General features: G+C 40.6%; 1 protein-coding gene across 1 annotated transcript; it reads right to left on the reverse strand.

Annotated features, from left to right (window-relative positions):
• Window positions 1-407: 407 nt before the first annotated feature.
• Window positions 408-39,635, reverse strand: wdr75 (WD repeat domain 75). Its single transcript, XM_048535254.2, has 21 exons — window positions 39,521-39,635; window positions 36,656-36,785; window positions 33,751-33,816; window positions 33,568-33,667; window positions 31,660-31,784; window positions 30,481-30,551; window positions 30,259-30,375; window positions 29,218-29,306; window positions 25,286-25,444; window positions 24,762-24,821; window positions 24,549-24,664; window positions 20,534-20,709; window positions 17,273-17,436; window positions 8,919-9,099; window positions 7,449-7,543; window positions 7,218-7,313; window positions 5,795-5,964; window positions 5,636-5,695; window positions 3,979-4,110; window positions 3,803-3,894; window positions 408-764 (listed from the first exon to the last, which is right to left on the reverse strand). The coding sequence occupies exons 1-21, from the start codon at window positions 39,613-39,615 to the stop codon at window positions 527-529; spliced, it is 2,532 nt and encodes an 843-aa protein (XP_048391211.2). The 5' UTR covers window positions 39,616-39,635; the 3' UTR covers window positions 408-526.
• Window positions 39,636-72,089: the final 32,454 nt, after the last annotated feature.

Raw genomic sequence — 72,089 nt, forward strand, 5'->3', positions numbered from 1 at the left:
CTTTTTGCTCTGCTACTTCAACTCTCTGGTTAGTCTTTGTTAAGAAACCAGAATTGACCAGTTTATTCTGGTCTTCTTGCCACTTGAAAGTTGGTTTCAAAATGGGCAAGAGCATAAACCTGCCTCATCTTAATAATTAACAGTGTGAAGCTGGATGAACACGGCAGGCCAAGCAGCATCAGAAGAGCAGGAAAGCTTGATGTTTCGGGTCGGGACCCTTCATCAGAAAATGAGTCAAGTGTATGTAGGGCATATAAATCAGATCCAGACCTTCGGGAGGTAAGTTAGAAAGCAACTGGCATCACTTGGTAACCAGCATCCAGCCTACTGTGCCAAACAACACTAGTACAGAAGACTTGTATCTCCCAAACAATTTTATTGTAAGGAACACAAACAGTCTGAGTTTTAAAAACAAAGTTTTTTTTATATATATATATATATAAAAAAAACTAACAATGACTAATTACCCGTCCTAAAAATATTGAACATTTCATCCTGTCATTTCCCAATTGATGCCCAGCTGTAATCACTGTGTGATCTGTAATGTAGATAGCCAGCTGTAATCAATTTTCCGAAGTTTTTTAAGTTCTTTTTGCTCAGATTTGGTCAGCTTAGGTAACAGTTCCTCTGATGAATATGTGCCCTTTGTTTCTTGCTCATCTTCAACAAGATTAACTTCCATGTCAGATTCATCTTCCTCTTTCTCTCTGTCCATTTCTTCCTCTTCCTCCTCCTTCTCCTCCTCCTCCTCCTCTTCTTTTGGGCTAATTTCATACGTTACAAAAATATATAATCAATTAAAAACAGACCTTCTACATTCAAGTGAATTAGTTGGGAATAGAATTCAAACACATAATTACTTCAATTTAATTTGACCTATTATTTCACACAGTTATCACTCAAGTGAAAATATTCTCTCAGTATCAGTTCCAACTTATTTTTCAGTGTCCTTAAGACCACAGAAAACAAGAACAGTAGAAGCCTTTCGGCCCCTCAAGCCTGCTCAGCCATTCAATAGGACAATGGCTGATCTGAGATCCCTCACCTCCATCTTCCTGACCTTTTCCCACAACCCACGATTCCCCTATTGATCCAGAATCTGACTATCTCAGCTCTAATAATACAGAAGAACTCTGCCTCCCACAGGTCTCTGTGCCGAGGAGTTGCAAAGCCTTTTGTTAAACTTACTTGTGCTTTGAGGCAATAATCTGGCTTTACCTTATTTATATCCTTTAGTATCACTACCATTGCTGTAACATTCAGTTCTTCTTTTCTTCCTGCCGAAGTGCATAACCTCACATTTTGCCCGATTATATTTCATCTGCCAAGCTTTTTCTTGTTAAATCCATCTATATCCCTCTACAGAGACTATCATCCTCATCTCTTGCCTGTGCACATATTTTTGGGCCATCTGCAAACCTGGTGACAGTATATGGTAAATAGTTGCTGCCCCAGCATGATCCGTGTGGAACCACATTAGTTACAGGGTGTCATCCTAACTCTGTCTTCCACTAGTCAGCCAATCTTCCCTCCATGCTAAAACATGATTTAAAATTCCATGGGCTTCTGTCTTAAGTAATCTAAGGTATAGTATTTTATCCAACATCTTCTGAAAAATCCAAATACGTTACATCCACCACTCCCCTTTAAAATATGAACTCATTTTTACACTTCATTTCCTACAAGATTACCTATAATGCTCTTCTTATTTTGAGTCAATAACAATGAAACCACTATAAGCTTCTCAGCAGTCTATCAATCACTTATTGGAAAACTATTATCAGGAACACATGAACATGCATTTACCATTGTTGAAATGTTCTCCAATTTGTTATTGTTTGTCATGCTTTGATTTTAATTTTTAATTGGAATTGTCAATCAGCAACCAAACTCATCACATCCTAATTGAATTCTTCCCCCTACTCACTTATCATCTTTCTGATTCTACTCAGATTCAAGTTATTTTCCCTGCCCCGCTTCCAAGAACAGGGTTCATATTTTCTCCAACTGTATGGAATAAAAACACAAGTTTACTCCATGCTTATTTTTTAATTCATTCATGGGATGTGGGCTTCACTGCTGGATCAGCATTTGTTGCCTTTTAGGTGGTGGTGGTTAGCTATCTTGGATTCTGCAGTACATTTGATACAGGTACATAGTGCTTTTAACAAGTTCCAAGATTTTGACCCAGTGACCCTGAAGGAGCAGAGAAATGTCATACAGATGTCACATCAAGTAATGTTGTTGAATGGTCTGAAGGGCAACATGTTCCCCGAAAGCTGCCACCCAAGTGGATAGAGTTGCTAAGGCAGCGTATGGTGTGTGTTAGCTTTCATTCATAGAGGGATTGAATTCAAGAGTCGTGAAGTTATGCTCCAGTGATACAAAAGCCTGGTTCAGCTACATCTGGAGTATTGTGTCGAGTTCTGGTTGTCTCATTATGGGAAAGATATGGTGGCATTGGAGAAGGTGCAGAGGACATTTACCAGGATGTTGCCTGGAATGGAGGGAAGGTTTTACGATGAAAGGTTGACAGCGCTAGGGCTTTTCTCTGTTGAATGACGAAGGATGAGAGGGGACTTGATAGAGGTGTATGAAATGATCAGGAGTATAAATAGAGTAGGCAGCCAGAGACATTTTCCTAGGGTGAAGGTCGCTATTACGAGAGGATATAATTTTAAAGTGAGTGGAGGTAGATACGGGGAGACGTCAGAGGTAGATTCTTTATTCAAAGAGTGGTCGGGGCATGGAATGCATTGCTGGAGAGGGTAGTGGCCTCATTAGGGGCATTTAAACAGCTATTAGATAGGCATATGGAGGATAGTACAAGGTAGGGGCAGAGGTTACATAGACCTTACGATTAGGATAAAAGTTCGACACAACATCATGGGCTGAAGGGCCTGCACTGTTCTACGTTCTATGTAAGTGATGCTGTTCCCATGTACCTGTTGCCCTTGTCCTTCTATATGACAATGGCCCGTGAATTTGAAAGGTGCTAAAAAGCCCTGGTGAATTTATGCAGATTATCATGTTGATGTTATACACTGCTGCCACTGTGCTTCAGCGGTGGATGGAGTGAATATTTATGGATGTATTGCCAGTAATACAGGATTTGAAGGCCAAGAAGAAAAATCTAACCCTAAACCAAAAAGACCATAAGAATAAGATATGGAAAGGAGTAGACTGTTCAGTCCCTTGAGCCTGCTCTGCTGTTCCATAGGACTGTGACAGAACTGATATTTCGCATATCCATTTTCTCGCATTTTCTCCATAACTTATGATATCACAATTTAACAAGGATCTATCTCTCATCTTTAAATATACACATGGACTCTACCGCCATAGCACAGTGGCAAAGGAGTTGCAGAGACTCTTAACCCCCAGTAGAAATTCCTCCTCATCCCCGTATTAAACTGATAGCCCCCTGTTAATTCTGACACTGTCTTTTGGTCGTAGACTCTCCCATGAAATATCGTCTCAGAACTGACCCTGTCAAATCTCTTAAAAACTGCACGTTTCAATGAGATTGCCTCTCATTCTTCCAAATTCCAATGAACAGAGTTCCAACTTGTTTAGCCTTTGCTTAAGACAATTCCTTCATACTAGGGATTATCCTTGTAAACCTTCTGTTAGCTCCCTCCAACGTTATCTTTTTGTCTAAGCAAAGTAACTGAAGAGCTATCCAAACAGCAAGAACAAAAGAAGGGGTAAAATCTCAAATGATATTTGTTTGCATTACTGAGATCTTATCTGCATTTGGAATATGTCACGTATTCTATAGACACTAATTCATTCAGCTTACCTTGTGCCCAACTTGGGTATCAACAGTGAGTTCACAAACATTGAACAGAGAAACGATGTATTTGGCAGAACATGAGCTGGTGTATGAAGCATCTAGAAAAAAATAAAAAATGCTTTGTAGAAAGTCAAACTAGTTCAGACTTCATTTTCTCAACTGCTCATCATGCAGGTACTCACTTCATCAATTGTTGCCGATCCTTCAGGCAATGCTGTTTGTTTTGCTTCTGAAACAAAATTGGTTTGTTGCTCCCTATGCTTTCCCAGCAACACATGGAAAGGAGTCATGGGAATGTTTTCTTCTAGGACCAGCTGGAAGAAAATTGAATGTTATAAACTTGCAGAATTTGAACAAAGATTTCCCAGAAACCACTCTTTTTAGAAACATAGAGAACTTTATCAAAGCATAAAGAACGTAGAACAATTAACAAAACAGCACATAGTAAAGGTCATTTATTAAAGTTTCTTAACTTTCAATATTAACAAAATTAAGATGATGACATACAGGAATGAGATAAGCTGACCTGCTGTCGCAAAATGCCGGCACGGACACAATAGGTAAAAATGCCCTCGTGTTGTAACAATTATATGATTCTGAACAACACAATGTAGAGTTATTGCACTTCCTCCACAATAACACTCAACACTGGAACCCCTAAGGGTGTATCTTCAGCCCCCTTCTGTACTCCATCACATCCACGACTGTTGCCAAATTATGAATGAAGGCCATCTAGAAGTTCACTCACAACACCATCGCCATGAGACAGATATCTAACTATGTCAAAATACAGAAGGGAGATAGACGGCTTGGTGACGTGGTGCAACGTCAGCAAAACTAAAGAACTGAGCACTGACTTCTGAAAGAAAGGAGGAGAACAGCATGCCCCATCTACACCAAATGGAATACAGCGTCAAGTTCCTCTGAGTGATAATAGCCTGATAACTTGTCCTGGACATCCCACGCAGATGCAACAGTCAAGAAGGCACAACACCTCTTTTTCCTCAGGCGGCTCAAGAAATTTGGCATGACCATAGGGACTCTCACCAATGTTTACAGATACACCACTGAAAGCATACTGCGCGGGTGCATAATGGCCTGGATGGCCACTGCTTGGTCCAAGATTCTAAGAAACTACAGAAGGTGGTGAGCACAGCCCAGACCATCACAGAAGCCAACTTTCCACCCATGGACTCCATTTACATGGCTCACTGCCGCAGAAAGGTGGCCAAAGAATTCCCCAATACCGGTAATAATCTCCTACAACATCTTCTGCCAGACAGAAGATATAGAAGCGTGAACTCAAGCATGAGCAGATTCAATAACAGCTTCTTCCCAACCATTATTAGAATGATGAATGGACCTTCTAGCTTCAAATAATTCTGATCTTGCTAACGTTGATCTTGCCTAGTGCACACCCCGTGCAATGTAACCTGTACGCCTCTAAGTCTTTTTGATCTGTACATCCTTGCTTACTATGATCTGCCTGTACTGCTCGTAAACAAAGCTTTTCACTGAACTTCAGTACACGTTGACACTAAAATCATTAATATAATATTATCAATAGTACAAATTAACAAACTACAAATAAAAAAGGAAAAGGTGCTGAACCCCTTGTCACAAGATGTTGCTACCTTGCGAGACAACACCAGCCAACATTATCCAAAATCATTATATCACCAGAAAAAATTAAAAGGTGCATCAGAATTTCACAATTCAGATAACATTTTGAATATTGCTTTCCACTTGCAACAAGCAAATTTTTTCATAAGATATATGACTTATAGAAAGCAAAACATTTTTTCCCCCAGACACATTATTATTGTACTGGTTACATACATGCTTGCTGGATGATGTCAATCTTTTTTCTACTGATTCTGTATCGAATGTCATCAAGTTCTGTAAGGGAAACATGTTCATCAACATTAAATAGTAAATAAGCAGTAAAGATCTAATCTCTTCACTAGTTTGCAAATTCACCATATAAATTTGCTTTACCTGTGAAGCAGAGAGGAAGTACAGCTGGGACTTAGCTAGCCATTGCTTATTATCAGAATTGTAGTCCTCAGGAAATTCTCTGGGGACAAAGAGCGCCCACTGAACTAGACCAGAACACACATTTGCCTGCATGTACAAGGGCCGTGGCTCATTAGGCTTAAAAACAAACACTAGGAGAAAGAAAGAACATTAATAAAAAATACTTAACATACTTGGATTCTAAAAAGCCAAAAGAAAATACAAAGTTGGCAACTGTTGAAAAGTAATATATTCCACTTTTGTGCTCATGTCCTTTCAATACATTAACAGCCAGAAAGCCACAGGAAAATAAACAGTGGAGATGTTGAACTTTTCCACTGCAATAGGCTTAAAACTTGAAGCAAACCCAACAGCTAATGTTCTTACAGATAAGACAGTTTCATATTATCACTTTCGAAGACAGATGTAATGAATAATTATAATTTTACAGCAAAGTAAATTTAAGACTTAAATGTGATTCCCTTTGAATCAAAGGTCACTTTCTAATATCTAGAATATGAGACACAAAACATTACATAAAGTAACTGCCATGAGAACTTGTAAAGCACTATTCTAAGCCATACCTGTTAATTCTAGTGTTATATAATACTTAGAGTACAACAGACAGGCATTCTAGCTGTTAATATGGCAGAATAAATTTGGTGAGATCGTAAACTTTGATTTTTATGCCACAAATGTTCCTCGACAAAAATTCTTGAAAATGCATCATATGCACAGCAGAACAGCAAATACAGTGAAAAACAAGTTTTGTACTTTTGCTGTAGAAATCTAAAAGAATTTTCAAATTCAGAGGTTATTGTAATGCAACAAAACATCAATGGAAGAACTGCAAAGTCAGAAACTGGTAGGCTAATATAGCCTGCTTTTGTTCTCCTATAAGCTCAACACAGAATTTTGTGATATGGTCCAGGAGTCATTGACAGTCAACAAAATCAACTCTAAAAGAGAGAGAGATCTTCCCGATTTCTGCCAAGTTGAATGGCTATGACGTATCAAGGAAAACAAAAGCCATCTTCTTGGCTATGTGTCTGGTCTCTTGTGTCTGTCTGCAGCTGACTGCCCAAAGCAGCATGCTGGCACTTTTTAATCTGACTGTTCATGAAGGAAGGCAAATAATTAACCACAAATGAAGTGACAAATAAAAAATTCAAGTGAAATATTATTATACTAGGAATTTATCTCAAAGTTTGCAAAATCAGTCATTATTGTTTAAAAAGCTTGCATCTAAAATTAGATATTTTTGTGATAAGTAATCAGCTGAAAACAGTAATCAGATAAATCTTAAAATTATAATGACTGCACTATATTAAATAAAGTAGTTGCTTAATTTACTGATATGAAAAATTCAGCATATATTGCAGTTAAGTACAACTATTATACTTACAGTCTGTAATGTGAGAAAATTCAGTAAAAACGGCAACATTTTCGGAAAGAGGGTCGACTTGCAAGACCGTAACATTCAACCGTGTGCTCCATTCCACTGCAGAACAAAAACTAGAAACTCAAAAGCGGTTTAATGGTTATAAATGGTGTGGCTAAAAAAAAACAACTCAGTACTCTGCAAATCACAGATTTATTTTACGATGTTGTTAAAGGAAAAAAAAATCATACTCACAACTACAGCTTAAAAGGTTCCAACAGCACAAGAAACCATTTTCAGTTGTTCCAAGGAGGTATTTGGAACAGCTGAGTCTTCCAAAAGCAAAGTCTCTGAAAGATACAAGTGAAACTTGTATCAAAATAGTGTTAATTCTTGAGTAGAAACATTCGTCAAATTTCATACATTTCACATAGCTATCAAACTGTTAAGGAGAACATTCAATCCTGAAAAGGCTAATTTCATAACAAAATTTTGTCATTTCATTGGTGTTTAGAAAGTACACTTTCTTAGTTGAAAGATTATTAGAATAGGAGCCTTTATAACTGACTCAAACACAATGTAAAATATGAACAATCTGAAGAGTCCATTTCTAAACTTGTTCAGCTGTGTCTTGATCTGAACAGTGGAAAACTAATTGAGATGCAGCTACTGTATACATGTGTGCGGGACATCAAGAAGATCACAACAAAATAGATTTTTCTGATTCCCATGTGAAAGGCTCACGGTGGTGCTGGAGGAGGAGGAGTTGGGAAGGTGCACTGGGTACACGTAGGGAACCTTCACGACACATTTCCACTACTACAGAACTTCTTACAGGGCAGCCTGGAAAACAGGTGGGTCACCCACTAGAGGGGGGCTGGGAGACAATTTGCATATGAAAGCCCTAATTATGGACCATTTCATGATCTCACTGGCATTTTATCAATGATGGAGTATCTCCAAGCCACGTGAGGACGACTTTAGCAGATGGTCTAGCCAGTGAAGGCAGAGATTCCATGTCACGACAAAATGGGCTATATTGAAGAAAGGCCACAATTGCTGACGGAGGTCAATCTGACAGAGTGGTATACCTCCTTGTACAGATTCTGGTTAGTAGTTGATTGTTGTGCAGGAAGGTACTTCAATTAAGACAGCCTCACAGTCCCCAACCTCTCCTGGTGTGACTGCTGAGGGTTTAAAGCTGCTAGCTCTCTAGACTGGTTTGGTAGCATAAGGAGACCACATAACATGCTTGGAGGTAGCTAATTAGGAAGCTATGTCTAATAGCAATTAGGAAGCTATTAGGGCTGTTTTTTCAGTCTTGCTATAAATGAGTGAGTATTTGGGGTCCCTATTTGGCCCTAATATCAGACAGTCAAACTTCAAATCAAAAATCTATCCAAATTGTTTTCATTCTATTGGCAATCTTAACCAAAGATTCTCTTCACTTTGTACATCAATTTAGTTTCTACACCGAACTATGGCAATATTGAGATTAGCTGACGTTGACAGAGTAAAGCAATGTTTTGCAGCGCAGCAAGCGGCTGAAAACTGGATAATTTAACATTTCAACAAGATAGAAGAAAATACCAAATTTCCTACAGGTGAAACATTAATTGCAAAATTAGAGCCAGACTGCATATTTATATTTTGCAGTACAGATAATGATGTTACAAGAACAAACAGTGTTGTAGCTGACAGCAAATAAATTCACAGGGGACATACCGTATTTTCCCAGGTGGATGGCAGAAAGTGCATTTCAAATCCCAAGTGTCTGGGTCCCATAAAGTAATGATCTGTTCAAAACTGACAGCAAGCAGGGAGCCATCTTCAGAGAAACTACAATTTGTGGCTTGAAGATGGTGATATGTTCCCACAAAATCACAGCTCCAGCATACACATTTTCCTGGAAATGAATTACAAGACAGACAGCACATTATATAAATGGTTATATGTGGGGAAAACCACAGACTTTGTAACTGCTCTGATCAATCATGTGAACTTTTGCACTGGCAATTCAGTCCAAGTATTATTTTGAGTACTTGAAATCAAGGAGTTTCAAGAAACTGCACAAAACAGAAGTGCAAATACAAAATATCAACATTAGCCTCACTTTTCAAAAGGGAGACTCGAACAGATGAATTTTAACTTTTAAAAGTAAATCACTATCCCTACAGTGATCAGTGAACTAATGCACCAAAGTAAAACAGGAGATAGGAGGGAAAATAAAATAAAAATAATTTTAAAAAAAATTTCATAAAGCTTTTCAATGAAGTAATGACAAAATTCAATATCGCCATGTGGAAACCTATGCAACCACACCTTCTATTGTTGAATCTCAAACAAGTGAAAGTGCACCCAGAATACATTATCTAGTAGTCAATGTTGTCAAGTTAGCAAAAATCAACCCAAACATCTTTTTTAAGCAGTTGTAATGATGAACAATGTTTTCACAAATTGCACTTGGGAACTAGACTGGGCCAAGAAACAGACTCGAAAAAAGGAACAGCATTTTATACAGTATGAGAAGAGGGTGCTGACTGCTTTGACCATTGCTGACATGGAGATGCAATGAGGACACTACTGTCAATCTTGGTTCTCAACCAGGCAGGTGGACTGATTGGTCAGAACGCTGCCAAGGCAATGCAGTAGAGATTAGGAGCCTCTATGAGCCCTCACTTTCCCATAAAAATGGCAAAACTTGTGTATGGATTCCTTTTGCCTTCGTTAATAAAACGGGTCGTATCTTAACACACGTAGAATCAATCATGCGCAAATGCACTAAAAAAGTTTTTAAAAAATACCTCTGGATTTTTGAGGGTTCTTTTTTCACATTGGTTTTTCAAAAAAAATTACAAACAGTTCTTTATAAAAACAAAGAGCTGTGTTTTTGTTTTGGGGAGTCCTATACATGGTCGGCTCTGGAGAAGATTTTCTTCCTTTTTAGGAACTTATTGAAGAGGAATTTTTTTTTTATTCAGTTACTCAGCTAATTGGTTGACTTCATTTAAATTTTATATATTTGAGATATAAGTTTTAATTTATTTTCATTCTAACATTATTTTCTGAAGGTTATGAAAGATAGTTTATTTTATACATAAGGTATTATTGAAAGTTCCTGTTTTAGGCTTAATATTATTAAGGCCATATAGGAGGTACAGGGTGAGATGGCAAGTAGATTTAGAAAAGTTATTACACAGCAGGATCAGTAAGATAGTTGGGTGACTGTTGGGAAAGGCACGAAGATAGTTCAAAAGTCTCTGATGGCTATTCCTCTATCAAATTACAATTCAACTTTTGGAACTGTAGAAGGGGATAGTCTCTCCGAGGAAAATGGAAGGGGCAGTCAGTTATTGGACACGTGGAATTATTCTTATGTTAGGAAGCATTTGACAAGATTTAGTAGAAGTAGTGTTATTGGGGACTCTCCTATCAAGGGCAGAGATGGAAGATTTGACCGGAGATTCTGGGGCAGTGAGCGTAAATTTAGGATGGTTTATTGCCTTCCTGGAGTTAGGATTAAGGAAGTCTCTTAAATGTTTCAAGCACACTGGTGAAGATGAGATTGAGAAGCCAGAAATTAATTACTGTACATATTGGTAAGAATGACAGTTTCAGGGAAAAGACTAAAGCAGTACAGAGTGGACTTAAGAGACTGGGTAGAAGATTAAAGAAAACTTAAAAGTAGTAATTTCTGGTTTACTCCCAATGCCAACCTCAAACGAGGAGAAGGAACAAATGGTTAAAGGTCAGAAACCAATGGCTGAAAGCTGGTGTACTGTCAGGTTTTTGGACAATTGGAATGTCTTTTGGGATAGAAAAAACCTGTTCAAAAAGGATGGAGATAATCTAAACTGGAAAGGGACCAATATCTTAGCAGGGAGATTTGCTCATTCCATTAAGAAAGACTTTATACTGCAAGAGAGGAGGAGTGGAGAAATTCTAAGTAGCAATGTAAATAGAAGGGTTGATGGGAAAGATTCTGAATGTGAGGAGAGCACATTAATTAGGAAAGAAAGACGAGAGCAAGTCAGAGTACGTAGTAACTCTGAGGAACTAAACTGCATTTATTTCAATGCAAGGGGTCTTACAGGTAAGGCTGATGAACTCGGGGCACATTTATGAACATGGGTTCATAACTACTACAGAAATGTGGCTGAGAGATGGACAAGACTAGAAGCTCGATGTTCCGGGTTTTAGATGCTACAGGAAGGACAGAAAAGGAGGCAAGAAAGGGGGGAGGCTGGAATTTTTGATTAAGGAATACATTACTGCTGTAACCAGGGAAGATATTTCTGAAAAATCTTCCAGTGAAAATATATGGGTAGAAATTACAAATAAGAAAGCAAAGATAACTTTGATGGGATCGTACTCTAAACCTTCCAATAGCAAGAGGGAAATTGAGAAACAAATATGCTGGGAGATCTCAGATATATGTAAACATAATAAAGTTGTAATAATGGGGTATTTAATTTTCCAAACATTTACTCGGGCTACCATAGTGTTAACAGTTTGAATCGTGTAGAATTTGTCAAACGTGTTCAAGAAAATTTTCTTTATCAATATGTGGATGCTCTTTAGCACAGAATAAACGAAACTAGACTTTCTGTTGGGCAAAATAGCAGGGCAGGTGACTAAAGTAAAAGTGGGGGAACACTGTGGACCTAGCAGTCATAATTCAATTAGTTTCAAAATTGTTACGGAAAAGGATAAACCTTCCTTAAAACGTCAAAATTTTTATGGGAGTAAGGCAAACTTTAATGGTATGACACAAGAACTTTCAAAAGTTGGTTGGAGTAGACTGCTTGCCAGTAAAACGATGTCTGACAAGTTGGAGGCATTCAAGAGTGTGATGATGAGAGTTCAGAGGCATTTTGTTCCTGTTAGAGTGAAAGGTAAGGCAGGTAAGATTAAAGAACAATGGATGAATAAAGATAGAGGTTCTAGTCAAGAGTAAAAGAGAATCTTACTTTAGATATAGGCAACTTGGTTCAATTGAATCTCTTAATCAACATAAAGAGTGTAGAGGCATTCTGAAGAAAGAAATCAGGAAGGCAAAGAGGGGACATGAGATAACATTGACAGATAAGATTAAGGATAATCCAAAGAGATTCTACCAATACATTAAGAGCAAGAGGGTAACTACAGAGACGGTAAGGCCTGTTAAAGACCAGGCAGGGTGTTTTTGTGTTGAAACCTAAGAGGTGGGAGATGGAGTAAATGAATATTTTGCGTCAGTTTGTACTGTGAAGGAAGAAATGGAGTCAGGATAATGCAGACAAATAAACTTTGATGTTTTAAAAACAGTTCACACTATAGAAGACGAAGTTTGGGGGATCTTAAAGAAAAAAGGTGGATAAATCTCCAGGACTTAATTTAATGCATCCAAAAACATTGTGGGAAGAAAGGGAAGAAATAGTGAAATATTTGCATCATCTCTAACTATGGATGAGGGTGCCTAATATACCTTTGTATAAGTTGAAGGAGAAAGTGCAGAATTTGACTTTAAATAGAGTTTGACTTCAAATTGTTGATAGAAGATTTATTGGCATTTAGAGAGGCAAAAATTGATTAGGGATAGTCAACATCGTCTTATGAAAGGAAAGTCATGTCTCACAAGAATAAGTTACCAAAAAGACTGATTATGGAAGTGTAGTGGACGTTATTTATTTGGATTTTAGTAAAGCCTTTGACAAGGTTCCGCAGGTAGGTTAATTAGTAAAGTTAGGTCACGTTGGATTCAGAGTGAGCTTGCCAACTGGATACATAATTAGTTTAATTGCAGGGGACAGAGAGTAATAGTGGAGGGCTGCTTTTCAGACTACAGGCCTGTGACCAGCAGTGTTCCACAGAGATGGGTTCTGGGTCCTCATTTGCTTGTCATTTACATAAATGATGTGGACGAGAATCAAAAACGCATTGTTAGCAAGTTTGAGGATGACACCAAAATTAGAGGCATAGTAGAAAATGAAGAAGGTTTTCTAAGATTACAAAGGGATCTTGATCAAATGGGTCAATGGGCTGAAAAAAGGCAGGTGGAGTTCAATCTGGATAAATGTGAGGTATTGCATTTCGATATAACAGACAAGGGTAAGTCTTATACAATTAATGGTAGGGCCTTGAGTAGTGTTGTGGAACAGTGGGTCCAAGGGATGAAAGTACATAATTCCTTGAAGTTTGCATCACATATAGACAGGGAGGTTAAAAAGGTGTTTGGCATGCTTACCTTCATTGCTTAATCTTTTGAAAATGGCAATTGGGAAGATACATTGAGATTGCACAGGACATTGATGAGGCTGCTTCTGGAATACCACGTGCAGTTCTGGTTGCCCAGTTATAGGAAGGATATTATGAAACTGGAGTGGGTTCAGAAGAGATTTACCAGGATGTTGCCTGGTATGGAAGGTTTGAGTTATAAAGAAAGCCAGGATAGGCTGTGACTTTTTTCACTGGAGCAAAGGAGGTAGAGGCACGACATGATAGAAGTTTATAAAATACTAAGAGGTATAGATAGAGTGAATAGTAGTTGTCTTTTCCCTAGGATGGGAGACTTCAAGACTAGGGGGCACATTTTTAAGATGAGAGGAGAGTGATTTAAAAAAAAGACGAGAGGCAATTTTTTTTTTACACGAAGTGGGTCATGTATCGAATTAACTTTTTGAAAAAGTGGTGAATGCACAATTTTACTCCTGTACAATTACAACGTTTAAAAGACATTTGGATAGATAGGTGAATAGGAAAAGATTGAAGGGATATGGGCCAAGCGCAGGTGGGCGGGACTGGTTTAGTTTGGGATTGTATTCAGTATGGGCTGGTTGGACCAAACAGTCTTTTTTTTATGCGGTAATACTTTATATGCCTGATTAAGGCTTTTAAACTGGCTTTCAATGTAATTCTTAATACAGTCTGGTGCATTTTATATACAGGTTCCAATAAGAGAATCACATCTAATTGTGGACATGTTCTGAGGCTTGCAAACATAGGCTGAGTGGGCATGATTGGCATGCTACCATTATGAATGGTCAAAGGTTCATTGAAATGACTCACATCCCTACTGGATCTCTTATCATCCTTGCATCATCTGCTTTTTCTTGTTTACGTTAGTCAAATTGTTACAATCTAGTCTGCCTTTATCAAATTTCCCCATAATTTTCTGTGCTCCAACCAAAATGAACCTAGGTCTTCCAAGAACAAAAACAAAGTTATTGGAAAAGCTCAGCAGGTCTGGCAGCATCTGTGAAGGAGAAAACAGAGTTAACGTTTTGGGTCTGGTGACCCTCCCTCAGAAGTTCTGAGGGAGGGTCACCGGACTCGTAATGTTAACGCTGTTTTCTCCTTCACAGATGCTGGCAGACCGGCTGAGCTTTTCTAGCAACTTTGCTTTTGTTCTTGATTTACAGCATCTGCAGTTCTTTTGGTCTTTATCTAAATCTTCCGACTTCAACGAAATTTTCATATCCTGGAATAATTTTGGTAAATCTTTTTTAGGGTGACTATGGACAAGGACAAGGACAAAGTGTAATTCAGAGCAAAAACAATTAAGGGGAGCGGTCAATTTAAATGAAGTGAGAACTGTTCTCATCCAGTTAAATTAAGATCAAAGTTTGGCAGTTAAATTGGTAATTAACCAATCAAATGCCCTTAAAGACCACGTTGTTTGGGTGCAGCTAATGTACATTTCAATGAGGTTTTTGGAGGACCAACAAAGTCAGACCTTCCTGGATGAGTGAAAAGATAGTGATGATGATGAAGCGGAAGGGCACCTACATGCAAGTCCTAATGATAACGCAAGTGAGAAGCTGGCTGAACACAGAACATTCTGAAGGAAACTGTAAAGTAAGATAAGAAATGCCAAATCAGAGTATGGCAGTGCAAGAGACTCGTGGTTAGCATAAAAAGGAATCCAAACATCTTGTTAAGGCATAAAAATTTTCTTTTTTTTTTAGATTTTTTAGATTAGATTACAGTACGGAAACAGGCCCTTCGGCCCAACAAGTCCACACCGTCCCTTGCAACATCCCACCCAGACCCATCCCCCTATAACCCATACAGCCCTGAGCACTATAGGCAATTTAGCATGGCTGATCCACCTATCCTGCACATCTTTGGACTGTGGGAGGAAACCGGAGCACCCGGAGGAAACCCACGCAGACACAGGGAGAATGTGCGAACTCCACATAGACAGTCGCCCAAGGGTGGAATCGAACCCGGGTCCCTGGCGCTGTGAGGCTGCAGTGCTAACCACTGAGCCACTGTGCTGCCCCAAATGGCAGGAGTAAAAGACATGTGGAGTCCACGAGGGACCAAAAAAGGGGATTTATATATAGAAGCAGTGGCCAAGGGTATGTACAAAAGGCAAAATATCCATTTATCTTCAATAAGAAAGCAGACACTACTAAAATCAAAAGGTGGAATGTTGCAGATTAATGAAGAATTTCAAACGTTACGTCCTTCAAAAAGGGGGCAGGGATAAGATAAGGATTATAAACCAGTCAGTTTAACATCGACTCAAGGACTTTCCTGACAACAATCACTTGGACAAATGTGAATTAGAGAAAATCAGCTGGATTCATTAAATGCAAATAATGTACAATTAACTTCACTTGATTAGAATGAGGTTTATGAGGGCAAGACAGTTGATGCTGTGTACAGGGACTTTCAAAAAAGTTTAATAAACTACCAGGTGATAGCTCTAACTTGGCAGCCAAGCCTCACTAAATAAAAAGGACAATAGCAACATGGATTCAAAGTTGGCTGAATGGAAGTAAACAGTAGTGATGAACAAATACTTTTTGGACTGAAAAAAGATATAGAATAGATTAGGTTAGATTCCCTCCAGTGCGGAAACAGGCCCTTTAGCCCAACAAGTCCACATCGCCCCTTGGAGCATCCCATCCAGACCCATCGTCCTATAACCCTCACACCCCTGAAGACAACGGGTAATTCAGCATGGCCAATCCACTAGCATGCACATCTTTGGACCGTGGGAGGAAACCGGAGCACCACGCAGACACGGGGAGAATGTGTAAACTCTGCATAGTCAGTTACCCCAGGGTGGAATCGAACCCGGGTCCCTGGCGCTGTGAGGCTGCAGTGCTAATCACTGAGCCAGCGTGCCGCCCCAAATATAGGTACAGTACACCAGCAGTCAATATTGCAACAGTAGCTTTCTTCTCTGCTTCTAAGTTTAGATGTTCAGGGTACAATTTAAACATTTGAAGATGACATAAAACTTGTAAGCATTGTGAACAGTGTGGAAGCCTATGATAGATTTCGATGGACATAGACAAAATTTTCAGTAGAGAAGTGTAGTGTTATATTCTAGTAAGAAGAAATGGGAGAGGCAATACTAAGGATACAGCTCCAAAGGGGTGCAGAAACCAAGGGTATATGTGCTTAAATCAACAGATACAAACAATGAAGGGCAAGTTGAGAAAACAGTCAGAAAGGCTTATAAAATGCTAGATTTATAAACAGAATAATAGGTTACAAAAACAAGGGAAGTATATTGGCCTTATATAAAAACACTAGTTCAACCTCAACTGGAGTACTGGGTCCACTCAGGACGTAACAGTATAAGGATGTGCAGGTACTGGAGACGGAGTAGAGAAGATTCATGAAAATGTAAGAATGAGGGCCCAGGCATATGTTTCTTAGAGATGGGAGAGACTAGATTTAGTACAGATGCTCAAATTATTAACGGCCTAAACTGATCTAAGATATATGCCAAACAGGCAAAGATATAGGGCAGGAGTGTGGGACTAAGCACCTTTGGGACCAGCTCAGTGATCTTGCTGAGAATTAACACAGATACTGTGGACTAAACCATCTCATATGCTATTATATTTTGTTGAGTGGGAAATATCGATTTTCAAATTGACTGAATCATCTGTTTTGATATTCAAAAAGTACCATAAACGGGAGACAGCAGACACAAACAAACAGGCCTCTCTTTATAAGTTAGGATTGATATTCAATTTCCCTGAATAACTGATCTGGTACACTACTAAAAGTTCAAGATTTTAAAAAGTGAATAGGAACTACCTCAAAGGGCTGCTTGTAAATGGCTAAGTACTTACTGTATATATCTGAATCATCTCCAAGAATCCAGACTTTGAACTGGCAATCCAGTCCAGCCGTTACCAAAGTAGTTGGTCCACCTCTGGAGCCAGTCAAATTTTGAAAGCAAAGGGCTGAAATGTGGCTCTCATGTGGTGCATTTACCGTGGTATTAAGGGTAAAACTATCAGGAGGGAAAGAAATAATTTCTATTAATTACAATTACACAGCAACTCACATTTGGTACATTTCAATTTATTGCAGTACTTCCTTATCAAAGATATTCAGTGGATCTTAGTACTAAAACTTATATTTGTACAGCACCTTACTGTAACATCCTAAGGCCTTTCACAGGAGCATTAGAAAACAAGTAATGATATTGACTTAAGTAGGGAGATATTTGGTCAGATGACTGAAAGTTTGATCAAATAGGTAGGGTTTTAAGAATGTCTTCAACATCGAAATAGAGGTAGGCGAGGAAAATTGCAGGGAAAATTCTACAACATGGGATCTAGAAAACTAGAGGGACAGCCAGCAGTGGATGAGTGATAATTTGGAATACACACTAATCAAAACTTGTATTACTATTTCCAATCCTATTATTATTCCATTTCACTGGAATAGGAGGTGATACAAGACACTTGAAAAGGCTAACAAGCATGATTCATGTGCAATCCTCTGAAATCAATGAAGGAGCACCTTCAAACTGTTCCATCCAGCAATTGCTCAAGGAAGTTTTCTCTTACTACAAAAAAGTTACAAGTTCAGTAGCAGAAATAAAAAAAAACCTCTCCTTTGGATTTTAAATTAAATTAAGCGTATATAAGCCAAGATTCTTGAAAATAAAGGGTCGAATCTGATCATGTACCACTTATTCCTCAGGCACAGATGGTCAAATGAGATTTAGAAATGTGGTCCTATGTGCACGTGCCCACTCCTAAATACACAATATCATGGCAAAGGGATTACATGCATATCAATCAGCCAGGCTAGTTTAAAGACACTTCTGACACTGCAACCCTACACTCCAACTAACCTTGTACAAATGGACAGGACATTAACCAGAATGAATCAATGCAATTTAAAAGGGTCAATTATAGATCACTTGCTGGTGCAACCATACACCTTTCTGGAGGTTCCCTTTCTAGCTTATCAGCTATTATTCTACACTTCAGTGTAAAAATAGCTTCTAATGTTTACAGATACAATGCCCCTCCCGTTATGACATACAAACTGCTTTTAAGTATTTACATCGAGCTTTCAGCTGAAGTGTGCTGTCAATGAACTTCACAGGTAAAGGTGGCATGAGGTCGTAGACTTGCTCGCTGAGCCAGTGTGCTTGACTATAGACGTTTCGTTACCTTGCTAGGTAACAGTGTCAGTGCATCTGCAGTGAAGTGTTGGTGTTCTGTCCTGCTTGTTATTTATGTGTCTTGGTTTGTGGGGTTGGTTGGCATCACTTCCAGTTCTGTTTTTCAGTGGTTTGTATATCGGGTCCAATGCAATGTGTTTGTTGATGGAGTTCCAGCTGAAATGCCAGGAATTTCCTGGCATGTCTCTGTTTAGCTTGTGGCTGTTAGTGATGTGTTCTCCCAAACAAATTCACGTCTTTCATTTCTGTGTGTATTGAGGCAATAATTCGTTGTGTCTCTTGGTGGCTAGTTGATGTTCATGTATCCTTATCGTCAGTTTTCTTCCAGTTTGGCTTATTTAATGTTTCTCATGTCCATGCATGGTATTTGGTACGTTACATTAGTTTTATTGGTTGTGGGCACGGGATCTTTTGTGCTTATCAGTAGCTGTCGCAGGGTGATTGTTGGTTTGTGGACTACCAGGACTGAAAGAAACATTACATAAGCCGAACTGAAAGAAAACTGATGATAAGGATACACAAACACCAATTAGCTACTAAGAGATACAACCAATTCTCACTGGTCTCAATACACATGTACAAAGGACATGAAATTGACTGGGGAAACACATCCATAATAGCATAAGCTAAACAGAGCCATGCCAGAGAATGCCTGGCGGCCTGACATTTGAACTGGAACTCCATCAACAAACACATTGAACTGGGTCCCATATTCTAACCACTGAAAAACAGAACTGGAAGTGATACCAACCTATCCAGCAAACCAAAGCATACAAATAACAGTTGGGACAGAACACCAATGCTTCACCAGAAGCACAGTGACGATGTTACCTAGCAGGGTGACAAAATGTCTACAATCAAACACACTGGCTCAGCAAGCAAGTCTACAGCCTCATCCACACACGAGCCACAAATCTTCTCAAAAACTTGAAAGGGGGCATGAATTTAACATGTTGCTCGCTATGCAATGAATGGATACAGGCTAATTACATAACACTGTCAAACAGAAATAAATCTGCACAGCTGTCTGACCCAGCTGTTCTGCTGTTTGATTTCAAGTATCTCTGGACTTTGGAGTTCATCTAAGAAAAATTACATGCAAAATGCATAGGTGACGTCGGAGAGACCTGTGTGGGGTAGCTCATTGCTGGGGAGAAGCTAAGTGGCATTTTAAAGTGTAACTTTACTTTTTTTTAAATTACAAGAGTGAGGAGAGTGGGTTCTTTTTTGATTGTATGTTTTATTAACATCTGTCTTTTCATTAAAGTTTAAAAATATAAAACATAGGTATTAAGTCAGCCGGGAGCAGTGTTTTTTAGAGCAGTACAACTGTGCTATTTCCTGGGTCTTAAGGTGGCCTTTAGTAGATTGATGTGCTCTTCTTGTTGAATGTAGGAGATTAGGGAGAGTTTCTACGTTACTCCATGCTGTCCATCTCTATGACTCTCACTATATCCCTTTTGAAGTTACAAATAAACTCCCAATCATTCACAACATAGCCAGTTTAACGATACAGGATGGAAAGGGTTATACTTCAAGCAGTAAACAATGCTGCTGTTAAAGAATAATAAAAAAAGAGCTGTTTCTAACAGAAACTGCAAAATGTCAACACCCTTTATGACAGAGATTTCAAGGACTACTTTCCACTTAACAAGAGAAAGTAACAGGTGATTATATACCTTTAGTAATATAGCTTTATAAGAAATATTGCTGACATTTACAATCAATGGCCAAGGTAAAAAAATTTAGAAACTCAGTAAAACACTTGGCATAATTCAAATTTTTTAACTAAAAAGGTACAAGAAGTTCATTGTTCTAAATTCAACATCAATGGCTCTATTTACAGATGATTAAAAACAAGTTAATGTATTTCATTTCTGTGTATGGTATTTGGGTTTGGAAAACTCACCTCTGTTTTTCCTCATTATAAGCCCAAAATTTCATTTGCAGCTCAAGGTCAGTTGTTTCTCCCTTCCTTTCTTCCACAGTTACTAACCACATACCCTGACAGTCAAAGGCTGCCTTGACCACTTGAGTCTGGTTTAGTCCTGCTTGGTGGATGTATTCTTTTTGTACTATATCTAGCTGTGAAATTGAAACAAAATAACTTAGCTGTACATAAATATTACAAATTTAATCATGTCTGCTATTTTAGTGTTTAAAAACAGCTAATGAACACTGCACATTAATTGGAGAGGCCTGTGCAATCCACCTGTACTCAATACTTTGACCTTCTTAGGCCAAATTGCCAAAAGCATACAATGCTGCATTAAAACTATTGCTGAAATAGTTTTTGCTTTTGATCGGCAAAGAGAGGAAGGCATGTTTTAAATTACTTTAATGATAAATTTCCTGGAGAAATGACTCAATGATCGAGGATGCATACCACATTCATGAAATATTAATAGAATAGCTGCACTCAACTATGTGAATACCATTTGTATATCAAACATAAGACTGTGCAATAACATAGGGTAAAGAGAATGACCTAATGCAATGTTTAGAAAATGCCATACCAAAACAGGATGTCACCCATGGCCATGGTGGCATTCCAATCTATGTCCCCAGAATGTTAGTTTGGGGTTCTGGATTACTAGTTCAAGGGAGGTGGCGGTGTAATGTTAATATCACTAGACTAATAACCCAGAACCCCAGACTAGTGTTCTAGAGATGTGAGTTCAACTTTCACCAGGTCACCTAGAGAAATTTGAATAATACCTGGAATTAGAAGTTAGTCTAATGGTGATCATGCAACTTGTTGATTTACATAAAATCATGTTCGCTGATGTCCTTTCGAGAAGGAAATCTGCCAGTGATGACCACATCCCATGGCAAAATGAAAAAGGAGCATGTTTTTAGGAATTTATAAATTATCTGTATTTTGAATGCAGATTTTTGCATTGGTGTAATTCCAGGATTAGTTTTCAAAAAAAAGAGCCATTATTGGATAAATAGGTAGGTTCTTTGTGTCGTTTCAAACTACCAACATTCTTTATCACTAATATACAATACTTTTGCTAAAGGGTCATGGACTGTGAATTATTTACTGATTATTTACCAATAACTATGACAATTATGTTGAATAACACTCATTACACGACTGATAGGACAATTAGCTTGTTATGCCATTATTTGGTGTAAATAATATGGTTAAAATTCATTAGATAGGAATCTGCACTTCACTTACATTATGTAATGTATCAGAGATTTATGTAATTTTTCCAGGTTGATAAAGGAAACGTTAGTGAAAAAGACAGAGAGCTAGAGCTACTTCAGCATTAATTGTGACTACAAAAGCCCAAGAAAGGCTACAACAGCAGTGGTAAGATAAAGCAAAATGATATGGGCAGAAGTAAACTGTGAAGTAAGCAAGAAAAAGTGAAGCAAAACAAAGCCAAAAATAAAAACAGAAACAGAAACAAAATGCTTCACTTTTCACAGATTCCGCAAGATCTGCTAAGTTTGTCCAACATTTTTTGGTTTTATTTCAAATCTTCAGTATTCACGCTATTTTGCTTTTGAAAACAAGTAATAAGGGAAGAAAAGGAAATCAATAAAATGAGAAAGAAAACCCAGAAAACAGAATAGAATTATAGTACAGAATTTTTACGTATTCTTGCAAGGAATGAATCTAGATAATTCATTTTTAAAATGTGCTTTCAAATCAATACTTACTTCAATGAAGCTGTTTTCTCAAATCAGCCAGGTGTTGTGAATTTTAAAAAAGAGCGTTTCTCAAATCAGCCAGGTGTTGTGAATTTTAAAAAAGAGCGCATGGCTAGATTGCTTCAAATAATAGAGGCTTGTGAAAATACTTTTCAGCAAGCATCTACACTGAAATGTGAATGCCTCACCCTTTTTGACATTTGCATAAAACTAATTTCAAAGGTAATCTTCAGCTATGAATGTCAGATTGACAGCTCCAGTGGCCAAGATGATATCAGGGCAAGAAGTATTAACATGCTGTACTTAAATATTACTAAATTAATCATGTCTACTAGTTTTATATTTAGAAACTGCCAATGAATGCTGCAAATTAACTTTCCTGATCAGGATTTTTAAAAAATCAATTGGGCTACAAGAGCTTTTAGAAGAGAAGAGAACACTGTAACATCCACATTTGAAGTGCTGAAAAATACTTAAAAGGCTTATCTAGTTTTAAGGAAGAAAGCCTTGCAAATTTGGGTAGCATAGCTTATGTATTTTGTTTTTCAGATTGTTGCACAGAGTTTTAGCTGTATTGATTGAACAAAGCCAATTTCGTAGCAACTACAAAATATGTTAATTTTACTGTGGTACAAATACAACAGTGTAATGCACCAAAATTTGCTGGAACAAAACACTGTTGGTTAAGATGTCTTCCTTCAGCATTCATTCCAAGTGTTTTTGGCACTTATAAATTACTAGGAGGTTGAACTAATTATAGTTCAACAAGAAATGGACTTTAGTGAGCAACAGGACCAATAGCCTATCCCCTTAAGAAATGGGCATTAAGGACAACAAAATTTGGAATGATAGAGAAGGAAATTGATTAACAGAGTCAAATTAGGTTGACAAAGAGAAATAAAGAAGAAAACATTGAGCAAAAAACATAGAACAAGCAGGGGGAATGGTTTAATTTTAAAAACCTCTTTAGAATATTTAAGATAAACAGAAATGAGACTCCAGTTTCAACTCATCCCTTTCTATTTCACAGTATGCTGAATTGTACTGGAGGAGTATTAAATTAATCATTAAGGATATATGCATGCAGTTAAATACCAATTATAACATCTTGTGATGAGTTTAACTGGTAAATAATGCACAAACACAGGAATTTCTTTATAATCATGTGGTTAAGTGGCAAGCTCATGCTGTCACAAGACTAAAAATGGATCTGCACAAATTATCCAACAACTAGTGATGAGTGCAACTCATGCAACATTTACCATGTCGTCCTCAGTCAGCAAATTCTGGATCATTGTTTTAAATCCAGCTCAGCCTGATCTCATTTACATGCAATTTACTTCACAAAAGACTTTTAAAAATGCATTTAAAAATCATACAGAATTAGCCCAGAATAAATATGGCTTGATTGTTACAACCAGCACAAACCCACTCCCTACCATGTATATTGTGCAAGTAAAGATTGGGTGGTGTATGTTAACTGCAGGCCAAGAAACTCTCTCAGATCACTGATGGGGAATCCAAACCAAAGGTGGTACCTACGGCAGTCCTCAATTCATAACAGAGGAAGTAGAAGGTAGAAATAAAGAAAGAAAAATCAATAAGTACAATAAATAAATCCTCAGAAGAGAAACTGGGCAACTCTGAACTCCAGAAATCGATACAAAACCTAACAAAATCTGTTAGTCAACATTAACCAAAGGCCACCTCGTCATGTAAACCTTAAACTACTGTGAATGCTCAAATTTATTATTGCTCAAAAAGCTGAGTGTTACATTTTATCAGCGGTTAAATTCTCCAACAGTTAAGAAAAAATGAAAAAAAAGTCTCATTTGTCCTATAGTACAATTAAATTTGATCTAACTTGCACTGCTCTAAACCATTGATCTCTATACCAAAATACAGACATTATCCAGTGTTTCCAAACACATACTTATATAGGCCAATCATAATCATAACGTACCAACATAATTATTTCACTCGAAGACTTCAAGCCATCACCTTCTGCCCCTTAAATAGACTAAAAATGTGCTATATTTAAGAATTACTTTGAAATATGATGATTTATTGTGTAAACACTACAGTTTTTCGTTAGAAACTAAACTTACAATGGCAAGCCGGGAAACAGAGACACAGGATTCTGTTACATTATTTATATATGGGACAATTATGGCAGCCAAAAAAAACCTTAAAGCACGATTTTTTTTAATAAACAAAATGAAACAGATGCAAGATTGAAAGTACCTGCACACACTTACATTGTATAATTGCTTGTCAGTCTGGAGCGAATAAAATTGCAAATGCCCTGGTTTCCCATTTAGAACTAGAGCTTTGCTTTTTGGATCAAACATTAAACCAGTTAAAACCTCCTGACCTGTAGAAGGACCAAAATGAAAAACGGAAAACAATCAAGTGCCAAAGAAATGGTGATATAAACAGCTCATTCAAACAAATCTCAGCCAGATACATACCTTTAACTAAACCTTGAATTATGGCAGAAACAATCAAATTGCTTTGGATGGTTATTATTTCTGAAAGAAAAATCCAAGATTTCATATTAAAAAGTAGAAACAAAATGCTCAGGGGATTGGGATATAGTCAAATTAGAACCATTATGAAATTAGACCGGATCATAGAAAATAAAAGTTGAACAAGTTTGGTTTGGAACACATGCATCGAAATGTACAAAGTATGGTTAATAAATCAATCAGCTACAGCACAAATAGCCACTTACAACTTGCAAGGCTATACAAGATACTTAATAGTCCTAAGACATTCAAGAAATAAAACAAAGGAGCAAGAGCAGATCAAGCTGATGAGTAAAATGTAGTCAATTCCATGAACAAATCATTCTGAATTAAACAACTCAAATGCCGATCCTGCCATTTCCAAAGCTACCAAAGCAAAGTCTGACCTTTGAAAATTTTAAATAAAAGGTATAAAGTAAAAACAATCTGCTAAAACACAATGGCTCTAATAAGTTTCCAACCCTTACTATTATCGCTGTGACATGTACAATGCAAGGCACCATCTGGCGAGGTTGCAATATGTTCAATTGCTCCCCCAAGACGAGGCAGAAAGTCTTTCTTTGTTTCAAATCCATATCGCCACTGAACCAGTACTGATTCGACTCCTCCAGACAGCAAACTAGTGCCTGTTAAGTAAAAGGCCACAGTAAAATGAATCAGCCAAGAATATTTTTCTTTCTAGTCCTTCACAAATAGCTGTCACTATAAAACCTCAATTCAAAAATTGTCTCAGCCTAAAAAGATGCACTACAATGAGAAAAATACTAATTCACTGTCTGCAATTAGTCCATCCTTCTCCACCCTCAAAGAATCATGTAATTTAAGACCATCAAGCAAGCAAAAATGTTATTATATCTACGAAATAAAATATTCTTCCTAGCAGCATCAACTTAGTGCTTTCCAAACCACATCACCCCACAAGATGTTTCAGGTCAGGCGAGGTAAAATCCTGAAAGTACAGGAACAAAAGTCAGAGTTCCGTAGATGGTGGAGGATGAAGAGAATATTTTTTTTTAAAAATGTAATAGCTCAGTATTTGAAGGTTGCTGGGTGAATTTTTCAAGCAATAAAAAAGGCCGAAAAGAGTAAGTTGAGAAGAAGAAAATGCAATTAGCAGAGAGAGAACATGAGAATACAATGGCATCTAACATAAAAGGCAACCGAAATACTTGTGACATCTAAGTACCAAGTGGACAGTAAGTGGAACAATGGCTCCTTTAGGGATGAAGAAAATGATATACAATTAGAGGTAGAAGACAAAGCTACAAAACTTAACTCTACTACCAATGATATCTAAGGAACAGGATGCTGGCAAAATAGTGATAAGTGGACATGGCAGATGAAAATGGAGAAGCAGCAACGACGGGAAAGGCTGACTACGCTTGGAATGGACTGGTCACCTAGTCTGATGACTTGGCTCCAGATTAAAGACTCTGGGGAAGAGATAGTAGCAAGGCTTGCCTTAACAATTTTGATTTTCCTAAGATATGGAGAAGTGCCAGAGGACTATAGCAAAGCAATTGTGAGATCTTTGTTCATTCAAAGTCATTCCTAGTAACCAGGGACCAGTCGGTTTAACGTCAGTGGGTAAGGTTTCAGAAACAATAAATTGTAAAAAAAAGCCACCCGACAATTGAGTTAATAACGAGATGAAACAAAGATTTGTAAAATGGCAATTGGGAAAGGTAATCTAGATGACCTTTTCTGATTAGGTAACAGGGAAGATGATCAATACCAAATTAGATCAGGAGTAGTCTATGGTTAGTGATTGCATGGCAAATGGCCATTTTTTTTTGAACTGGAAGACTGTTAACAGTAGAACATAGAACACACAAGAGTATAGGACAAGAACAGGCCCTTCACTGCACCATGTCAGTGCCAACCATACCACTATTCTAAACTAATCCCATCTGCCTGCACATGGTCTGTATCCCTCTGTTTCTGCCTGTTCATGTGATTGTCTAAATACCTCAAACTTTGCTATTGTATCTGCTTCTACCACGTCCCCCGACAGTGCATTCCAGGTAGCTACTATCCTCTGCGTCCTCACACATCTCCTTTAAACTTTCTCCCACTTACCTTAAACCTACGCCCCCAAATATTTGATATTTCGTGGTCACCCCTTGGCCTCCAACATTAGCAAAAACAATCCAAGTTTGTTCAATCTCTCCTTATAGTTATTACACTCCAACATAGCTAACATCCTGGTAAACTTCTTCTGCATCCTCTCCAAAGCCTCCACATTCTCCCCATAGTACAACAAGCAAAGCAGCACATAGTACTCCAAATGTGGCCTCACCAAAGTTTTATACAGTTGCAACATGGCCTGGCAAGTTTTATACTCAGTGCCCCAACCTATGAAAGAAAGCATGCCGTTTGCCTTCTCTACCATCTTATCCACCTCCACTTTCAGGGAGCAATGAACTAGAATCCCAAAATCCCTCTGTATATCAATGCTCCTAAGGAACCAGCAATTTCCAATATACTTTCTTTTGGAATTTTGGCAAGTCAAATGCATCACCTTAAACTTGTCTGCATTAAACTCCATCTGCCATTTCGCCACCCAACTTTCCATCTGATCTATATCCTGCTGCACCCTTTGAAATCTTTCCTCACTATCCACAACTACACCAATTTTCAATTTACCCAATTTTGTATTCAACTTGCCAATTCACCATGGATCCCAGGAGATTTGATCTTCTGGACCAGCCTACCACAAGCCATGTTGTCAAACGTTTTAGTAAAGATCATGTAGACAACTTCCACTACCTTGTTCTCATCAATCACTTTTATTGCTTTCTCCAAACTCAATCAAGTTTGTTGGTCAAGACTTCCTCTGTATAAGCCCATGCTGACTATCCCTAATAAGTCCCTTTGTCTCCAAATGCGAGTAAATCCTGCCCCTAAGAATCTTATCTTGCAGTTTCCCCAAGGTCATTGCTGGCACCACTGCTTTACTGATTCATATAATGATATGAATATTGTAATGCATGGTAAAACTACAATATTTTGTGACAATATCTCATTTGGAGGAGTGGGAAAGGGAGAGGACAATACCAACAAACACGGCATAGGCAGGCTAACAGAATGGACATACGTATGAAAGATGGAATTAATGTAAAATTTGAGAGATAATGTATTTTGGTAAAAGTGACATAGAAAAGCAATATAAACTTAACTGCACAGCTCTAAGGAGTGCAAGCAGGCAAAGGAACCTGGGGGCTCGTGTGGTGGATCTTTGAAAGTGGCAAGACATTTTGATAGTGCAGTTAGTAAAACATAGGAAACGCTGGGCTACATAAATACAAGTAGAGTGCAAAACATGCAAGTTGGGCTAAACCTATACAAAGCTTTATACGGTTAGGCCACATCAAGAGTATTGTGTACACTGCTGGTCACCACTCCTTAGGATGGATATGAGAGAACAGAGATGGTGGCACAGTGGACTCAACGTGATGTTCAGGCTAATATTTTGGTCAAGGACTCAAATGCCACCACTGCAGCAAGTAGAATTTGAATTAAAGTAATAAATCTGGAATAAAAAGCTAAATTCAGTGAAGGTGACTTTGAAACTAAGACTGTCATAAAAGTTAATTTGGTTTTTGCATCAGAAATCTGGCATCCCTACCTAGTCTAGTCAACATATTACTTAATACTCTTATATGTAGTTGAATCTTAATTGCCTTTGCTAGCTAGCAAATCAGTTCAAGGCTAATTACGAATGGGCAACAAACGCTGGCCTTGCTAGAGATGTCCACATTGCATGAAATAATTAAAAAGGATGCAGAGGATATTTACCAGAACAGTTTCAGGGAGGAAGAAAATTTAGCCACAGGTTAATTTGGTGAAACAATGCTCTTCTTGGAGCAAAGGAGTTTGCTCAAAAGTTGGACAGAGCTGTATAAAATTTTATAAAGTTTAGATGAGATAAACAAAAAAAACCCAAATCTGCTCGTCTTCGCTGATGGTTTAAAGACAAGTTACATAAATTTAAGATGTTGGACAAGAGATACAGGGGGGAATGTGAGGAAAACATTTTTTTTTAAATTGCAGTACTGGTGGAGGCAGAGACAATGAATGATTAAAAAAAACTGGGTAGTCATTTAATGGAATGAAACTTATAGGGTAATGGGGATATAGTGGACGAACAGAATTGGTTGCACTGCTCTACTGACAGCCAGCAATGACATTCTTCTGTCATGTAATGATGACGACAAATTCCTATTTCATTCCTTCCAGAAAAGTGAAAATGATCCAAGTTTTAATACGTATGATATCAAAATTTTAATTTGCATACGAATTAAACATTCCCAAAAACTTGTGAACCATGGTACATAAAAAGAAAAATGTCTCCCACTTAAGAGCTAGTTAAATTAAAAATGAGAATGTAATTCCCTACCTTCCGCTGAGAAAATCAGATCATTGACTGCATCGTGATGCCAATGTTGCGTTGAGTAGGTATACCCGTGTTTGTGATTGATGTTCCTCCTGGAAAATTGAAAATTCACATCAAGCTTAGATACCTCCCACTTTCAAAATAATCTACTTTTCTTTCAGGCACAAATAAAAATATTCAATGACGTCATGTTGAGGGAACAATTCAACATTAAACATAATAAAAATACCATTTTGTTGTACATTTTCAAAGTGTTTCATATATAACTGAATTAAAGTGGGAACTCATACAATTTCTATACACTGAAGCATTCTGAATGACCAGCTGCTTTTATGGAACTGTATATTAAATAGACCAAAACAAGCAAGTGGAGATTGCTAATTGCTACCACATTTCAGACAAGGCTGCAGATATAAAAACATTCTTCTATTTTTTTTTCCAACATATGTATGCTTTCATGTTAAATGCTGTTTAAGGTACTGATTCTTGAAACACAATTTCTAGGACAGTGAATCGTTTTGGTAATATAGGTCTTAGTCAATAAGCATTCCTTTTTCTTATTGAAAGTAATGGAGTATTGCATTATTACACAGATCTTTGCAGATTTTACTGTTGAATGTGTCAAACAGAATTGCATACATGGGAATCTCCTCAGAAAATATGGATTATTAAAGCATGAATTCTAGCAGGTACAAAGCAGTGACACAGGATGAAAGAATTGTATCAGTTTTGTAAATGGCAATAAGATGGAAGCTTTAGAGTGAATTCCAACAGGCATTTTGTAAGCCGTCTGAAATAGTTATTAAGCTGCTTATTTAAAAGCACAGTCAGTTTAAGTTATTACAGCCTGTCAACTACTATTGCTGAAACATGTGGGATGTTGGAGAAGGAAATATTCATCTGGGTTAAGGATAACAAAATTATTTCAGCATACATGAAGTGATGACATTTACTGCATTGCGGAGATCAAATAAAACTAGTTACAAGTGGCTTTTGGAAGAGTAACACCAAAAGTAAAATAACACCAAAAGTAGAATGCCTTACCAGAGACGAATTTTACCATCTCTGTGGCCTGTTGCTATACAGTCTTCCTTTGGATGACAGGCTACACATGTGAACACATTATTAGCTCTTCTCTGATCTTTGATACTCAAGGGAAACCTTTAAATATAAATTAGCATAAAATTATTTTTTCTGTTTCCTTGGTTGTAAACTAATTGTTTCTTCAGAAATAGTATGCAGAGAAAATCAAAGTAATTTTCCAACCTGTAGTACTTTCTCTTTTTAAAGAAAAGCACACGAAGTTCAAGAGATTTGACTGAAGCGACATATTGACCCTGTTAACAGAACACAGTATAATCAACACTGTTTTGGGGAAAATGTAGCAAAACAAAAAAACTGCATTTTGCACCCTAATGAATTATGTCTTTTAAACTTACCTTCAAGAATACCAGGCAGAGTTGTGAGATGCATGGCTGCTATAAGAAAGATGTCGCAAAACTTGAAAGGGTTCAGAAAAGATTTACAAAGATGCTGCCTGGGTTGGAGGGTTTGTGCTATAGGGAGAAGCTGAATAGGCTGGGGCTATTTTTCCTGGAGCATCAGAGGCTAAGGGATGACCTTATAGAGGTTAACAAAATCATGAGGGGCATGGATAGGGTGAATAGTCAAAGTCTTTTCCCTGGGTGGGGGAGTCCAAAACTGGAGGGCACAGGTTTAAGGTGTGAGGAGAAAGATTTAATAGGGAAATAAGGGGCAACTTTTTCACAAGGCAGATGGTACATGTATGGAATGACCTGCCAGAGGTGGTACAGGCTGATACAATTACAACATTTGAAAGGCTTCTGGATGGGTATATTAGTAGGAACGGTTTTAGTGGGCTATGAGCCAAATGCTGGCCAATGGAACTAGATTAATGTAGAGCATCTGGTCAGCATGGACAGGTTGAACCGAAGGGTCTGATTCCATGTGGTATACCTCCAAGACACTATGACTCTATTTCTATTTTAAACTTAATTTATTAATTCAAAACGTTAACTTCCTCATCATATATCGAAATAACTTTTGTTCAGGCAAAATGTCAAAGTTACATAAATAAACTAACAGTTTTTTCCTTACAATGTAATAGTTACACAAAGACTCACTCTCACTCCTCCACAGACACTGTCAGCAAGTACTTTGGCGAAAAACTAATCTCTCATTGGATAGAACTTTATTTCTCATGTGATATTATAGCTAGTCATTAAACAAGGTCACAAATGTGCCCAGACATTACACTTGTACTTCCTTTCACTTTAAGGAAAAAAAAATCATAATGCATAAACTTATTCCTTGAATCAATCAGTTTCTGATAAATTACATTTTTAAAAATAATTTGGAGGAAGTAAATTCTGTTTTGCTTACAGTGGCTTTTAGTTTAAAGCTAGATAATCAAGGAGCTCCTACCTCTCTGCCAAAAGCTATTGATTTTGGTGACTGATGTACATCATCCAAAATGACAGTCAAGTCTTTTACTTCAACCTCTTGCTCAGTTGACTTTGGTAGACTGATGGATACCAACTGAAAATTTCCTGGAGAAGAATACAGATTGCAAAGCATGGCCACAATTCACACATTAACACGTACAACATTTAAGAACCGCCCTTGTATTTTACTTTACCTGTCATGATTTACCTTTGAAAACATTCCAATGACTAACAAAAATAAAAAGTGCAAATCGAATGAAAATCTTAAATCCAACATTACACTTGATTTAGAGAAAAAAATGACTAATTGACAATGGTTGCTAAATTAAGAACTGCACACTGCCAATGGGTATATGCAACTTGAATACAATGAAAACAGAGACAGATTGCCAAAGCTTCTCATCTTGTATTCATCATGATAAAAATACAAAAGTTGAAACAACCAAAATAATTTATATTATGGTCAAAAGGTGTCCTGATTGGTGCTGTTGATGCTTGTTTCCCTGGTTATTTTTCTCCACCCAGCTACCTCCCTATCCTGTCTTCCTCTCACCTATCCCCTCCTCCCACCTCAAGCCACACCTCCATTTCCCACCTACTAACCTCATCCCGCCTCCTTGACCTGTACATCCTCCCCGGACTGACCTATCCCCTCCCCATCTCCCCACGTATACTCTCCTCTCCACCTATCTTCTCCTCTATCCATCTTCGGTCCACTTCCCCCTCTCTCCCTATTTATTTCAGAACCCTCTCCCCATCCCTCTCTGACGAAGGGTCTAGGCCCGAAACGTCAGCTTTTGTGCTCCCGAGATGCTGCTTGGCCTGCTGTATTCATCCAGCTTCACACTTTGTTATCTTGGATTCTCCAGCATCTGCAGATTCCAGTATCTCTGATACCAATTTATTTTTGTTGACTTTTAATTACATGTTGACAGTTCATAGTTTTGTTTATCAATGGCTAGAAATTACTTGTTTATTGTGAACAATAGTCTAGTTAAGTACAGAAACCCGGTTAGTGCCTTCTGTTAAGCTGATTCTATCGAGACAGGTAAATTTTACAGACTTTGTTTAAATCGTTAACTGTCATAACATCGCAAAGCGATGGGGCTTGAGAATCAGTGCACTTTCCCTAGTTGGGTGCAACACAAGTTTGACTGATTATCTTAAACTGGTTGTCGATGTAGCTATTAGCATACTCAGGATTATTCAAAAAGTGCTGCTCAGTTGTGGCATCACATCAAACATAATCTTGCTTCAGGTTATGCTAAGTGGGCTGGCTGAATATTGTCTGTATTCATCCTTTTACCAGTAGTCAAAGAAACACGTTTAATTCTGTAAGTTAAGCATTGGAATGTACAGTCTACATACCTGGCATCATACTGGCATTGAAATTCATACATGGCACTGTTTAATTGTGTGGTAAGCAGATTATTATTTCTGGAATGACAGCACCACTTAAACAGGACAAGCATTTGTCTTGTCAGTGCATATTTCAAGAGCTAAACTACTTGCTTTCTCTGGGGGTGTTGTACAAATTTTTAAAATATGTTGCCTTTCCAGGATAACACAAGGTAGACTGAATATTTCTCACTTTGAATAATAATTATATGCAGATCAAAGAGCTTCAAGCTAAGCTAGGCTGTCTGTACACGTCAAACTCCTACAAAGGTTAAGCTACACAACAGAAGGATGTTTGACCAATGCATAGAAATCATAAGCTTTATAGAACAGAGCACAGGTTGTTAAAACCACAGTTGATCATATTAGCATTGAACAGCTTTTCAGGGTATTATATGTCGGCACTTTTTTTCTATTTTTAAATTACACACACAGTGCAATATTATTAAACCAGGTTTCAAAACTGACTTGTAAAACTTTTTTCAGTTACCTGAGGCTTCATCATTATCTGTTGGAACAATAGCAAAGATGGACTTTTCATCAGCAGCAGAGATGTACAGGGCAAGCAGCTTAAAGCCCACAACAAAGGTCTGCAAAGCAAAAATATGGTTAATGCATATCTTAAAAAATATTAAATACTTTATGCTGCACTTTAAAGTACAACACTACTTACTTTTATTAAGATTCCATCTGTGAAGTCCCAAAGTCTAATTGTGCCATCCAATGAAGCAGAATACAACTGTAAACAAATAACCAGATCACCATTAGTTATTTTAAAAGACATCGTATTGAAGTTAATCTTGACAAAGGTTATACTGCGTTGACTTAATTAAACTTGGATGCAAAATTTAACTGTAATGATATAATGGCTTTAAGAGGTATATTTTGTCCTGGTTTTGTCATGAAAGGTTGAGATAGAAGTGTGGAGCAGTCTGCTCGAAGTCAATAAAGTAAACAGCTTGCGGAGGCTTGGCTTATTTTGTTAAGTTGTAACAACAGAAGCAGCCTGAATGGATGGAGTCAAACGCCCACAGAACTGAGATTTTCAGTTTTAGCTTTCAGCAGTTGCTGGGATCTTGAAGCCAGATATCTCTCTCCGTTACAGCGAAAAGTCAGGATTCTCTGCCTGCTGCTAGAATTGCACGAGACAACCTATTTTACCAAATTTGCCTTTGCCAAGAGTGTGTTTATGGGATGTTACTGTATTGGAACAGTTAATTAGTAGTTTATATATAAAAAATTTCGTTAAGCATTTCAACAGAGTTATATTTAAGCCAATTATTCTCTTTTGTGTGCTTCATTAAAACTGTAGAATAAAAATAAAGTGTGTTTTGTTTAAAGGCAAGTAGTTTGACCGACTGAATTGCATCCGGAATGCAATTCCTTACCTTTAAAGTAAGAAAACGTTAGGGTCTATCTTATCTTAATAGTATATTTTGAGGGGGTTTGATCTGGTTCATAATATAACCAAATAATGGCCATTACTTAGATTCTCAGCAATACCAGGCAGGGCATGTTTCTCTATGTAAAGAAGAAAAACAAATCACATCACCAACAGCTGTGCTGGTCCGATATTCTATAAAAGCTTTCACTCATTATACAAAATTCTTTTCTGCCGAATAGAGGAAAAGCAATATCACTGCTTTCTATTGGTTAAAACTAGTAAGTTATGAATGGAACAAAAACAGAAATTTCTGGAGAAATTCAGGTCTGGCAGCATCCATGGGAAGGAAGTAGAATTAATGTTTTGAGCCTAGTGACTCTATCAGAAAAATGGATTAAGAATTTAGGGGCGACACGGTGGCTCAGTGGTTAGCACTGCAGCCTCACAGCGCGAGGGACCTGGGTTCGATTCCAGCCTCAGGTAATTACCTGTGTGGAGTTTGCACAATTCTCCCCGTGTCTGCGTGGGTTTCCTCTGGGTGCTCCGGTTTCCTTCCATTGTCCAAAGATATGCAGGCTAGGTGGATCAGCTATGCTAAATTGCCTGTAGTGTTCAGGGGTGTGTGGGTTATAGGGGGATGGGTTTGGGTAGGATGCTCCAAGGGGCGGTGTGGACTTGTTGGGCTGAAGGGCCTGTTTCCACACTGTAGGGAATCTAATCTAAAAAAATGTCAGCCATGATCAAATGGTGGACCAGACTCAATGGGCTGACAGGGCTAATTCCTCTAGCTTATTTAGTTACTACCCCAGTCTACAGGGAAGACATGAGGCATATATTTGTTTCTCCTTCTTTCTCACTATAAATTGAGACTTTAGATACTATTTCATGTACAGGATTTTAAATGCAGTCAGTCAGGCTATTTTTATTGGATTTGTATTAATTGACTATAGAGAAAAATAAAGCTTTTATATCATCAGAAGTGTTTCACAGGTGTCAGTTCTGGGTCCTCTTTTGTTTGACATTTACATAAAAATGATTTGGATGAGAATGCAGCAGGCATGGTTAGTAAGTTTGTGGACAACAGCAAAATTGGTGGCATAATAGACGGTGAAGAAGGTTTTCTAAGATTACAGAAGAATCTTGATCAAATGTGTCAATGGCTGAAAAATGGCAAATGGAGTTCAACCTGGATAAATGCGAGGTATCACATTTTGGAACATCAAACAAGGGTAGGACATAACAATTAACAGTAGGGCTTTGGGTAATGTTGTAGAATCGAGGGACTGAGGGGGTCAGGTACATAATTTTTCAAAGTTTGTGTCACATATAGACAGGGTGGTTAAAAAGGCATTTGGCACACTTGCTTTCATTGTTCAGTCCTTTCATGATAGGAATTGGGAAGTCATGTTGAGGTTGCACAGGAAATTGGTGAGGCCTTTTCTGGACTGTTGTGTCCAGCTCTGTTGCCCAGTTAAAAGGAAGAGTATTATTAAGCTGGAGAGGGCTCAAGAGATTTACCATGATGTTGCGGGGTACGGAAAATTTCAGTTATAAAGGCTGGACTGTAGGAGGTTGACAGCTGACCTTACAGAAATTTATAAAATAAAAAGATGTTTAGATAGGTTTATGGGCAGGTGCCTTTTCCATAGGATGGGGGATTTCAAGACTGGGGGCACATATTTAAGGTGAGAGATTTAAAAAGGACATGGGGCGATTTATTTTTAACAGAGGGTATTTCACATGTGGCATCAACTTCCTGAGAAAGTGGTGGATGTAGTACAATTACATTGTTTAAAAGACACTTGGATAAGCATATGAATAGAAATGGTTTGGAGGGATATGGGCCAGGAGCAGGTAGGCGGGACTAGCTCAGTTTGGGATTATCCTCTGCATGGACTAGTTGGATCAAAGGGACTGTTTCCATTTAGTATGACTGTACGACCTTAAAGGTAATTGTGCCACTTCCACTCAGAAGAATGCTTACAAGGTCAATAAGTAGGGACGTGTTCCATTTGCTAATAGTCACAACAGAGGCCAATATATCAAATCAGTCTCCAGTACGTTTTACATCTGAAGCAATTATACAAAGCTTGATGTACCACACTGCATGGCCTGTGCTATAAATGTAATTTGTTTTACAGTGTAGCAAAGCTCTATGTTGTAGTCAAAGATTAATTGCAAAAGACTGTCTTACCTGCAAATGATTTCTGGGATTAAGTTGAATGCCTGTGACGAGATTCTTATGGCCTTGCAGAACATGCACACATTCGTCTGTGGCTGTACTGTAAACTTTCACAAGATCGCCTGATGCACAAAACAAGTATCTGCAAAATGAACATTCTGTTTCTGAGAACTACTTTGAAAACTGAAACAAAAAAGACTTAAGAAAACAAGTTCCATTCTGCTTTGCTCCTTGCTAAAAAAATTCTCTGTAAAGCACTGTAAGAATTCTGAACTTTCTACATCTTCTGTACTGAATTTATTCCACTTAATATTGGGATAGTTAAAATCCTCCACTATTATTGCCCATTGGATTCTATACTTCTCAATGAGCCTACACATTTGCTCTTTAAACCCCCATCCCCCATTTAAGGGTCTCTAACACGCTCCCAGACAATGTCGTTTCCCTCTTTTGTTCTTCAGTTCAACCGGTGGGCCACATAAAATGATAACTTTAACATTTTCTTAACCAATAATGCATCTTTGTTTATTCTGTCTGTCTACTCCACAACAAATTCCTGTAACAAGAATGTTGTTACCATTCATGTCTTTGTTTAAGCACATTTCAATAATAGCCATACCTTCAGAGTGTGCATTCTCAGCTAACCTGTGTTAGTCAATAGAACTCCTCACATCATGTAGTCCATTAATGATAATGAACAACTCATTTGTTGACTATTGTCTACACTTTGTTTCCTTGGCCCTTCATTCTCTCTTTGAACTTTCAGCCTTCTATTTCCAGATTTTCTCCCCCTGAATAAAGGGCTAGGCTCTAATCCTGTCAATCACCGCTTAGTAACATTACCAAATCTTCCCAAATCCTTGAACCGGTCCCAGTGATTTGCTTGTTATACATTTACCACTTTTCCCAGAACCAGACACATACCTCTAAGATTCTATATACGTTTGTTTCAGTATCATCTCATGAGACTTGCATTATCTTCCTACCTCACACAGCAGCACAGGTAATCTGAATACTCCTACCTTTGAGATGCTATTTGATAGTAGCTAGTTTTGAGAAGATTTGTAGCTCAGGTTGAGGTTCTGGACGTGAGTTTGCTCGCTGAGCTGGAAGGTTTGTTTTCAGACGTTTCGTTACCATTCTAGGTAACATCATCAGTGAGCCTCCGACGAAGCGCTGGTGTTATGTCCCGCTTTCTATTTATTTAGAATAAATAGAAAGCGGGACATAACACCAGCGCTTCGTCGGAGGCTCACTGATGATGTTACCTAGAATGGCAACGAAACGTCTGAAAACGAACCTTCCAGCTCAGCGAGTAAACTCACGTCCAGCTATTTGATAACTTTCAGATAACTATTCAAAAACTATCTACGAGACCGCACCTCTCTTTCAATCCATGTCATTGTTAGCAATACAGACCATGACCATTGTGTGTTCCTCTCACAGCATTGTACAGCTGCTCACTAACCTACTAGCATGCTAAATAAGAATGACAATAGAGTATCTATTTCTCTAAGCCAAAGCTTCAAAAAGGTTCTGCTGCAGGAGTTCCTTAGGATAGTGCATTTGTCTAAACAATCTTCAACTGCTTCATTAATGATCTTTTCTCAAATGTGAGGCCAAAATCGGGATGTTCTCATATGGCTGAGCAATGTTCAGCACTATTCTCTACTTTGTCAGATACTGGATCAGTCAGTGTTTGCATACAAGGAGGTCTGGACAACACTGCGGCTGATAGTAGCAAGTAACATTTGTGTAACACAAGTGCAAAGCAACGATTACCTCCACCAGACAATCCAACCATCTCCCCATGACATTCAGTAATATTGATGTGGAGGTGCCAGTGTTGGGCTTGGGTGGGCAGGGTCAGAAATCCCACAATGCCAGGTTATAGTCTCACAGGTTTGTTTGAAATCAAGATCTCAGACCACTGTTCCTTTGTCAGCTGAATCCTTGACGTGACAAAGCAGCAGCTCTGAATACTTGAGATCTCAAATAAACCTGTTAAGACGATAACCTGGTATCATGCGACTTCTGACCTTATTCAATAATTTTGCCATTATTGTTTTTATAATTCATTCACAGGATGAGAGCATTACTGGCTAGGCCAGCATTTAGTGTACATCACTATTTGTCCAGAGGTCAGTGAAGAGCCAATCACACTGTTGTTCACCCTTAAATCAACACCTTGGCAGTTCTCATTAACCATAAATACAATTAGCCAAGCCATATAACTACTGCTGGTACAAGAGCAGTTCAGATGTTTGAAATTACATGGCAAGTAATTTTCTTCCTGACACCCCAAACCTTCCTTCTACTAAACAGAAGTGCAATGTGTAGGAGCACTTTCGTCTTGCCTATATGGGATCTGCTTCAACAATATTCAAGATGATCAACATCATGCAGGACAAACCAGCCTTGACTGCGACACGACTCTCCATATGAAACATTCACATCATCCACCACGGTTGCAGTGTGCCATTGCATGTAAAAGATGCAGTATACCTATGTGTCACATTTCCTTTAAACTGCATCCTCCATTGTATTAATTACAGCTTGACTGAAGATAGAAGCACAACAACAAACAAGATGACTTTGTAATTTGAAGTTGAGGATAAATCTTCAGGAATATACTTCAAAGCCTTCATGAGATCCTTACAACCAGTGAGTATCAGGGCTCATTCGCACACTCACTGACACCGTACGCAGCGACCCCCCTCCCGGCCTGGTGTCACAGACAGTGGGCGGCTGTCCCATCTCCCAGACTCAGAGGCAAACCTAGGCCAGGTGCAGCGTTACCGGGTCTCAGAATGTACCCGAGCAGGCAGACAGCCAGCCACGTGACTGCAAGCAGCCGGGCTCCCAGGCGGCGCTCACCTGCAGTCGACTGAAAACACCGGCCGCCTATAGTTGATTTTGCTACCGCCGGTACGAACCACGCGCACATCACCCGGAGCGATTTCCTCCACCATCTTTCCTCACAACCACGTGGCCTGGGCTCGAGGGGCGGGACTTGTCCGTGACTTCAAAGAGGACGGATCGTGGGTTGGTTGCAACCAGAGGGGCGGGGCTTGGTGGGGGGGGGGTTACCCTGAAAGGGCGGGGCTGCCTGGAAGGGGTCATCGAGAGGGCCGGGCGTAGTGCGTAATACGTCGGGGGGCGGGGCTCGTTGCGGATAAACAACGGATGGGCGGGGCTCTCAGTCAGATACCGCGCGAGGTGCGGTGCGTGTAGTGAGTGACATCAAGAGGGCGGGCTCTTTCAGTGAGAGACAACTACTGTGGCGGGGCTTGTGGTGCGACATCTGAGTGGGGGGCTTGGGTGAGGCATCAGTTGGGTGGGACAAAAGGGAGAAAACAAACTGCAGTTTTGTTGGAATCCAAGATCGACCAACAGGAGATAATGGGAACTGCTGGAGAATCCAAGATAACAAGGTGTGAAGCTGGATGAACACTGCAGGCCAAGCAACATCTTAGGAGCAAATGCTGCTTGGCCTGCTGTGATCATCCAGCTTCACACTTTGTTATTTTCGACCAACAGGAGGCTGGAAGAACAGAGTAAGCCCGGCAGCATCTGGAGGAAAGGAGCAGTCAACTCTGTTCATCCAGAGACGTAGATAACATTCTGGGGACCTGGGTTTGAATCCCACCATGGCAGATGGTGGAATTTGAATTCAATAAAATATCTGGAATTAAGAATCTAATGATGTCTGTAAATCTGTTATAAGATAATAAAATGTGAGGCTGGATGAACACAGCAGGCCCAGCAGCATCTCAGGATGCTGCTGGGCCTGCTGTGTTCATCCAGCCTCACATTTTATTATCTTGGATTCTCAAGCATCTGCAGTTCCCATTATCTCTGTAAATCCGTTGTCGGTTGTTGGACAAATCCACCTTGTTCACTAGCATCCTTTAGGGAAGGAAACTTACTTGGTCTGGCCTGCATGTGACTCCTGATCCACAGCAATGTGGTTAACTCTGATCTGCCCTCTGGGCAACTTTGGATGGGCAATAAATGCTGCCTAGCTGTCAATGCCCTCATACCGTTAATGAATAAAGGGGAAAAGATAGTTTTGGGTGTGACCCTTCTTCAGGACTGAATGTGGGAGTAGGGGCAGCTGCAGATAAAAAGGAGGGGGTAGCAGAAGGGTGGTGATAGGGGGACATTGGTGGTAGGTATGACCCGATTGGTCGATGGGAGGGATGAATCCAGTTGGTGGCTGGAAGCAAGCGTTAGAAGATGTAATGGAAGGGAGGAGGTGGGGCTGAAAGGGGAGCCGGGGGGATGGGTGGGAAAATTATTTGAAATTGGAGAACTCAATGTTGAGTCCTCTAGGCTATAGGGTGTTCTTCAAATTTGCGTTCTGAGTAACTGCAACACCGGAGGAGACCGAGGATGGACATATTGGAACGGGAGTGGGGTGGGGGGGGGGGGGAGTTGAAATGGGCAGTGACTAGTTAGGCTGGCTGTTACAGGCCAGGTGAAGATGCTTGGTGAAATGATCACCTAGTCTATGTTTGATCTCACCAAAATGGAGAAGACTATGTGGAGTGGGGAATGGAGGTGGCATGGTGTACAGCTGGATGATAGAGGAGGGTAGGAGCATTGTTTGAAAGAGGTGGATATCCAGGATGCTTGGGAGTGGAACTTCTCCTCGTCAGAGCAGATGCAATGGAGTTGGAGAATTGGGAAAATGGGATGGAGGTTTTGCAAGATGCAGGGTGGGAAAACATGTAGTCTAGGTAGCTATGGGATTCTGTGCAGTTTAGTAAATGTCAGCCCATAAACTGGTACCAGAAATAGAAATGGAGAGGTCAAGAAAGGGGAGGCAGGTGTCTGAGATAGACCAAGTAAATTTGAGGGCGGAGTGGAAGTTGTTAGAGAAGTAAATGAACGGCTCCACAGCTCTTAACACTCACCCCCAAACATGATAAAGGTAGGGTCCCCCTTATCCTCACTTTCCACCCTACCAGTCTCCACATCCAATGTAGTATCCTCAAAAATTTCCATCAACTATTAAGCCCCAACACCTGCAACATCTTCTACTCCCTACTCCTTTCTGCCTTCCACAAGCACTATTCCCTTTGCCACTCCTTAGTTTGCGCCACACTCCCCATCAACCACTTCAACCTCCTGGGACCTTCCCCTGTAACCATAAAAAAGTGCAACACCTGCCTACACATCACCTCCCTCATCTCCATCCAGGGCCCTAAACAGCCCTTCCAGGTGAGACAGAGCTTCACCTGCATTTACTCCAAACTAGGCTACTGCATCTGGTGCTCCTAATGTGGTCTTCTCTACATCGGTGAGATCAAATGTTGACAAGGTGACCGTTTCACCCAGAATCTTCACCTTTCCTGTAATGGCCAATCTAACCTCCAGGCCCCTTTCCCCTCCAACATGTTTGTCCTTGGCCTCCTCCAGTGACACAGTGATGCAGAACGCAAATTTGAAGAACAACACATTATCTTCTGCCTGGGCACCCTTGGAGGCTCCACAGCCTGGAGGACACAACATTGAGTTCTCCAATTTCAAATAAAATTTGTACCCATCTCTGGGCTCCCTTTCCAGCCCCACGTTCTGACTGTCCCTTCTAGCCACCAACCAGATTCATCCCTCCCATCGACCAAACAGGTTGTAACTACCACCAGTGTCCACCTCGCACCGCAATGCTGCTACACTCAAAATCCAGTCGTGACAAAGGGCAATACCCAAAACATTGACTTCTCCTGTCCTCCAGATGCTACCTGGCTTGCTGTGTTTTTCCAGCCTCCTGTTTGGTTATCAAAGGGTTGGACTGTGTTAGTAGGGGACAACAATAGGGGCGGCGTTAGAGCAAATGACATCAGAGAGGTGGGCTCTGTTAGTAAGGGGCAACTAGAGGGAGGGGTCTTGTTCATTTTCCCTGTGCAGGTATTAGTGAAACAAAAACTGGACTTTCTGGAATGGCTCAGCAGATGTGGCAGCATCTGTGAAGAGAAATCAGAGTTAACGTTTTGAATCTGGTGATCCTTCCTCAGATTCCTCTTCACAGGTGCTGTCAGGCCTGCTGCCCTTTTCCAACAACTTCTGTTTTCGTTTCTGATTTACAGTGTCCACAGTTCTTTAGGCTTTTATCAGAGTACTGTTTTATTAACAACTTTCGGTACCTGTCATAGAGTCATATGGCAAGGAAACAGACACTTTGGCCCAACTCATCCAATGTGACCAAGTTTCTCAAGTTAAACTGGTCCTATTTGCTTGCATATAGTCCATATTCCACTGTCTTTCTTATTCATGTACCTATCCAAATGTCTATTAAATGTTGAAACTGTACCTGCATTTTTCCTCTGGCAATCCATTCACACAAGGAACACCATCTGTGTGGAAAAAGTTACTCCTCGGGTCCCTTTGACTCCTTTTCCTCTCACGTTAAAAATATGTCTCCTAGTTTTGAACTCACCCACCCCAGGGAAAAGACCTTTGCTATTCACCTTATCTATGCTCCCCATGATTTCATAAACCTTTAGAAGTCACCCCTCAATCTCCTATGCTCCAATGAAGGAAGTCCCAGCCTATCCGGCCTCTCCATATAACTCAAATCCTTCAGTCCCAGCAACATCCTGGTAAATCTTTCGTGAACCCTTTCCAATCTGATAATATCCTTCCTACAGCAGGGTGACCAGAATGGTACACAGTACTTAAAAAGTGGCCTCACCAATGTTCTGGACAACTTCAATTTTACGGTGTTTGCTCACATAGATCCAATAGCCTTTCATACTTACTGCCTATCCACGTTCTTTGTACTGAAGTGCATTAATTCACACTTCTCTGAGATGAATTTCATTTGCCACCTATCTGCTCACTCCCACCAATCTCACAATATTGTTTTCATTTTCTGCAAGATTCTAGGTTTGCAATTTTTGTATGCTGTTTGTATCATCTGTAAGCTTTGAAATTGTCTCCTGCACACCAAGATCTATATCATTTTCATATATTAAGGGTTGCCAGTGTGGGAATATGGAGAGCCTGCAAATGGAAAACAATAGTCTCTCCCTTTATAGAACATAGAACATAGAACATTACAGCACAGTACAGGACCTTCCGCCCTCGATGTTGTGCCGACCTGTCATACCAACCTGAAGTCCATCTAACCTATACTATTCCATGTACGTCCATATGCCTGTCCAATGACGACTTAAATGTACATAAAGTTGGCGAATCTACTACCGCCACAGGCAAAGCGTTCCATACCCTTACTACTCTCTGAGTAAAGAAACTACCTCTGACATCTGTCCTATATCTTTCACCTCTCAATTTAAAGCTTTGCCCCCTCGTGCTTGCCATGACCATCCTAGGAAAAAGGCTCTCCCTATCCACCCTATCTAACCCTCTGATTATCTTATATGTCTCAATTAAGTCACCTCTCAACCTTCTTCTCTCTAATGAAAACAGCCTCAAGTCCCTCAGCTTTTCCTTGTAAGCCTTCCCTCCATACCAGGCAACATCTTAGTAAATCTCCGCTGCACCCTTTCCAAAGCTTCCACATCCTTCTTATAATGCGGTGACCAGACCTGTACCAGAACAGACTCTTTCTCTATGCGGGAAACCAACTACCAAATCAAGAATAATAAAGTGTGAGGCTGGATGAACACAACAGGCCAAGCAGCATCTCAGGAGCACAAAAGCTGAAGTTTCGGGCCTAGACCCTTCATCAGAGAGTCTAGGCCCGAAACGTCAGCTTTTGTGCTCCTGAGATGCTGCTGGGCCTGCTGTGTTCATCCAACTTCACACTTTATTATCTTGGATCCTCCAGCATCTGCATTTCCCATTATCACTGATACCAAATCAAGAAAACTTGCAAGAAAGAATTCTAAAGCAAGAAAAAAATGTCTGTCTGATCAATCAGTGATTTGAAAAATGACTGCCACTACACTAATAGCAGCATATCCTCATTGCTAAAATCTAAATCACTGAGCAAAATAACTCTCCATCTTGTGGTCTGAGCTTTTGATTTTCAGAATTATGTTTACCCTCTCTGAAGTCCTTTTTTTCCTCATGATATAAATGGAAAGTCTTTTGTCTTCAGTTTGCCATAATCATGGTTGAGTCAATTTCAGAGTTTTGAACGTGTCTTAATTTAAGTTGTATAGTAGCAGATCAGCAATTCAAGTTGGCATGGTATGTCCTGTCTGCTCCAAGCTGGTGAATTTTTTCTTTCCACCTCCTTCTTGCCTCTTTTCTTTACCTTGTACTTTTCTTCATCTTTTTGACATTGCATGGTGGCTGGAGTGGTGTTGGAGGTGACTGGAGTGGGGACTTCTGGCTTCATAGGCCCGATGAGTGGTGGCCGGGAATTGGTAGTGAGGTGTCATCAGCAGTGATGGCAGAGCAGGGACTCCTGGCTGCAGTAGGCCCAGGGCAGGGACCTGATAGAGACCTTGCATGAGCTGTGTTTGGGACACTGGTCAATGAAGATGAACTCAATTTAAGTGCTTTGTTTTTACTTTTTTCTATCTCAAAATGGCTCTGGATTGTGGCAATAGAACACCTTTGTACAGTATCTCCTTAGATACGTAACAATAAATCATGAAGGAATTCATTAATTAATTCACAATCCTTTCTTTTCCATTTATTCAAAAATCAAATGTGTTACGATAAATGGAACCAAAGCAGAAATTGTTGGACAAGCTTAGCAGACCTGGCAGCACCTGAACTAAAAGGTGTCACAGATCCAATGCAGGTTCGTTGAATTTGAAGTTTCAGGCAAGGTGGAGATGTCTCAACTGTATGAGCTGAAGTGTGGGCTCAAGTTGCTTTTGTTCTGCTGGAGGGTCACTGGACCCGAAACATTGACTCTGCTTTCTCTCCACTGATACTGTCAGGCCTGCTGAGTTTCTTTAGCAATTTCTGCTTTCATACCAAATTTCTAGCATACGCAGTTCTTGGTCTCACAATAAACAGATCTATGTTCTGCTACTGAAAAAATCTAGTGCAGAATGCTTTGAACCAAATTAGCAGTTAAGGAAACCATAAGACCATAAGAAACAGGAACATTTTGCTCTGTCATTCAACAGGATAATTACTGACCCAACGCTTTTCATGTCTCCTTTCCTGTCCTTTCCTCATAATCCTTGGTTTGCCTCCTGATCAAAAATTTATCTATCTCAGCCTTAAATGTACACAAGGACTCTGCCCCCAAAGCTCTTAGTGACAAAATAGTTCCAAAGATTCATAACCCTCTGAGTGAATAAATTTCTCCTCATCTCAGTCTTAAATTGCCACCCTTTAATTCTGAGACCGTGTCCTCTGGTCCCAGGTTCTCACCATGAGGAAAAACATCCTCTCAGCAATGACTCTGTAATCCCCTTACGAATCCAGTTAGTGAGGCAAATCAGTCATTTCATTGTCTTATTGAGATTTTGTACTTTACACACTTCATGGCCATTTGTAGAACAGTAGGGCATGATTTTCAGGGCTCTCTTCCCAAGTAAGTTGGGACAGACATTACAGACTATTAACTGCAGTCACATTAGTAATGTAGGATACATAGCAATCAATTTGCACACAGCAAAATACCACAAAAAGCCTTGTAATAATTATCAGAGGAGCTGATTTTTCATGATGCTGCTTGCAGGGAATGTATGGATCAGGATGCTGGAGACAAATTCCTTCCTTTCATCCAAAAATATACTGAGTGACCCTTTTATGTTTGCCTGGGAGCTTGGATCCGAAGGCACATTTTAAATGCTGTCTAAAAGAGAAGAGAGGAGGAGAGAGGTATAGAATGTTAGGGAGGTTTATAGAAATCTTTGGACCAGGCAACTGGACACATGCCTACTAATCATAGAATGATTTAAATAAGGGATACTCTGAATGCCAAAATTGGAGGAATGCAGACCACTGAGGATTTTGGGACTAGAGGATGTCATTAAGGCTAGGAGGACCGAGATTATCCTTAGAAAAATTGATGAAAATTTTAAAATTGTAATATTGTCTCACAGAAAGCCAATAAGTATCAGTCAACACAGGTGTGATGGATGACTATGACATTTTGTAATTTCAGATAAAAATAACAGAACTTTGGATGACCTCAAATTTTGGAGAGTTGAAGAAGGGAGGACAGCTAGGAGTGATTTTGAATAGTCAGATATGGAGGTTACAAAGACATGAATGAAGATTTCAGCTGCAAGTAAGCTGATGCCAAGCCAGAAGTTACTATTTGTTTCAGATGAGTAATGACAGTTAATTTGAACAGATTTGCCCTCATTACAACTACAAAATCTAGGCCAATATACTTCACAACAACCCACAGCTGAGAGGCAAATATAATAGTATGCATTTATATTATTAGAGCTTTGCATTTCGTGCTGTTAATCTTCATTATTCTGTGAGGTCAACTGTGAAATGTGTTGAAGACCATCTGGACACATTACAAGTTCAGAACTGAGCCAATGCATTGTCATGAGAAAGTGGACATTTGTCTGATATTGAAAGTAGTTGCTGGCATGAACGGTACATGGCACAGCCAGTAACATTACTCTGTTCTTGTTTACAACAGTCTGGGTCTTTAGCTACTGGTATCAGTGACATGTTTTGAGTACAACCAGATATGATTCATTACATTTACATTGCAACTCATTAAGATCCAGAGAAACTTTCTTTATACTCTGAAAAAAAATGCACTTTGCAATAAGAATCCATTGTGAGGTTTTGTATCTAGCCATTGTTAATTGTTCAATAGTTCAAACTTGATTTCAGCTACTACCTGTGTCCATGCTCGTACAAATGACTTCACAAATTTGCTTCTTGAAATCAGCCACTCCATTGCCAATGAACCCAATCACTCAACAAAAGTGAAAACCTGGTGTCTAAACTCAAAAATGCTGAGAAATACCTATCTATACTGCATTAATATTTTCCCCACTCATGTTTTAAGAATAAATATTTTGCTTGGGATTGAACTGTGAATGTTATTGCCTGGTTACACTTCCAGTGAACTACTTCACAATTTGGAATTAGCACAAAGCTTACCTTGTTAGAGCATTGGCAAGTTAGAAGGGACACTTAGTTTTGGCCCTGCTTTAATGATGGTTAAAAGTGCATTACCAGATCAAACAAATGTTTGAGGCCAACATTGATTCTTATCCTGCACATTAGTTTAGCTTCTTGGGAGTTGGAAGAAAAATTTAGGCCAAACGTTAAACAATGTGGTTGATTCTTACATTTCCTCTGAAGTTTCTAGTAAGCCAATGAGTTATATCAAATTTCTATGGAAATGTTGAAAAGGAATAAAATTAGATTAACCACCAGGCACCGAACTGAACACTTGAAGTGTCCCAAGTGCATTTAATTCTGCTGTTCTTGCAAAGTCCTCGTTATGGACCAAATCAAGTTCACACCAAGGTTCAGACCAGTCAAGCAAAAGCCTGACATAAGCATACTAATCAAATCAGCAAATGCCTCTAACCCCCTATCATCATCTCTGGGTGTTTCATATTCCGCCAGTTGGGCAAACCTGACAAAGGCAAAAGCAAAATGATATGTGGTCAGGAGGAAGTTGCTCTGGGAGTCATCAGTATTGATTTGGACCCTATGACATCTCATGTTATAAGCCCAGGAAACATTCTGATTACCATTAAAATCCCGTCTCAGCTGTTAAATTAGAAATTTATAATGCTGGGCAACACTGGGGGGAAGCACTGAGGGTGGCAAGTTCACAGAATATGCTCTGTTTTGGAGACTTCAATGTCCAACACAAGAAAGGAGCAATGCCATCACTATTGACCAAGCTGGTTGAGCTCTAAAGGACATACCTGCCAAACTGCCACTCATTCAACAACCCATGTCTGGTCATCAGTCCACCAAATTTGGAGGAATATCCTCGTGCCAATTGGAAGGTTAATCCTGCCAGCCTTATGATTATTCACAGTTTTCTTTTCAATGCTTCTCTCTTGGTTAGCGTCAAACATCTGGCTTAACATAGAACATAGAACATAGAACATAGAACAGTACAGCACAGAACGGGCCCTTCAGCCCACAATGTTGTGCCGACCATTGATCCTCATGTATGCACCCTCAAATTTCTGTGACGATATGCATGTCCAGCAGTCTCTTAAATGTCCCCAATGACCTTGCTTCCACAACTGCTGCTGGCAACGCATTCCATGCTCTCACAACTCTCCGTGTAAAGAACCCGCCTCTGACATCCCCTCTATACTTTCCTCCAACCAGCTTAAAACTATGACCCTTCGTGTTAGCCATTTCTGCCCTGGGAAATAGTCTTCCTCACGTGATACTCAGATCAGGATTTATAGCAGGGTCTGATTATAAAGAAATGACTCCCAGTTACCACACTGAGTCTGTGTCGCTATCTGTATCCAGCCGCTTGATGATTGTGTGGACATCCTTTTTCTTATTCTGACCCCAGATATTCCAATTTTGCAAGAATTGTCTGCTATCGATTGAAAGGTCAGTCTTGAGGACATTCAACATTTTTCTTCTCTTCTCTTCTCCTTTATCCCTCTTGATGAGACACAAACGCTTGGCTTAGTCTGGTGATATTCAGCTATTTACCCAGTAACCTGGCCATCTCCGTCAGAAAGTGAACTCAAGGATGTGCTCTACAGTAAGAACTGGGCCTTGTCCAAATGAAGTGTTGTTATTGAGAATAACCTACAGATGATTGTGGGGCCCTATTATAAACTTAAACCAGTTCTAAGAGGTACTCAGGCCACTTCAATTTAGCCTCAGAAAGCAAAGTGCACAGAGGGTCATGAAGAGTATGGTTGAATTTTTCATGGCCTCTGCATGATTGTGGGTGGTGTAGCCTTTGGTCACAGATGGGAATAGCTTGCGTGAACTTGGTAAGAACATGTGCGAGTATGAGAACATGTTAGGTACCATTACTGCTTGGGTCAAGGATCATAAAATATAAGTGCCAAGCTGTGGCAACCACAGGTCCTATGCCACAGTGAAGTTGCTTCCTTCCTTTGGCCATACTATAGCTCTCAGAATTTCGATATTAGTCATCATTATTGGTAGCCAACCCAGGCTAGTAACATTACTTTCTGGTTATTACAGTTGATTTTTCTGTCACTTCACGTCCTGCATGATCAACATTTGACACTTGAAGTTATTAGAAGGGATGAGTTGTTTTTCCTTGTTGTGAACCAGCTGATAGAGGACTCCAGCCCCTGTTTAGACTCCCTTAACAGTTGACGTTGGATTTATGTATATTGGGGTTTCTAGTATTAGTGAAGTCTGCTGATGACCCCAAGAAACCAGCTGAAGCTTACTGAGGTCAGCTTTTAAGAAAGATTCTCTATTCATTCACATGATGTGGTGTTGCTCACCTGGCCAACACTTGTTGCCTATCCCTGATTGTCCAGAAGGCAGAGAGGAGTAAAACATGTTTCTGTATGTCTAGAATCACATGTGGGCCAGATCAGGTAAGGAATGACAGATTTCCGTGCCTAAAGGGCATTAGTCGACAGAGGTTGTTCCAACAATCAGGCTGTCTTTGGGCAGGGAATCTGGGTGGCACAGTACAGGCAATAAGAGAGCTTCTGCTTGAGGGCTTAAGAGGAGTTTTCGCATGCTAACGTCTAGCTCCCAATATGCTTCATGACGTATTATGCCCTGCACACCTTTCCTACCAGCTCTTTCAGAATTCTCTGATTTCCTCAACAGGTCATGAAGTGGGACAGCCAATTGTGCATAGCCTTGCACAAACCAAATAAAGTAACTGAATGGATCAAAAGCTCCCTCACTGCCTTAGGCCAGGATTACTTCTTTAAAGCTTAGATTTTCACACCATCAAGAGTAATGCCTTCTTTGGTAATGAAATGCACAAGATATCATACTTCAGTTTGAAAAAGTTGGCATGTCTCTGGATTGATTTTCAAGTTAAATTTTGAGATGTGGGCTAAGGTGGTGCTAGTCTTTCAAGGATCTTCTTGAATTTTGAATCAAAATTGAGCATGTCAGTAAATACACTATGTTGGAGTGGTAATTAAGGTCACAAAAAGCTTCATTCGTTACATATATGAAGGTAATGGCATTAGATGGCCCAAAAAGCATTCACATATATTTCTATAGCTGCCTGTGGTTCAGAAAGCAATCTTTTCAATACCATCAATAGATCAAGCAAAGACCGCAGAAATATTTTGCATGTTTGAGAATTTTTTGATGTTTCCTCAGTCCTAGGTATGATTCCATATGAGTCTTTGTGTTGAGAACCTGATAATTGAGGCACATTCTTACTTTTCTTTCTTACTTCCTAAAGGTGACTGAAGGGGAGGATTACAGTCTTAATGACTGTTAGGTGATATCTTGCACCAAAGACTTCTGCAGGTGATCTCAGTCTTCTGGCAAGCAACTGGGTGAGATTTGATGGTAAGAACTCTTTAATTGATGGATAGCTTCAGTCACAATTCTGTGGCTTACCAAGTCACAGTACGCAATGTCAACATCAGCTTATCATAAGTTATTCTGTAATTATTAAGAGAACAAACCAGGCGTGTCCTCTGGACTTCCTCCAAACTGCCAGTGTCTGTCTTTGATTATGAGGTTAGAGCTGTCTGCACCAATTAGCCCACAGTCTGCGACAAAGTGAGTTTAAGGATACCTATGGGCGTCTTCAGTTGGGCAAAACATCTTTGTCACTGAAATTGGCAGTCTGCATAAGTGCTCTATTCTTTTCTTCTACAGTGACAAAGTAGACTCCCAGAATTGCACCAGCTGAGACTTTGTTACATGGGCCAAGTGATACTCTAGCAAGTCTTGATGGTTGACCAGTTGGAGTCAGCTTGCATGAAACACCTGAGTAAAAGAGCAGCTTGATTCCCTGCTACTACAACAGTTGTAAGGTTCCATGTAGACTGATGGCCTAAAGGTCAGGTTACCTCTGCTGATGCTTCACCCTCAAAAGATACCAGAACAGCTTTATGCTCCCTCTCCGGCATCCACTCTATCTTGGCCAGATGCCTTTCGACCTCTTCAACAACAACTCGATGCCTGTGCTGTGAAATCCTACCAAATCTGTCAGAAATTTGAATAGCATCCATCTAGAGTTCAAAATAGCTTTTCTCAAGGGCTTGGTTGAGGTGTTCTTGAAGGCTATTTTGTGATTTTAAAGGGGTAACTTTGGGTTCAGAGTCTTACTTACTATTAACTCCTTTCTTAGGAATCAAGTACTAATAGTATATTCTGAAATTGCATTGAATCATTTTATGATTTCCTTCTTTAACTACATAAGACCACATGATTATCGAAGACTGTTTGCAAACAGATTTCTTTTTGATTCTGTTTACAAGTTAATTTGTACTTAAGAGAATACAATGCAGGACTATATAAAGAACATACGAGGAAATGTTCATATGGCAGATCTTTAAAATTACATCCTTGTATGTGATAGCATTTGTAAGTTCAGGCATTCATAAATAGCCCATTCATAAAGTGGGCACCTCTGTAGTATTTCAACTATGAACAAGATTCTGGTATTTATCTTCTTATGAATATGAATATTTTATGAATATGGTATTTTGCTTTTTTATAATAAATCAGTCTCCAATCTTTAATTTCCAAAATGAAGATTCTAATTCTAATCTATTCAGTACAGATAGGGAGCTAGGGGCCTGTGGAGGAGATGGGATAGTAGTAGATGTAGATTTACTAATATACATAAATGTTAGGCGTTAACTAATAAGATAAACCTGATGGAGTGGGTGTGGGTGTGTGGGGATCTTTTATAAGGTAATCATTAGGAAAGAGTTAATGCTGAAGTTGCATTAACACAATGGAAATTGGGCAAACTAGGCCTGCATTCTCTGGAAGTTTGAAAAATGAGAGGTGATCTCACTGAGACTTACAAAATAATTAACGGAATAAACAATGTAAATGTAGCTAAGATGTTTCCCCTGGTAGGTCTACAATCAGGGCATGATTAAAAATTAAAGGAGATACAACTAGGTACAAAATAAGGAGTTTTCTTTACCACTGAAAGATGTGGAAGCTCAGTCTTTGGGTATGCTTATGGCAGTGATTTCTGATCACCAACGACATACAGAATTTTGGGAATGGGCAGTTAAAAGACATTGACATGTTCAACCAGTGATTATTCTATCCAATGGTGGCAAGCTCGGTGGCTGAATGGCCTCCTCCTATTACTACATTCCTAACCAGTTTCTACTTGCATATGAATGTTTTTAAAAAAATCTAAAGAGACTTCTCATTTCATATTGGTCACTAGATAGGCTGCAGGTGCTCTGCTTTGCCTCATTGGAAATGTTAAACAAAGGGATTTAGCTGCAAATCCAGTGCAGCAGAGCATTAAACTTCCACCTTGTGATTTAGGGGAGTATGTGTGTTCATCCTGTTTCCATGAACGAATATTTGGCTTACCTCTGATCACTTATCTTCTTTCTTACCAGGTTTACAGAACCCACAAACACCCTTTATTAACGAGTCTCCAACATTAATCAGGTGGCTTGGCCACCTAAAACATGGGCATTGGCAATCCAGCAGTAATGGAGTCGTGAGGTTTGTCATTAGCCACTTTGATTTTAGCCCTGCTTCATTCTTGGTGTTAGGGTGAGTGGAAGTCCCTCCTTGTTTATGAATGAGATTGCAATACTCTTTGAAAATTGTACTAGAGGGCAGTAGTAGCACAGAAACCATTATGTGAAGTTTATCCTCCTATCTTAACTGTGATGTGGGTAGAGTTAGTAAAATGTCTGAAACTGGAAACATTTGGTTAAGTGGGTGGGTTCAGGAACATGGCTCCCAAAACGCCTCCATTACTAGAAATATGTAAGTTCACTGTCAATCCTGTTCAGTACTCAAAATAATGACTGGCATCAGGATAAGATTCAACGCATCATCTGAATCTAACTCCGTAAATTAATACATAAAGTATTATTTTCTCTAAACTTAGAGTTTGGGTATATTCTGAGTTCTTTTTAATATAGATTTTTTTCGTGTTTAGAAAAGGAAATCAATTCATTCAGAAACTTTTGCTATGAACTAAATTATTTTTAAACTTTGATTTTTTTAATTAAATACAAAATCTGCAACAGAACATTCAGTTTGTTTAATGTTAGCTCCATGTTTAGTTATTGGATATTTTGCCACCACACTAAACCTTGTGAAGTTCTTCCACAGGATTTTAAAATATTAGTATAACCTCTAAATAGCATAAGGATTTCAATAACTTTCAGCAATATTCTTCTATCGCAAATATTATTTCATAAACCAAATGTTGTTCAGGATAAGAATTATTTAGAAAGAAAAGCCTTTTCTGCTTTCATTTCCCAAATATACTACATGAATAAACCAAAATTATAATCTGTTTAATGAACACTCTCTGAAGGAACTAACATGACACATTAAAACAAAGTCATAATACAAATAAAAGTTACATCATTTGATAAATGTTTTCCTTATTTGGTTTGGAGATTTTCTTATTGCAGACATATTGTCACTGACACAGAACAGCTGTGGCTGGTCGATCGCTATGTAAGCTGATGTGAGATTTTCACCGAGAAAATGCATTGGAAGCCTATGGGATTTACTCACAGTTTGAGACAAACTCTCATGCGTTGTCAATATTGAATCCAAATGGTTTGAAAGACTTCTTGACTGTGATAATTTGTTTTCTTTTCTTTCTAAGTAGTGTAGTACAAGTCAGAGTTCAATAAGCTGTTGAGAATTTTTCACTAAAAGATGATGTTGGACTCTCTTTCAAGGTCATCGTGTAGTCTGCAAATCAGTACATTAGTTGGATGATCCTGGGAAAGATTATGCTTTATCCCTATTAGTCAAGTTATGCTCGAGATGGGAAGAAAGTTGAACCAAACAATTTGATGCATCACTATGGCAAATGTTAATCAAATCTTCTGTGCTCTCTCTGTGCCTGAAATCTGGAGCTTGACATTTCTAGTTATAGAAATAAACAACTAAATAATTGGAGCATTCATAGTCAAAAGAAAACCACGGAAATCAAAGGATTCCTTGAACTGCACACAATGTTCTTCAAACTTTCATTGAATACAATGAATTAGAATTAATTTCATGCATTATAATCTTTTTTCTGTTCTCAGTTATGTACATTTTGTATTCTTTCATGAGATTTGGGCATTACTATTTTAGCCATAATTTGTTGTCTTTCCTTAATTGCCCTTCAGAAATTGGTGATGATCTGCCATCTTGAAACACAACATTCCAAAGGGATACAACCACAATGTGATTAGAAAAAAAATTTCAAAATCTTAAGCCAGCAACAAGGAATGCACAGTGATATAGTTCCACATCAGGTTAGCAAGCAGTTTGGAGGGAACTTGCAAGTGATGTTGCTCCCATGCATCTGTTACGCTTGTCCATCGAGGTGGCAGAGGTTGCAGATTTAGAAGCCATGAAGCCATGTTGTCATGAAATCTTTCAAGCCTTTTGCTGTCATAGGAACTATGGTGGGTTCATGGAATCATAGGATGCTTGCAGTATGGAAACAGGCCATTCAGCCCAACAAGTCCACATGACCCTCCAAAGAGCATCCCACCCAGACCCATTTCTCCTACCCCTGTATTTCCCATGTCTAACCTACCTAACCTAACCATCCTTGGACACTATGGGCAATTTAGCATGGCTAATCTAGCTGCCCTGCACTTCTTTGGACTGTGGGAGGAAACTGGAGTGCCTGGAGGAAACCCACACAACATGGGGAGAACATACAAATTCCACACAGGCAGGCAGCTGGGGGTGAAATCAAATCCAGGTCTTTTTAAAGTTCCATGGTCAAGGCAGGCTCCAAAACTACACCCAGCTCATTAGAATCACAGACTCCCTACAATTGTAGTGTTGTTGTAGTGCACCTTATTGGTGGTACACACTACTGCTAGTGAGTGAAGAGGGTGAATGTCAAAGTTCGTGAATGGCGTGAGAATCAAGTGGGCTGCTTTGCTTTGGGTAGTTTTGAACCTGGGTGTCGTTGGAGCAGCAGACATGTGAGCAACTGGAGAGTATCTTTGACCTGATAGATGGTGGACCAACTTTGGGAGTTGGGAGTTTCGTTACTCACAACAGAATTCCCAGGCTCTAACCCGCTGTCTTATCTGCAGCATTTAAATGCTGGTCCACTCCTGTTATTATCTCTAGTTTTCCTGTAAAATTTGTGGAAATATTTTGATTAATATGAAACTAATAAATCTCAGATGATCCACAAAGTTGAGACTAGCTCCAAAATTTATCTGCTGCTCCTGTTCCTTGGGATTCAGCAATGCATGTAGTGGTCACTCAATGAGGGTTGTTTGCCTCCCTTACAGTGGACTGTGGTTCCTGAAGCTCCTCTTCTGGAACCCATCTTCTGTTCCTAATTGGATGGCAAATGCAGAAGTGGTCGAAGAATTTGTGATCCACTGTTAAAATCAGATGAAAGGCATAATGTTGGACTAGCCCTATGTAAGTTTAAGCAAAATTCAGAGCACTGTCCCATTTTTTATTAAAAGTAGATTTCATCTCTTTGGAAATAGGGGTGGCGATAGAGTTTTTAAGTGCTGTTATCATTAGACAAATTAATCTGGAGACCCATATGGTGTTCTGGAGAGCTGAGTTCAAATCCTGCCATAGCAAATGGTGGGATTTAATTCAACTAAAGAAATCAGGAATTAGGAGTGCAATGGTGACTGTAAAATCATTGTCAGTTGTTGGAAAAACACATCTGGTTTAATAAGGCTGTCACAGAGATAGTAGGAACTGCCGATGCTGGAGAATCTGAGAAAACATGGTGTGAAACTGGATGAACACAGCGAGCCAAGCAGTATCAGAGGAGCAGGAAAGCTTGACATTTCAGGTCAGGACCCTTCTTCAGAAATGGGGTAGGGGAAGGGAATTCTGAAATAAATAGGGAGCCGGGGGGAAGCGCATATAAGATGAATAAAGGAGAAGATAGAGTGAGAGGAGACTGACAGGTCAAAGGGGTGGCGTTAGAGCCAATGAAGGTGAATGTAGGTGGGGAGTTGGGGGCGATAGGTCAGTCCAGGGAGGACGGACAGGTCGGGAGGGTGGGGAGTGCGGCGAGGGGGAAGTGGGATGAGGTTAGTGGTAGGGGATGGGGGTGGGAGGAATGGTTAGGGAGGTGGGGACTAGCTGGGCTGGTTTTGACATGTGGTCGGGGAAGGAGAGATTTTGAAGCTTGTGAAATCCACGTTGATACCCTTGGGCTGCAGGGTTCCCAAGTGAAAAATAAGATGCTGTTCCTGCATCTTTCAGGTGGCATCATCGTGGTAATGCAGGAGGACCAGGGTGGACATGTTGTCTGAGGAGTGGGAGGGGAATTGAAATGGTTCGTGACTGGGAGGTGTAGTTGTTTGTTGCGAACAGAGCATAGGTGTTCCACAAAGCAGTCCTCAAGCCTCCGTTTGGTTTCCCCGATGTAGGGGAGGCCACAACAGGATTGACAGATGTGCAGGTGAACATCTGCTTGATGTGAAAAGTCTTCCTAGGTCCTGGGATGGGGGTGAGGGTGGAGGTGTAGGGGCAGGTGTAGCACTTCCTGCGGTTGCAGGGAAAAGTGCCGGGGTTGATGGACTGGAGGGGAGTGTGAAACGGACGAGAGAGTCACGGAGAAAGCGGATCCTCCAGAAAGCACATAAGGGTGGGGAGGGAAAAATGTCTTTGGTGGTGGGGTCGGATTGCAGATGGCAGAAATGCCGGAGGATGATGCACTGGATTTGCAGTTTGGTCGGGTGGTAGGTAAGGATGAGGGGGATTCTGTTTTGGTTATTATTGCGAATAGGGGGTGTGAGGCATGAATTGCAGGAGATGCGGGAGACATGGTTGAGGGCATTTTTGATCACTGTGGAAGAGAAGTTGTGCTTTTTGAGAAAAGAGGACATCTGGGATGTTCGGGAGTGGAATGGCTCAAATTGGCAGTAGATGAGGTGGAGGCGAAGGAATTGGGAATAGGGGACAGCATTTTTACAGGAAGGTGGGTGAGAGGAGGAATTTTTTTACGGACGTAGGTAGGGAGTTCCTGGGCTAAGGGGAGTAAATGTTCCTCCCAGATGTCATCTTTTTTCAAAAACCACAACTTCCCATCCACAGTGATCAAAAATGCCCTCGACAGTGTCTCCCTCATTTCCTGCAACTCATCCCTCACACCCCCTATTCGCAATAATAACCAAAACAGAATCCCCTCGTCCTCACATACCACCTGACCAACCTCCAAATCCAACGCATCATCCTCTGACATTTCTGCCATCTGCAAACCGACCCCACCACCAAAGACATTTTTCCCTCCCTATCCTTAAGTGCTTTCCGGAGGGATTACTCTCTCCGTGACCCCCTTATCCGCTCCAAACTCCCCTCCAGCCCCACCACACACAGGACTTTTCCCTGCAACCAAAGCAAGTGCTACACTTGCCCCTACACCTCCTCCCTCACCCTCATCCCAGGCCCTAGGAAGACTTTTCACATCACACAGATGTTCACCTGCACATCTGTCAATGTTATATACTGTATCCGCCGTTCCTGTTGTGGCCTCCTCTACATCAGGGAAACCAAACGGAGGCTTGGGGACCACTTTGCAGAACACCTACGCTCTGTTTGCAAAAAACAACTGCACCTCCCAGTCACGAACCGTTTCAATTTCCCCCTCCCACTCCTCAGATGACATGTCCACCATGGGCCTCCTGCAGTGCCACAATGATGCCACCCGAAAGATGCAGGAACAGCAACTCATATTTCGCTTGGGAACTCTGCAGCCCAAGGGTATCGATGTGGATTTCACAAGCTTCAAAATCTCCCCTCCCCCAACCACATGCCAAAACCAGCCCAGCTAGACCCCGCCTCCCTAACCATTCCTCCCACCGCAAACCCCACCCCCATCCCCTACCCACTAACCTCATCCCACTTCCCCCCACCCGACCTGCCCGTCCTTCCTGGACTGACCTATCCCCCCCTAACTCCCCACCCACTTTCACCTTCACTGGTTCTAACCCCGCCTCTTTGACCTGTCAGTCTCCTCTCACCCTATCTTCCCTTTATCCATCTATCCGCCTACCCCGTCTCCCTATTTTTTTTAGAATCCCCTTCACCTCCCCCATTTCTGAAGGAAGGTCCCGACCCGAAACGTCAAGCTTTCCTGCTCTCCTGATGCTGCTTGGCCTGCTGTGTTCATCCAGCTTCGCACCGTGTTATCTCTGGTTTAATAATATCCTTTAGGGAAGGGAAGTACTATCCTTGCTTGTTTGAGCCTACATGTGACTCCAGACCAAGAGCAATATGGTTGACTTTTAATTGCTGTCTGGGCAATTAGAGATGGGCAAAAATGCTGGCTTGTCCAGTGATGCCCACATCCTCTGAATGCGTTAAAAGAATTGTGGAGAAATCAGGAAGCACAGCACATGCATGAGCAAAGTACATTCTAAGGACCATATTGTCTTTTGAGTTATTTCCAATTTCTTTGTAATGCCTTTCATTAAACAAGAACTGTGTTCCAATATTAGTCAGAATCCAAGTTTGATGTAGCAATTACCACCATAAGTTAATTTTATTCATTTTAGATTGCATAATTTGTCTAAATCATGTAGTCAGATCTTTTAAAAGATGTTGTATCAACTCAAGATTAAGGAACCATAATATGCTCCCGTAAAATTAGATTTTGCATTGAAACTTGCATTATTTTTGACGAAATGTTCAATAAATTTCATTGAAAGAAATAGCAACATTTATGAGTACCTCAATCAATGGTTTCATAGTTCTGAATCATTGACCTCCCACACACAAACTCCTCTTAGCCCTCCACTACCACCCTATTCCATGAGAAGCTTTTCACTCCAGGCAGTCCAACGCTGATGCCATTGCAGAATTTGCATACTATTTCTGGTTCCAAATCGTGACTATCGAAGCCTTGATGTCTGTGCCCAAATGTAGCGATTGTGGCTGCTGAAGATCAATAGACCCTCTGATTCAGGTACTTTTGTAGATAGTGCTCTACTTCTCATGTGGGTTACAATTGGTCACTTGAGAAGCTATGTCTATCAGAGACAAAACATAGGGCTAACGCCTCATGATTGACCTGCAGCCCCCAAAGCATTTTTGCATGCAGCATGGAAGAAAAACCACTGGGTATAAGAAAAGTATTTTTCTTTAGCACATTTTCATTTATTAATTGTGGATTTGGAAAGTAAAGGCAGTTTGACCAACTGTAAACTTTGATCCAATGAGGAATTGAAGACCTCGTATGCTTCCCAGCTGGCTTAAGAAGACAGTGCAGCTTAAAGGTGAACATAGGAGTTAACAAGAGAAGCCTACTTCACCATTCAATATAACCAAAGAAATCTTCCACTTCAATGCCTTTTTCCATCTGTGCATCTCGCTCAAGCATTGGCGTTTAGGTTCGAGAATTTTAAAAATTTGCAACTTGCAGAGTTAAAAAAAATCACAATCTCCTTATTATGCTCCTAATTGGCTTCTCCCTTATTTTGAAATTGCATCCCTTGGCTTTGGACTCCCCACCAGGGAATCATATTAAAAGAAGTTGCCCTGTTTTTTCCTTTTGTTGTGATCATTGAAATTATCATTCATTTTTATAAGTTCTAGAGAATACAGGCTCAGTTTCCTCAATCTCTCTTCATAGAACAGTCCTGCCATCCCAGGGATAAGTCTGATGATATGGCAGTTGTACTTTCCCTAAGTTAACACAACAAAAACTGCACATAGTTGCCTGCCCAAATGGCAAGAAAAGTAGTACTGAACTTGTGAAAGACCTATGTATTATGGGATTGAAGACCAGTAGATATGGGTGGCCCTGAAACCAGTAACACTGGTCATGGCACTAGTAATACTGATCTTGGAACTCGGAATACTCACCATTGTGCTAGTCATGCTGGTCAAGGTTGCGGTACAGCACTCTGGAATTGTGCAGAATGGCACCAGTTTGTATGTAGGAAGTGTTATTGTCTGCGGTGATATGTGCAGGTACTGTTTCTGTATTTTTCAGGTCTAACAAATTTGATATAAAATTCTGTAAGAGTGGGTGTTGTGCTGCTGCCGGCACATATGGCAACATCAATTGCATCCGTTTAAGGGTTTGAAAGATATTTCATTAAGAATTTGATGTAAAAAGAAAGACAAATTCAATATGGTTCTTAGGGCTAAAGGGATAAAAGGGTACGGAAGGAAGTGGGAACTGATTACGGACTTGAATGATCAGCTGTGATCATGTTAGATGGCAGAGCAGACTCAAAGAAGTGAATAACCCGACTCTCCTTTCCTGCTCCTATTTTCCTTGAATCTATGTGAGATCATTGCTTTAAATTCTTGATTAGCCCACTTTCAAATCATGTCCCCTGAAGAGATATTGGCCAGAACAGCTAAGCAAAAGCTACTGAAATGAGCCACCTGGAAAAACTGCGTTGGAATCTGAGAAAGCTGGGTTCCAGGGGTCAAGGCTGAGTTGGCAGGTTGGCCTCCTCTTTTTGGAGAGGTGTGAAGGAAGAGCCCCCTCTATCAAGGGTGATTGAACCTGAATGGCAGAAAAGGCAACCAGAGCTCACACAGATTAAGATAGAGAAATAAGTCCTTATGTAGAAGGTGAAGGCTCTGAACAATGAAATATGATTTTTGGTTTTAGATCAGAGCACAGCTTTTGGATACAAAGAGAGTAAAGAGCTTTCATTTTTATGTTTCCTTGCAGCACGACGCCCACAAAAGCTGACCCATGGATCTCATAAGACCAGAACTATCTAGATCATTGCAGATGAGTGAAAACCCTGTGTCACTATCAAATATCATTGGCAGAGAGCCTAGTGCCCATATGGGTACACCCTATGCTTCCATCACTGGGATGTCAATTCTTATATTGCACCAAGTATGGATCTGAATGCACCTCTAGTTTGATGTGGGGAGTATGTTAAAGATAGGATTCTCTCAGCAGTCCCCCACATCCAAAGCATATTGATTGTGTCCATATATTCAGTGCATTCATATTTTTAGCTATATCATTTCCAGAATTCAGAGGCAGAAATCTGATATGTCCTTTTCCCTGATTGGTACACCTGCAGGGTGATCTGGAGGCCACCCAGTGGCAACGGGAATGTTCTCATCTCCAAGACAACCTAAATGTTTGTTAAGACCTTGGCTGCCACTATGTAGAGCTCAGGCATACTCTGTGACAGACTGATAAAAGGCAGAGTGTGTACCTGTTTCCTCATCCTGAGCCCAACCTTACACTTTCTCCTGTTTCCTCATCCTGAGCCCAACCCTACACTTTCTCCTGTTTCCTCATCCTGAGCCCAACCATATACTTTCTTCTGTTAAGCCAAGTGCTTTTAAAATGCTCAACTGCCAAACAGTTATACTTTTTAATTTTGTGCCTTTGATACCTTTTGACAACACCTTGACCAATATTCTACTCTTAATGCCCTCCAGTTAACTTTTTCATGTTCATAGTTATTATTTCTTGCTCTTTTCTCCCCATCTGCAGTTTAATTTTGCTGGCATGACATTCCAAGGGGTTGAGTGAAAGAAGAGCCTACAAGGACTAAGTCCAAGTCTGGAATTGTATTTTGATTAATGGGCTTGGACAGACCCAGTGAAGGCAAGACAGCAAGCCATGTTTATTTGAGGATGTGGTTTGGTGTTCCTTCGGTATTTTTTTAATGTATGAAAGAGTTTAGAGGAATATGAGCCAAATGGGACTAGATTAATTTAGATATCTGGTCAGCATGGGTGAGTTGGACCGAATGGTCTGTTTCCATGCTGTACAACTCTATGACTCTAATTAATGGGATTTGAGGAAAATTATTTCCACCTGGTGCATGTAGGAATCTGGAATGTACTGTGTGGGAAGAGAGTTGAGGCAGGAAACATCACAATCTTTAAAAAGTACTTGGAAAATGCCATAACATTCAAAGCTATCAACCTGGTATGGGAAATGGAGCCACTGTAGATTTTGTACTAGTCTTGATGCATTGAAAGGTCTCTTCTATATTGTATGATTCCACTTATAGTGTCTGGAAAGAACATATGGGTTATATTAGGCTGAGGCATTCCCTTGGTTCTCCCTGCTGCCCCATAAATCCTCTCTCAACTAAAGATATAGTTACTTCACTGATATTTTCGGATCAACCTGTTATTAATGCCTCTGGAGTAAAGTCACCGTAGCCCTACTGAACCATAGGGCTGCTCTCTCATCAGAGGCAGATGACTGACAGTGATTTAGCCTGAGGGTCACCACACGTCGGGTGAGAGGACAGATGGGGAAGAAGAGTCCTTCCTAGTAACTTCAGCTGATGGAGGAATTGAACCCACAATGTTGGCATCACTCTGCATTGCAAACCAACTGACCAACCAAATAAGCTAACTGAATCCCATGTGTGACTGGAAGTCAGTCCTTCTGTCTCAAAGGTAGGGACACTTACACTATATCACAAAAGTCCCAATATGCAACACTTTCATTACAATGAGAGTCCATTTGGCTTCTTCAGTTGCCTTTCCTCACTGATGTCACCTTTTGCTGAAGTTCCTGACATACATGTGCACAAAGGCATGAAATTAGCCAGTCATGAGGTTGGGTTCCTCATAAACACCAGCATTGTTTGAGAGAGCTCAGCACATTCCCATATCCATTAATGTAAAGTCTGAAATGGGGAAGGGAGAATTCATCTTCTCTAAACATATAGTTTGAAGTAAACTAGGTTGAAAAAGTTGGCTAGTTTTAACATTTTGTAAATCATGTTTGACCTTGCAATGGATTCACATTCCTTGCATTGTGAGATAGAGTGTGATTGCCATTTTATCAGGAGAAATTGTTTGACAATGATAGTAAATGTTAATGGTGTTTAAGGTTGCAATTCCCAGTCTGAGATTAATGATTGCTGTTTGGGTTTTGTTTGGCAGTAGGCTTTTTGCACTCTCTATAACTTCTTATCTACTGAAGCTTCAATTTTTCTCTGTAGGAGGGAGTTGTATATGAAAAAATTTCCATCCTGCAATTACGAGCTCAAAACTAGCAATGTTTAGATCTGAAATACAGCCTGCATCTCGAGAATAAAGCCTGCCTTGATATCTGACTCCTTGCAAGCAATGAGACTCTTTGGAAGAAGCTTTCTCAAATGTGCTAGGCTAAATCAGCCTACATTAAATAAACAGAGTATTCCATGATGCTGCTGCAAGCTGTAAATTATTTTTTAGCAAACCTCGATGAATTTTGGTTATAATTTAAGTTTAGATACAGCAAATTCAACTGGCATTGCTTTACATGAGTGACATGCAATAAAAGATCGTGTTAATCTATTTTTTGCCTAATGGCTATTTGCATATATTTTTGACAGCCTTTCATTAAAATTTGCATCTTCGGGATGTCAGAAATTAGCTATGGGTTCCTGTCGTCAAAATCCTTTCAAAACTAAGAACAAAAAGGCAAATGTAGTGCAAGGAAACACTAAAGGATACAAGAACACAAAATTAGAGGTAACTTTTAGCTCCAAAGTGGCTCAACAAAGCCAGGCAAATTTTAATATCATAGAGTGGATTCCCAATGGTTTGTAAGTCTAAAGTTACCACAGGTGAGGAAAGTAAAGAAAGGCAATATATAACAATACTACCTGAGGATGTCGGCATATGTTTCCCTGCAATACTGTTCAAGATGTTCTCCCTTTGGAGAAGCTAGGCATAAAACCTAAGTCATGAAGTATTAGATGTGAAAGATAAAATGGAGGAAATATGTCTCTGAGGTATAGGAGGTAGTAAGAATTGCAGATGCTGGAGTCAGAGATAACACAATGTGGAGCTGGAGGAACAGCAGGCCAGGCAGCATCAGATTAGCAGGAAAGTTGATGTGTCGGGTCGGGACCCTTTTTCTGAAGAAGGGTCCCGAACTGAAACATCAACTTTCCTGCTCCCCTGATGCTCTGAGATACAGGATTCTGCTTCCTCATGCACTGCTGCTGATACTCCATTTCCTTCCAATATTCATGAAATCAAATTCATGCAGCAGAAAGTAGGGAAGCCATAATAACTAGGGCGGCATGGTGGTTCAGTGGTTAGCACTGTAGCCTCACAGAGCCAGGGACTTGGGTTTGATTCTAGCCTTGGGCCACCGTCTGTGTGAAGTTTGCACATTCTCCCCGTGTCTGCATGGGTTTCCTCTGGGTGCTCCGGTTTCCTCCCACAGTCCAAAGATGTGCAGGCTAGGTGGATTGGCCATGCTGTAATTGCCCATAGTGTTCAGGGGTGTGTGGGTTACAGGGGGATGGGTCTGGGTGGGATGCTCCAAGGGGTGGACTTGTTGGGCCGAAGGGCCTGTTTCCACACTAGGGAATCTAATCTAATTTAATCTAAAATATGTTCCCACAGACTGTCAGTGGGAGTAAATGCTGAAAACTAAAATCTCAGCCAATATCCTCCCATGTGGAAATCTTCTCACAAATTGCAATAGATCCCTTTATGTGATATTTTGAATTGCCCTTTCAAACTGATCCTACTCCTTCACATTGAGTGCATTCATTGCTAGGCAGGACTTCTGTTCTAGTGCTAAGTACATTACAGGACCCTGATTTGCATTTATTCACCATTCTCCCATTTGGATGACATGGTAGCTCAGTGGTTAGCACTGCTGCCTTAGAGCACCAGGGTCCTTTATTCAGTTCCACCCTTGGGTGACTGTCTGTGTGGAGTCTGCATATTTTCCTTGTGTCTACTCAGGTGATTTGGAGTTGGGTACTAAGTGTGGTGTGTCAAAATTTGCAGATGACACTGAGGTGAGTGGTAGAGCAAAGTGTGCAGAAGGCACTGAAAGTCTGCAGAGGGATATAGATAGTCTAAATGAGTGGGCAAAGATCTGGCAGATAGAGTACAATGTTGATAAGTGTGAGGTCACCCATTTTGGTAGGAAGAAGAGCAAAATGGGCTATATTTGAAATGGTAAAAAATTGTAGCACGCTGCTGTCCAGGGGGATTTGGGTGTCCTTGTGCATGAATCGCTGAAGATGGGATTGCAAGTGCAGCAGTAATTAAAAAGGCAAATGGAATTTTGTCTGCCATTGCTAGAGGGATGGAGTTTAAAAACAGGGAGGCTATGCTGCAGCTGTGTAGGGCCCTGGTGAGGCCAAACCTGAGTACTGTGTACAGTTTTGGTCTCTTTATTTGAGAAGAGACATACTAACACTGCAGGGGATGCAGAGGAGATTCACTCAGTTGATTCCAGAGTTGAGAGAGTGGATTATGAGGAGAGACTGAGTAGACTGGGATTATACATATTGGAATTCACAAGAATGAGGGGAGATCTTATAGAAACATATAAGATTATGAAGATAAAGATAAAGTGGAGGCAGGGAGGTTGTTTCCGCTAGCAGGTGAAATTAGGACTAGAGGGCATTGCCTCAAAACAAAGGGAAGCAGATGAAGGACTGAGGTCAGGAGGAACTTCTTCACCCAGAGGGCTGTGAATCTGTGGAATTTCCTACCTGCTCAGTGAAGTGGTTGAAACTACTTCGCCGAATGTTTTTTAAGGCAAGGCTAGATAAATTTTTGAATACTAAAGGAATGGTAAAGGTTAAGGTGAGTGGGTGGGTAAGTGGAGCTGAGTCTCAAAAAGATCAGCCATTATCTTATTAAATGGCAGGGCAGGTTCAAGGGGCCAAATGGCCTACTCCTTCTGCAATTTCTTATGTTCTTGTGTTTCCTCCCCACAGTCCTCAAAGATGAGCAGGTTAGGTCGACTGGCTATGCTAAATTGCTCATAGAGTCCAAGATGTGCAGACCAGGTAGAGTAGCCATGGAAAATGCAGTGTTATGGGATTGAGTCTGAGTGGAATGGTCTTCAGTGGGTATGTATGGACTCATTGGACTGACTGGTCTCATTCTACACTGTAGAGGTTCTATGATTCCCACTGCTTTTGAGAAATAAAAGTATGTGGATAATGATGTGGTAAAGGTGAAATTGAGCACAATTGGACAGTTAGGACAAAATCTAATGGTAGTCTGAGTGATGTTGGCTATGTTGAAACATATAGCTGAATGGAGCATAAAGTGCAGGGATGCCCTCTTCAATATCAGAATCACCTCATTCTTTTTATGATTTTTGTAAATGGCATGTTAAGATTTGTGTTAGGCAGCTCCAAGATGCCAATTGACATCCATTATTGCCTGCTAAATGTCGTGTTAATGTTCTGACTCACCTTGTTAATATTCAGACTCCCATTGTACAAAACTTGTCAAACAAGATTGATGTTGGAAAAACTTGACAATTTAACCAGATTCGGTTAACAAGGTGTGGAAGTGTCTGAAGAAGGGTCTAGGCCCGAGACATCAGCTTTCCTGCTCCTCTGATGCTGCTTGGCCTGCTGTGTTCATCCAGCTCTACACCTTGTTAACTCAGATTCTTCAGCATCTGCAGTTCCTACTGTCTCTGAAACCAGATTGGGTACCTGGCACATTCATCTCGCTACTTTCTGTGAAGAAGCTTCTTGTTGCATGCAACCAAACTGCAACCCAGGGCCTGATTAATGGGCATTAGCTGAATGAACTCGTCCTCCTTGAACATTGTCATTCAGCATCTGCCAATATGACCACTTCTACTATAAACTAGCCATGCGCTCTAGATGTGTAAACTTTCATTATGGCCTGCATCAGTGTTACACTTTGTGCAGAGGGACAGGGACAGGTACCTAGCTCACAGAGTGGACAAGGCTGTATCTCAGTCAAGGCTGTTTGTTTACTCGCTCGGTGCTCACTCACTTCCTGCACACTCACAGCCTCCCTGCCTTGCCTTGCTGTGCCAACTACCTCACTAACACAAACAGGCAACTTGCCTTGCTGCTAAGAGGGCCTCGGGCTAGGAAGCACATAATTGTGCCACATTACTGTCATACCTGCACCAAGTGCCAGCAACTTACAATGAATATGTAGCAAGAAGACAGCCAGTTCTCAAACTCCAACGGTAGTTGGCCCACTGAAGTCCAAGGAGACAGCTATCAGTTAGAGATCTTGGTACAGTACGTTAAGAATAGCCTTCCATTCCAGTCAAAGGAATGGGCCATGGTTAGACATCTGATCGGGGGCATGTGTCTCTGCAGTCCAATGAATGGTCACTGTCAGTTCATTGACTCTGTTATGGCAAATCCAAGTGGCTAATGCAATCAGGGAGATGCACAAACATTGTCATGGATCAGGGCATGCTTTGCCTGGGTCTACTCATGCATGTTGGTCAAAGGGATGAGCCAGTTTTAGTCCATAGAGTTAGCCACAGAAATAAAAAGAGAAAGGAGGGCAAGTATTGCCATTGCTCAGCATTGAGCCTCTGCAGTTTAGTCATCGGCACCTGAGCGTCGGTAGTCCAGTAGGATTCTTCTACATGATTTTGAACTGGGAACTCTGTTTCTCTCTCCACAGATGCTACCCAACTTGATAAGTATTCTTGGCATTTCTTATGTCTGTTTCAGATTTCCAACATCCACAGTGTTTTGCTTCTGGACATTGATCATGGCTGGGAAGGGTGTAATGTATGGGGATACAGGGTGATTCAGGATTGGGGGGAATGGTCAGTGTGGGCAAATACAGCTCTGACTTCATTTGGGGTAGGGTGGGTATATGCCCACAGTAGGCATGGCCACTTCATTTACCAGGGTCAGGGTGGGAAAGCAGGCAGGTGTAGGCTCAGAGATAATGGGAACTGCAGTTGCTGGAGAATTCCAAGATAATAAAATGTGAGGCTGGATGAACACAGCAGGCCAAGCAGCATCTCAGGAGCACAAAAGCTGACGTTTTGGGCCTAGACCCTTCATCAGAGAGGGGGATGGGGAGAGGGAACTGGAATAAATAGGGAGAGAGGGGGATGCGGACCGAAGATGGAGAGTAAAGAAGATAGCTGGAGAGAGTATAGGTGGGGAGGTAGGGAGGGGATAGGTCAGTCCAGGGAAGACGGACAGGTCAAGGAGGTGAGATGAGGTTAGTAGGTAGATGGGGGTGCGGCTTGGGGTGGGAGGAAGGGATGGGTGAGAGGAAGGACCGGTTAGGGAGGCAGAGACAGGTTGGACTGGTTTTGGGATGCAGTGTGTGGGGGGGAAGAGCTGGGCTGGTTGTGTGGTGCAGTGGGGGGAGGGGACGAACTGGGCTGGTTTAGGGATGCAGTTGGGGAAGGGGAGATTTTGAAACTGGAGAAGTCCACATTGATACCATTAGGCTGCAGGGTTCCCAGGCGGAATATGAGTTGCTGTTCCTGCAACCTTCGGGTGGCATCATTGTGGCAGTGCAGGAGGCCCATGATGGACATGTCATCTAAAGAATGGGAGGGGGAGTGGAAATGGTTTGCGACTGGGAGGTGCAGTTGTTTGTTGCGAAATGAGCGGAGGTGTTCTGCAAAGCGGTCTCCAAGCCTCCGCTTGGTTTCCCCAATGTAGAGGAAGCCGCACCAGGTACAGTGGATGCAGTATACCACATTGGCAGATGTGCAGGTGAACCTCTGCTTAATGTGGAATGTCATCTTGGGGCCTGGGATAGGGGTGAGTGAGGAGGTGTGGGGGCAAGTGTAGCATTTCCTGCGGTTGCAGGGGAAGGTGCCGGGTGTAGGCTCCTGTAGGGTTGTTGGGTAGGATTCATGGAAATGTGAGGATTATGGGATTGAGTGGATGGGCTTCTAGAGAGAGGATTTGGATATTTGGGAGCTCATCAACACTGTCAGGCAGAGACTGAAGGTTGCTGAAAGGAAAGCACTCACTGTCACTTTCCATTGTGCTGAGAGTGCACAAAGAGGAATAAATGGCTGCAAGCGCATTTAGAGTTGGCGGGGTAAGTGACTCGAGCTGTAAGGAAGGTGACTTCAACAGACACTGACCACTGAAAATTAACCACAGGGCCATGACGTGTGGAACACACAGGCAGACAGGCTGCCAAATCACTGGTTGTCCAGCAGCACTGACCCTCTGTGTGTGTTGTACACCACCTCATCCTAGCCATTACTGACCAAATCATTGACACCTACACCTTCTATGCACAGAGACTGACAAACATTAGGATGTTGAATGAGGAGGGACAAAGGTGTCTACAGGACCCACTGCCACGTGTCAACGTTGTTCTCTGTGCTTCCAGATGATGAGTAGGTGTTCAGTGCTGACCTGCATCTATGCAGCCCCAGAAACTGCTGCCGCTCATTGCAAAAATGCATTTAGTATTGATGCGGAGAGAGTCACAAACGTAAGCATGATTGTGAATAACTGAAACAGTATGTATTGAAACTGAGAGTGCCACACAAGTTATTTTCACACATGCCACCTAAATACCCTCAGTAGTTTTTCTTCTTTCTCTCCCTTCCACTTCGTCCCAATGTAAGCCTTCGTACTGCAGCTGGGGTAGAAGGAGCCTGCTGTACTCCTGAGCTGCTTTGTTCTGAAGGCTTGGTGGACACCAGGAGCTGTTAGCTGGACTGGGCTGACATGCTGAGCATCCACAGTTCTTTCAATTTTTTTTTCAGGCATGCTGAGGGTCTTCTTGTCAGAGGCAGGTTGTTTCACCTCATCTTGAACTTCCAAGGTTTTGACAGGGTTAAGGCAGGGTGGAGGTGGAAGACTTGGCTGACTCTGTAGTGCCCGGCATGCCATGTGCTGAGGGCATTTGTGTGGTTCCACATCTGGCTGGGTGCCTCCTGGCACATTGTCTCCTTGTGAGGTCCTGAGGAGTCTTGGCTTGGAGTCCACATATGTGCATACCTTCAGCAGACCTTGAGGGTGCTGGGTCGAGCTTTCCTTGGCAGGCACTCACCTGTCCTTGAAGGCAGCCAGATGGTCACAAGATCATTGCACGACCGCAAATCTGGACAATGAGGACCATTGCGTCCCACACACCAGTCTGCTGCTCCTCATCTGTATCCCTGATTGCTGACATCACACGGCCCTTCCTTCCTGAAGCTGAGCAGGTACCTGGTCTTCGGCAGTGCCCTGAGTGCCAGCAGCCTGGGCCATTTCCCTCATGGCCAGCTGCAAGCCATTATGGTGAGGTACTCACCAGATGGTGCTTCACACACTCTATGTTTACTGTTCCTCCAGAGGTAGGTTTTTAAAGGATTCAATGTTTTTAGTGAGGTTAATGAGTGAGTAGATGAATGAATGAATGGATGTAGTCAGGTCCAATGGTCTGGTCAAGTTGTGGGTGACTAATCGAGTTAGGGAAGAAGATAATGAAGTGTGGAGCTGGATGAACACAGCAGGCCAAGCAGCATCTCAGGAGCACAAAAGCTGACGTTTCGGGCCTAGATCCTTCATCAGAGAGGGGGATGGGGAGAGGGAACTGGAATAAATAGGGAGAGAGGGGGAGGCGGAACGAAGATGGAGAGAAAAGAAGATAGGTAGAGAGGAGAGTATAGGTGAGGAGGTAGGGAGGGTATAGGTCAGTCCAGGGAAGACGGACAGGTCAAGGAGGCGGGATGAGGTGGTAGGTAGGAAATGGAGGTGCGGCTTGAGGTGGGAGGAAGGGATGGGTGAGAGAAAGAACAGGTTAGGGAAGCAGAGACAGACTGGGCTGATTTTGGGATACAGTGGGTGGAGGGGATGACCTGGGCTGGTTTTGTGATGCAGTGGGGGGAAGGGAAGAACTGGGCTGGTTTTGGGATGCAGTGGCGGAAGGGGAGATTTTGAAGCTTGTGAAGTCCACATTGATACCATTGGGCTGCATGGTTCCCAAGCGGAATATGAGTTGCCCAATGGTATCATTGTGGACTTCACAAGCTTCAAAATCTCCCCTTCCCCCACTGCAACCCAAAACCAGCCCAGCCTGTCTCTGCTTCCCTAACCTGTCCCCCTCTCTCCCTATTTATTCCAGTTCCCTCTCCCCATCCCCCTCTCTGATGAAGGATCTAGGCCCGAAACGTCAGCTTTTGTGCTCCTGAGATGCTGCTTGGCCTGCTGTGTTCATCCAGCTCCACACTTTGTTATCTTGGATTCTCCAGCATCTGGAGTTCCCATTATCACTGAGTTAGGGAAATAGTTTGTTGGGGAAATCGGTAGTGAGGGACAGAGGAGGCAAGGCTGTTTTTTTGGGAAGGGTACGCATGGTGTGGGTTGGTGGGATGGCATCTACCATTAATCACTGACCCACAACAGAAAATTAACATCAGGACAATATTAGAGTAAGTATCTGGTTAATTTTAGTTAATTATTGTCTATAATCAAGGTCAGAAATATTCACGAGGGTGCAAAGGGACTGCAAATTTGTCCTCAGGAAATTTAAACTTCCTGGGCAATTACTATATATATCTGTGGATCAGGACCTCTGAAGGATCCCCTTGCACAACTGTGGGGAATGTCTCAATGTTTTGTGCAGTAGGCATCAGAAGATCCGGCCTATGAACTGAGTATGGTAGTTTAAGGAATCTTTAGTGTGAATTGCTTGTTGTGTTTCCGACATTACTACACTTCAAAAGTTCTTCACTGGTTGTAAAATGCAGTTCTGACTTTGTAAATGATGTTATATGATG

The sequence above is a fragment of the Stegostoma tigrinum genome, chromosome 7, assembly GCF_030684315.1.
Source record: "Stegostoma tigrinum isolate sSteTig4 chromosome 7, sSteTig4.hap1, whole genome shotgun sequence".
In the NCBI taxonomy this organism is placed as follows: Eukaryota; Metazoa; Chordata; class Chondrichthyes; order Orectolobiformes; family Stegostomatidae; genus Stegostoma; species Stegostoma tigrinum.

Excerpts from the sequence above, each read along its gene's own strand:
- wdr75 (XM_048535254.2), bottom strand. The coding sequence starts at position 39,615 with ATGGTGGAGGAAATCGCTCCGGGTGATGTGCGCGTGGTTCGTACCGGC. Across the intron at positions 25,445-29,217 it reads TCTGATTTTCTCAGCGGAAG|GCACTAGTTTGCTGTCTGGA; the intron begins GTAGGGAATTAC and ends TTTACTTAACAG. Across the intron at positions 24,665-24,761 it reads AATTCAAGGTTTAGTTAAAG|GTCAGGAGGTTTTAACTGGT; the intron begins GTATGTATCTGG and ends GTCCTTCTACAG.